Source organism: Pseudophryne corroboree, chromosome 10 (genome assembly GCF_028390025.1).
Source record: "Pseudophryne corroboree isolate aPseCor3 chromosome 10, aPseCor3.hap2, whole genome shotgun sequence".
Taxonomy (NCBI): Eukaryota; Metazoa; Chordata; class Amphibia; order Anura; family Myobatrachidae; genus Pseudophryne; species Pseudophryne corroboree.
In genome coordinates, this window is record NC_086453.1 from 80,544,286 (window position 1) to 80,616,374 (window position 72,089).

Below are 72,089 nucleotides of genomic sequence, written 5' to 3' on the forward strand. Positions count from 1 at the left end.
TCCGTGGTCACCAGGACCCAGTCCTGTATGCCGAATCTGCGGCCCTCGAGGAGGTGAGCACCTTGTAGCCACCACAGAAGAGACACCCTGGCCCTGGGGGACAGGGTGATCATCCGATGCATCTGAAGATGCGATCCGGACCACTTGTCCAGCAGATTTCACTGAAAGATCCTCGCATGGAACCTGCCGAAGGGAATGGCTTCGTATGACACCACCATCTTTCCCAGGACTCGTGTGCAGTGATGCACCGACACCTGTTTTGGCTTTAGGAGGTCTCTGACCAGAGTCACGAGCTCCTGAACCTTCTCCTCCGGGAGAAACACCTTCTTCTTGTCTATGTCCAGAATCATGCCCAGGAAGGGCAGACGCGTCGCAGGAATCAGCTGCGACTTTGGAATGTTCAGAATCCAGCCGTTTTGACGCAACACTTCCTGAGAGTGTGCTACGCTGATCAGCAACTGCTCCCTGGAACTCGCCTTTATGAGGAGATCGTCCAAGTATGGGATAATTGTAACCCCTTGCTTCCGAAGGAGCACCATCATTTCCGCCATCACCTTGGTAAAAACTCTCGGTGCCGTGGACAGGCCAAACGGCAACGTCTGGAATTGGTAATGACACTCCCGTACCACAAACCTGAGGTACTCCTGGTGAGGCGGATAAATGGGGACATGCAAGTAAGCATCCTTGATGTCCAGAGATACCATAAAATCCCTCTCTTCCAGGCTTGCAATAACCGCTCTGAGCGATTCCATTTTGAACTTGAATTTCTTCAGATAAATGTTCAGGGATTTTAAATTTAAAATGGGTCTGACCGAACCGTCCGGTTTCGGTACCACAAACATAGTTGAATAGTAGCCCCTTCCCCGTTGAAGGGGGGGGAACCTCTACCACCACCTGCTGGAGAAAAAGTTTGTGAATTGCCGCTAACACTATCTCCCTTTCCATGGGGGAAGTTGGTAAGGCCGATTTTAGGTAACGGTGAGGGGGCGTCACCTCGAATTCCAGCTTGTATCCCTGAGACACAATTTGTATAGCCCAAGGATCCACCTGTGAGCGAACCCACTGGTGGCTGAAATGTCGGAGACGCGCCCCCACGGCTCCTGGCTCCGCCTGTGGAGCCCCAGCGTCATGCGGTGGATTTAGTGGAAGCCGGGGAAGACTTTTGTTCCTGGGAACTAGCTGCATGGTGCAGCTTTTTTCCTCTACCCCTGCCTCTGGCAAGAAAGGACGCACCTCTGACCTTCTTGCTCTTCTGAGAACGAAAGGACTGCATTTGGTAATATGGTGCTTTCTTAGGCTGTGGAGGGACATAAGGCAAGAAATTTGACTTCCTAGCCGTAGCTGTGGAAACTAGGTCCGAGAGACCGTCCCCAAACAATTCCTCACCCTTATAAGGTAAAAACCTCCATGTGTCCATTGCCAAGTCCATAAGACCCTTCTGGCAGAAATGGACATTGCGTTTACTCTAGAGCCCAGCAGGCAAATGTCCCTCTGGGCATCCCGCATATATAGGACCGTGTCCTTGATATGTGCCAGGGTCAGTAGAACAGTGTCCCTGTCCAGGGTATCTATCTCCTCAGACAGAGTATCTGTCCATGCAGCTACCGCACTACACATCCAGGCCGAAGCAATTGCTGGCCTCAGCAGTGTGCCAGAATGTGTATAAACAGACTTCAGGATAGTTTCCTGCTTTCTATCCGCAGGATCCTTTAGGGCGGCCGTATCCTGAGACGGCAGGGCCACCTTCTTAGACAAGCGTGTCAACGCCTTGTCTACCCTAGGGGAGGATTCCCAGCGTAACCTGTCCGTTGGCGGGAAAGGATACGCCATAAGTAATCTCTTGGAAATTATCACCTTCTTGTCAGGGGAATCCCATGCTTTTTCACATAATTCATTTAATTCATGTGAAGGGGGAAAGTCACTTCATGCTTTTTCTCCCCATACATATAAATCCTCTTGTCAGGGACAGGATTTTCCTCAGAAATGTGTAATACATCCTTCATTGCTACAATCATGTAGCGGATGGCTTTAGTCATTTTAGGCTGCAACTTTGCCTCATCGTCATCGACACTGGAGTCAGATTCTGTGTCGACATCTGTGTCAACTATCTGGGATAGTGTGCGCTTTTGAGACCCTGACGGCCTCTGCGCTGTAGGATCAGGCATGGGTTGAGACCCTGACTGTCCCAAGGTTACAGTTTTATCCAATCTGTTATGCAAGGAGTTTACATTATCATTTAACACCTTCCACATATCCATCCAATCAGGTGTCGGCACCGTCGGCGGCGACACCACACTCAGCTGCACTTGTTCTGCCTCCACGTATCCTTCCTCATCAAACATGTCGACACAGGCGTACCGACACACAGCACACACACAGGGAATGCTCTGACTGAGGACAGGACCCCACAAAGGCTTTTGGGGAGACAGAGAGAGAGTATGCCAGCACACACCCCAGCGCTATATAACCCAGGGATTACACTGTACCTTAGTGTTTACCCCGTAGCTGCTGTTAAATATATCTCTGCGCCTAAATTTATGTGCCCCCCTCTCTTTTTTACCCTCTATTGCACCTGTATACTGCAGGGGAGAGCCTGGGGAGCGTCCTTCCAGCGGAGCTGTGGAGAGAAAATGGCGCTGGTGTGCTGAGGAAGAAGGTCCCGCCCCCTCAGCGGCGGGCTTCTGTCCCGCTTTAATGTGTAAAAAATGGCGGGGGCTCGGGCATATATACAGTCCCAGACTGTATATATATGTCTATTTTTGCCAAAAAGGTAATTAATTGCTGCCCAGGGCGCCCCCCCCTGCGCCCTGCACCCTACAGTGACCGGAGTGTGCGGTGTGCTGTGGGAGCAATGGCGCACAGCTGCAGTGCTGTGCGCTACCTTAAGTGAAGACAGGAGTCTTCAGCCGCCGATTTCGATGTCTTCATGCTTCTGCTGCTTCTGTACTTCTGGCTCTGCGAGGGGGACGGCGGCGCGGCTCCGGGAATGGACGATCAAGGTTAGGTACCTGTGTTCGATCCCTCTGGAGCTAATGGTGTCCAGTAGCCTAAGAAGCGCTACCTAGCTGCAGTGAGTAGGTTTGCTTCTCTCCCCTCAGTCCCACGTAGCAGAGAGTCTGTTGCCAGCAGAAGCTCTCTGAAAATAAAAAACCTGACAAAATACTTTCTTTTCTAGCAAGCTCAGGAGAGCCCACTAGGAGCACCCAGCTCTGGCCGGGCACAGATTCTAACTGAGGTCTGGAGGAGGGGCATAGAGGGAGGAGCCAGTGCACACCAGATAGTACTGAATCTTTCTTTAGAGTGCCCAGTCTCCTGCGGAGCCCGTCTATTCCCCATGGTCCTTACGGAGTCCCCAGCATCCACTAGGACGTTAGAGAAAAATAAATTATTAATACTTCTATAGTCACAAGATATGCCAGCACTTGGTATAGCAATCACATGCTCAGGTGCACAGTTTACATAGATTAATGCAGCAAAGTAGAAAAGAACAGCACTCCAAGACACAAAAAAGGTGTGTCATGGTTGCAATGTTTCAGGGGAAGGGGGGGTGGGGGGGTTGTCTTTATATGTTTTTATGCTCCATACCCTCCCCTTTCTCTTTTACAGATCCTCCTTGATAGTGGTTCGTTTGACAGCCCCGACAGGTGCTGACTATGTGCTCTGTGCCAGCAGCCATACCATGCTCCAGGGAGTATCAGTTACATACAGTGGAACGCATGTGGCTGTTGCTGGGCAACTCTGCAACCCAGGATGTGGAAGTGACGTTCTTTTCTGCTATGCTGTATATACATTCTATATAATAAAGAGCTAATGCTGCTCCTCATCTCTATTGGGGAAATTCAAGTGTTTTGCACACTGGTGGACAATATGTATATACTAGTTACCAGCCCATCAAACTGATGGAACAACATAACAGTAATGTCAGTAGCAGCACTGTGCGCGCACGAACGGAGCAACACTTGAATTGCTCCGTCGGAAACCATCTAGTGGGTGCCAGTGTGCAAAACACTTGAATTCCCCCCATAGAGGTGAGGAGCAGTGTTAGTCTTTTCTATACATACATATATATATTTATTTATTTATTAACAGTTTCTTATATAGCGCAGCATATTCCGTTGCGCTTTACAATTAGAACAACAGTAATAGAACAAAACTGGGTAAAAAGAGACAGACAGAGGTAGGAAGGCCCTGCTCGCAAGCTTACAATCTATACATACATATACATTGTTACAGTATATATATATATATATATATATCTTTAATGGTTACTGCATTTGCACCTCCTAAGGTGTGCCCCCCAATTGTGGCTATCCACAAAGACGGCCTTTCATACACTTTGTTTTAGCATTTGTACTTATAGTTTTCTTACTATGGTGGATATTCAATTAGCTGCAGTAATTTACCACAGCTCTAATTGACACGCCCCCATCCCCCCTCCGGTGATATTCAATTGTCCCCAATGAAAAATGGGGATTAATTAAATAGCCTGCAGCTAAACATTGGGCAAGAGTCACAATAAACCCCCGTTTTTTTCTCCGGAAAAAATAAGAATTTACTCACCGGTAATTCTATTTCTCGTAGTCCGTAGTGGATGCTGGGGACTCCGTCAGGACCATGGGGAATAGCGGCTCCGCAGGAGACAGGGCACAAAATGTAAAAGTTTGACCACTAGGTGGTGTGTACTGGCTCCTCCCCCTATGACCCTCCTCCAAGCCTCAGTTAGGATACTGTGCCCGGACGAGCGTACACAATAAGGAAGGATTTTGAATCCCGGGTAAGACTCATACCAGCCACACCAATCACACCGTACAACTTGTGATCTGAACCCAGTTAACAGTATGATAACGTAGGAGCCTCTGAAAAGATGGCTCACAACAATAAACAACCCGATTTTTTTGTAACAATAACTATGTACAAGTATTGCAGACAATCCGCACTTGGGATGGGCGCCCAGCATCCACTACGGACTACGAGAAATAGAATTACCGGTGAGTAAATTCTTATTTTCTCTGACGTCCTAGTGGATGCTGGGGACTCCGTCAGGACCATGGGGATTATACCAAAGCTCCCAAACGGGCGGGAGAGTGCGGATGACTCTGCAGCACCGAATGAGAGAACTCCAGGTCCTCCTTAGCCAGGGTATCAAATTTGTAGAATTTTACAAACGTGTTCTCCCCTGACCACGTAGCTGCTCGGCAGAGTTGTAATGCCGAGACCCCTCGGGCAGCCGCCCAAGATGAGCCCACCTTCCTTGTGGAGTGGGCATTGACAGATTTAGGCTGTGGCAGGCCTGCCACAGAATGTGCCAGTTGAATTGTGCTACAAATCCAACGAGCAATCGTCTGCTTAGACGCAGGAGCACCCAGCTTGTTGGGTGCATACAGTATAAACAGCGAGTCAGATTTTCTGACTCCAGCCGTCCTTGAAATATATATTTTCAATGCTCTGACAACGTCCAGCAACTTGGAATCCTCCAAATCGCTAGTAGCCGCAGGCACCACAATAGGCTGGTTCAGGTGAAACGCTGATACCACCTTAGGCAGAAAATGAGGACGCATCCTCAATTCTGCCCTGTCCGAATGGAAAATCAGATATGGGCTTTTATACGATAAAGCCGCCAATTCCGACACTCTCCTGGCTGAAGCCAGGGCCAGTAGCATGGTTACTTTCCATGTAAGATATTTCAAATCTACCGATTTGAGTGGCTCAAACCAATGGGATTTGAGAAAATCCAAAACTACATTGAGATCCCACGGTGCCACTGGGGGCACAACCGGGGGCTGTATATGTAGTACTCCTTTTACAAAAGTCTGGACTTCAGGAACTGAAGCCAATTCTTTCTGGAAGAAAATCGACAGGGCCGAAATTTGAACCTTAATGGACCCTAATTTGAGGCCCATAGATAATCCTGTTTGCAGGAAATGTAGGAATCGACCCAGTTGAAATTCCTCTGTCGGGGCCTTCCTGGCCTCACACCATGCAACATATTTTCTCCAAATGCGGTGATAATGTTGTGCAGTCACCTCCTTCCTGGCTTTGACCAGGGTAGGGATGACCTCTTCCGGAATGCCTTTTTCCCTTAGGATCCGGCGTTCAACCGCCATGCCGTCAAACGCAGCCGCGGTAAGTCTTGGAATAGACACGGTCCCTGCTGAAGCAGATCCCTTCTTAGAGGTAGAGGCCACGGATCTTCCGTGAGCATCTCCTGAAGTTCCGGGTACCAAGTCCTTCTTGGCCAGTCCGGAGCCACTAGTATCGTTCTTACTCCCCTTTGCCGTATAATTCTCAGTACCTTGGGTATGAGAGGCAGAGGAGGAAACACATACACTGACTGGTACACCCATGGTGTTACCAGAGCGTCCACAGCTATTGCCTGAGGGTCTCTTGACCTGGCGCAATACCTGTCCAGTTTTTTGTTGAGGCGGGACGCCATCATGTCCACCATTGGTCTTTCCCAATGGACTACAATCATGTGGAAGACTTCTGGATGAAGTCCCCACTCTCCCGGGTGAAGATCGTGTCTGCTGAGGAAGTCTGCTTCCCAGTTGTCCACTCCCGGGATGAACACTGCTGACAGTGCTATCACATGATTTTCCGCCCAGCGAAGAAACCTTGCAGCCTCTGCCATTGCCCTCCTGCTTCTTGTGCCGCCCTGTCTGTTTACGTGGGCGACTGCCGTGATGTTGTCCGACTGGATCAACACCGGCTGACCCTGAAGCAGAGGGTTTGCCAGGCTTAGAGCATTGTAGATTGCTCTTAGTTCCAGTATATTTATGTGAAGAGACGTTTCCAGGCTTGACCACACGCCCTGGAAGTTTCTTCCTTGTGTGACCGCTCCCCAGCCTCTCAGGCTGGCATCCGTGGTCACTAGGACCCAGTTCTGTATGCCGAATCTGCGGCCCTCTAACAGATGAGCACTCTGCAACCACCATAGCAGAGAGACCCTTTTTTCCAGGACTCTTGTACATTGATGCACAGACACTGTCCCTGGTTTTAGGAGGTTCCTGACGAGTTCGGATAACTCCCTGGCTTTCTCCTCCGGAAGAAATACCTTTTTCTGAACAGTGTCCAGAATCATCCCTAGGAACAGCAGACGTGTCGTCGGGATCAGTTGGGATTTTGGAAAATTCAGAATCCACCCGTGCTGTTGGAGCACTACTTGAGTTAGTGCTACTCCGACCTCCAGCTGTTCTCTGGATCTTGCCCTTATCAGGAGATCGTCCAAGTAAGGGATAATTAATACGCCTTCTCTTCGAAGAAGGATCATCATTTCGGCCATTACCTTGGTAAAGACCCTCGGTGCCGTGGACAATCCAAACGGCAGCGTCTGAAACTGATAATGACAGTTTTGTACCACGAACCTGAGGTACCCTTGGTGTGAAGGGCAAATTGGGACATGAAGGTAAGCATCCTTGATGTCCAAGGACACCATAAAATCCCCTTCTTCCAGATTCGCTATCACTGCTCTGAGTGACTCCATCTTGAACTTGAATTTTTGTATGTACAGGTTCAGAGATTTCAGATTTAGAATAGGTCTTACCGAGCCGTCCGGCTTCGGTACCACAAATAGCGTGGAGTAATACCCCTTTCCCTGTTGTAGAAGGGGTACCTTGATTATCACCTGCTGAGAATACAGCTTGTGAATGGCTTCCAATACCGTCGCCCTGTCTGAGGGAGACGTTGGCAAAGCAGATTTTAGGAACCGGCGAGGGGGAGACTTCTCGAATTCCAACCTGTAACCCTGAGATACTACCTGCAGGATCCAGGGGTCCACCTGCGAGTGAGCCCACTGTGCGCTGAAATTCTTGAGGCGACCCCCCACCGCCCCTGAGTCCGCTTGTAAGGTCCCAGCGTCATGCTGAGGCCTTTGCAGAAGCCGGGGAGGACTTCTGCTCCTGGGAAGGGGCTGCTTGCTGCAGTCTCTTACCCTTTCCTTTGCCTCGGGGCAAATATGAATGTCCTTTTGCTCGCTTGTTCTTATAGGAACGAAAGGACTGCGGCTGAAAAGACTGCGTCTTTTTCTGCTGGGAGGGGACTTGAGGTAAAAGGTGGACTTCCCGGCTGTTGCCGTGGCTACCAAATCCGATAGACAGACCTCAAATAATTCCTCCCCTTTATACGGCAATACTTCCATATGCAGTTTGGAATCCGCATCGCCTGACCACTGTCGTGTCCATAGACTTCTTCTGGCAGATATGGACATCGCACTTACTCTTGATGCCAGAGTGCAGATATCCCTCTGTGCATCTCGCATATAAAGGAATGCATCCTTTAATTGCTCTATAGTCAATAAAATACTGTCCCTATCCAGGGTATCAATATTTTCAGTCAGGGAATCCGACCAAGCCACCCCAGCACTGCACATCCAGGCTGAGGCGATTGCTGGTCGCAGTATAACACCAGTATGTGTGTATATACTTTTTAGAGTATTTTCCAGCCTCCTATCAGCTGGATCCTTGAGGGCGGCCGTATCAGGAGACGGTAACGCCACTTGTTTGGATAAACGTGTGAGCGCCTTGTCCACCCTAGGGGGTGTTTCCCAGCGCGCCCTAACCTCTGGCGGGAAAGGGTATAACGCCAATAACTTCTTTGAAATTAGCAGTTTTTTATCAGGGGTAACCCACGCTTCATCACACACGTCATTCAATTCCTCTGATTCAGGAAAAACTACAGGTAGTTTTTTCAGACCCCACATAATACCCCTTTTTGTGGTACTTGCAGTATCAGAGATATGCAAAGCCTCCTTCATTGCCGTGATCATATAACGTGTGGCCCTAGTGGAAAATACGTTCGTTTCTTCACCGTCGACACTAGATTCGGTGTCCGTGTCTGGGTCTGTGTCGACCGACTGAGGCAAAGGGCGTTTTACAGCCCCTGACGGTGTTTGAGACGCCTGTACAGGTACTAACTGGTTTGCCGGTCGTCTCATGTCGTCAACCGACTTTTGCAGCGTGCTGACATTATCACGTAATTCCATAAACAAAGCCATCCATTCCGGTGTCGACTCCCTAGGGGATGACATCACCATTACCGGCAATTGCTCCGCCTCCACACCAACATCGTCCTCATACATGTCGACACACACGTACCGACACACAGCAGACACACAGGGAATGCTCTGATAGAAGACAGGACCCCACTAGCCCTTTGGGGAGACAGAGGGAGAGTTTGCCAGCACACACCAAAGCGCTATAATTATATAGGAACAACCTTATATAAGTGTTGTTTCCTTATAGCTGCTTAAATATATATAATATCGCCAAAAAATGCCCCCCCTCTCTGTTTTTTACCCTGTTTCTGTAGTGCAGTGCAGGGGAGAGCCTGGGAGCCTTCCTAGCAGCGGAGCTGTGTAGGAAAATGGCGCTGTGTGCTGAGGAGATAGGCCCCGCCCCCTATTCCGGCGGGCTCTTCTCCCGGTTTTTCTAAGACCTGGCAGGGGTGAAATACATCCATATAGCCTCATGGACTATATGTGATGTATTCTTTTTAGCCAGAAAGGTATTAACATTGCTGCCCAGGGCGCCCCCCCCCAGCGCCCTGCACCCTCAGTGACCGCCGGTGTGAAGTGTGCCTGAGCGCAATGGCGCACAGCTGCAGTGCTGTGCGCTACCTCATGAAGACTGAAAAGCCTTCAGCCGCCGGTTTCTGGACCTCTTCTTACTTCGGCATCTGCAAGGGGGTCGGCGGCGCGGCTCCGGTGACCCATCCAGGCTGTACCTGTGATCGTCCCTCTGGAGCTAATGTCCAGTAGCCTAAGAAGCAAATCCATCCTGCACGCAGGTGAGTTCACTTCTTCTCCCCTAGGTCCCTCGTTGCAGTGAGCCTGTTGCCAGCAGGACTCACTGAAAATAATAAAACTATCAAAACTTTTACTCTAAGCAGCTCTTTATGAGAGCCACCTAGATTGCACCCTGCTCGGACGGGCACAAAAACCTAACTGAGGCTTGGAGGAGGGTCATAGGGGGAGGAGCCAGTACACACCACCTAGTGGTCAAACTTTTAAATTTTGTGCCCTGTCTCCTGCGGAGCCGCTATTCCCCATGGTCCTGACGGAGTCCCCAGCATCCACTAGGACGTCAGAGAAATGTATGTCCCTCCGTGCATGCTCGTTTCCTGCACTGTGGCAACTTACAGATGGCTGCCCAGTGCCCACAGCAAACACAGATCAAATGGAAAGATAGAAATGAATAATTAATGATAAACTTTAAGGAAGTATGAATTGCAACATTCTTGCTTATCAAGTTTTATTAGTACTGACCTCATGGTGAGATGAATCAAATCTTGGAGAGAGATATAGTGGAGAAAGACATTCTGTCATCTTTCAAATACTGCATATAAAATGACAGGAGCTGATTGGTTGGTACTTTACCCCTCTTCACTTTATCTCTCTTCAAGCTAGCTTTAATACATCGAGAGAGAGAGAGAGAGAGAGAGAGAGAGAGAGTGTCTGTCTGTCAATCAGGGGCGTAGGGAGGGTGGTTCCGGTGGCGCCGGAAACTTCAGAGGGCGCCGGCTCCCGCCTGCCACATGTTGGGTGATGCAGCACTTCTACTCTACTCCTCCTGGCTGTCACGCTGCTGCTGGTCTGTGCTGAGCGGCTGAAGAGAGAGAGAGGGAGGGTAGCAGCTTTGTAGTGTCCCAGCACAGCAGTGATGTCTGTGCCGCACAGTGGGTCTCATAGTTAGTCATAGCGTGCAGGGGAGCCTAGAAACCCCTGTGCTCGCACACTAACATCCGTAAAAGTTGCTCTCCCTGCACGGACTTCTATCAGTGACAGCAGAAACGGAAAGTTTCTCTCTCTCTGCACTCGGGTTTCTCCCTCCCCCTCTACAGGCTAGTGCACGAGCTCTGCTGTTTTCAGTGCTTGGTGAGTTAACTCTACGAAACCCATGTTGTTGTATAAATCAATTGCTCATGTCCCCTGAATACATACCCTCCAACATGACCCGCCCTACTAGGTACAAAATGCTCTGTTTTTGGACTTCCCTCTTAATTTATTGTTGCCATCACCTGTGAAGAAACAGCTTTCTTATAGAGATGAGCGCCTGAAATTTTTCGGGTTTTGTGTTTTGGTTTTGGGTTCGGTTCCGCGGCCGTGTTTTGGGTTCGAACGCGTTTTGGCAAAACCTCACCGAATTATTTTTGTCGGATTCGGGTGTGTTTTGGATTCGGGTGTTTTTTTCCAAAAACACTAAAAAACAGCTTAAATCATAGAATTTGGGGGTCATTTTGATCCCAAAGTATTATTAACCTCAAAAACCATAATTTACACTCATTTTCAGTCTATTCTGAATACCTCACACCTCACAATATTATTTTTAGTCCTAAAATTTGCACCGAGGTCGCTGTGTGAGTAAGATAAGCGACCCTAGTGGCCGACACAAACACTGGGCCCATCTAGGAGTGGCACTGCAGTGTCACGCAGGATGTCCCTTCCAAAAAACCCTCCCCAAACAGCACATGACGCAAAGAAAAAAAGAGGCGCAATGAGGTAGCTGTGTGAGTAAGATTAGCGACCCTAGTGGCCGACACAAACACCGGGCCCATCTAGGAGAGGCACTGCAGTGTCACGCAGGATGTCCCTTCCAAAAAACCCTCCCCAAACAGCACATGACGCAAAGAAAAAAAGAGGCTTTTTACTGATATTTGGTGTTTTGGATTTGACATGCTCTGTACTATGACATTGGGCATCGGCCTTGGCAGACGACGTTGCTGGCATTTCATCGTCTCGGCCATGACTAGTGGCAGCAGCTTCAGCACGAGGTGGAAGTGGATCTTGATCTTTCCCTAATTTTGGAACCTCAACTTTTTTGTTCTCCATATTTTATAGGCAGAACTAAAAGGCACCTCAGGTAAACAATGGAGATGGATGGATTGGATACTAGTATACAATTATGGACGGACTGCCACGGTTAGGTGGTATAAAAAAACCACGGTTAGGTGGTATATATTGTAATACAATTATGGATGGACGGACTGCCTGCCGAGTGCCGACACAGAGGTAGCCACAGCCGTGAACTACCGCACTGTACACTGGTTGATAAAGAGATAGTAGTATACTCGTAACAACTAGTATGACTGACTATGACGGTATAAAGAATGAAAAAAAAACCACGGTTAGGTGGTATATATTGTAATACAATTATGGATGGACGGACTGCCTGCCGAGTTCCGACACAGAGGTAGCCACAGCCGTGAACTACCGCACTGTACACTGGTTGATAAAGAGATAGTAGTATACTCGTAACAACTAGTATGACTGACTATGACGGTATAAAGAATGAAAAAAAAACCACGGTTAGGTGGTATATATTATAATACAATTATGGATGGACGGACTGCCTGCCGACTGCCGACACAGAGGTAGCCACAGCCGTGAACTACCGCACTGTACACTGGTTGATAAAGAGATAGTAGTATACTCGTAACAACTAGTATGACACTATGACGGTATAAAGAATGAAAAAAAAACCACGGTTAGGTGGTATATATTATAATACAATTATGGATGGACGGACTGCCTGCCGACTGCCGACACAGAGGTAGCCACAGCCGTGAACTACCGCACTGTACACTGGTTGATAAAGAGATAGTAGTATACTCGTAACAACTAGTATGACACTATGACGGTATAAAGAATGAAAAAAAAAACACGGTTAGGTGGTATATATTATAATACAATTATGGATGGACGGACTGCCTGCCGAGTGCCGACACAGAGGTAGCCACAGCCGTGAACTACCGCACTGTACACTGGTTGATAAAGAGATAGTAGTATACTCGTAACAACTAGTATGACTGACTATGACGGTATAAAGAATGAAAAAAAAACCACGGTTAGGTGGTATATATTATAATACAATTATGGATGGACGGACTGCCTGCCGACTGCCGACACAGAGGTAGCCACAGCCGTGAACTACCGCACTGTACACTGGTTGATAAAGAGATAGTAGTATACTCGTAACAACTAGTATGACACTATGACGGTATAAAGAATGAAAAAAAAACCACGGTTAGGTGGTATATATTATAATACAATTATGGATGGACGGACTGCCTGCCGACTGCCGACACAGAGGTAGCCACAGCCGTGAACTACCGCACTGTACACTGGTTGATAAAGAGATAGTAGTATACCCGTAACAACTAGTATGACACTATGACGGTATAAAGAATGGAAAAAAAACCACGGTTAGGTGGTATATATTATAATACAATTATGGATGGACGGACTGCCTGCCGACTGCCGACACAGAGGTAGCCACAGCCGTGAACTACCGCACTGTACACTGGTTGATAAAGAGATAGTAGTATACTCGTAACAACTAGTATGACTGACTATGACGGTATAAAGAATGAAAAAAAAACCACGGTTAGGTGGTATATATTATAATACAATTATGGATGGACGGACTGCCTGCCGACTGCCGACACAGAGGTAGCCACAGCCGTGAACTACCGCACTGTACACTGGTTGATAAAGAGATAGTAGTATACTCGTAACAACTAGTATGACACTATGACGGTATAAAGAATGAAAAAAAAACCACGGTTAGGTGGTATATATTATAATACAATTATGGATGGACGGACTGCCTGCCGACTGCCGACACAGAGGTAGCCACAGCCGTGAACTACCGCACTGTACACTGGTTGATAAAGAGATAGTAGTATACTCGTAACAACTAGTATGACTGACTATGACGGTATAAAGAATGAAAAAAAAACCACGGTTAGGTGGTATATATTGTAATACAATTATGGATGGACGGACTGCCTGCCGAGTTCCGACACAGAGGTAGCCACAGCCGTGAACTACCGCACTGTACACTGGTTGATAAAGAGATAGTAGTATACTCGTAACAACTAGTATGACTGACTATGACGGTATAAAGAATGAAAAAAAAACCACGGTTAGGTGGTATATATTATAATACAATTATGGATGGACGGACTGCCTGCCGACTGCCGACACAGAGGTAGCCACAGCCGTGAACTACCGCACTGTACACTGGTTGATAAAGAGATAGTAGTATACTCGTAACAACTAGTATGACACTATGACGGTATAAAGAATGAAAAAAAAACCACGGTTAGGTGGTATATATTATAATACAATTATGGATGGACGGACTGCCTGCCGACTGCCGACACAGAGGTAGCCACAGCCGTGAACTACCGCACTGTACACTGGTTGATAAAGAGATAGTAGTATACTCGTAACAACTAGTATGACACTATGACGGTATAAAGAATGAAAAAAAAACCACGGTTAGGTGGTATATATTATAATAATACAATTATGGATGGACGGACTGCCTGCCGACTGCCGACACAGAGGTAGCCACAGCCGTGAACTACCGCACTGTACACTGGTTGATAAAGAGATAGTAGTATACCCGTAACAACTAGTATGACACTATGACGGTATAAAGAATGGAAAAAAAACCACGGTTAGGTGGTATATATTATAATACAATTATGGATGGACGGACTGCCTGCCGACTGCCGACACAGAGGTAGCCACAGCCGTGAACTACCGCACTGTACACTGGTTGATAAAGAGATAGTAGTATACTCGTAACAACTAGTATGACTGACTATGACGGTATAAAGAATGAAAAAAAAACCACGGTTAGGTGGTATATATTATAATACAATTATGGATGGACGGACTGCCTGCCGACTGCCGACACAGAGGTAGCCACAGCCGTGAACTACCGCACTGTACACTGGTTGATAAAGAGATAGTAGTATACTCGTAACAACTAGTATGACACTATGACGGTATAAAGAATGAAAAAAAAACCACGGTTAGGTGGTATATATTATAATACAATTATGGATGGACGGACTGCCTGCCGACTGCCGACACAGAGGTAGCCACAGCCGTGAACTACCGCACTGTACACTGGTTGATAAAGAGATAGTAGTATACTCGTAACAACTAGTATGACACTATGACGGTATAAAGAATGAAAAAAAAACCACGGTTAGGTGGTATATATTATAATAATACAATTATGGATGGACGGACTGCCTGCCGACTGCCGACACAGAGGTAGCCACAGCCGTGAACTACCGCACTGTACACTGGTTGATAAAGAGATAGTAGTATACTCGTAACAACTAGTATGACTATGACGACGGTATAAAGAAAGAAAAAAAAATACCACGGTTAGGTGGTATATAATTATACAATTATGGATGGACGGACTGCCTGCCGAGTGCCGACTGCCGACACAGAGGTAGCCACAGCCGTGAACTACCGCACTGTACTGTGTCTGCTGCTAATATAGACTGGTTGATAAAGAGATAGTATACAACAATATACTACTATACTGGTGGTCAGGCACTGGTCACCACTAGTCACACTGGCAGTGGCACTCCTGCAGCAAAAGTGTGCACTGTTTAATTTTAAATTAATATAATATTATGTACTCCTGGCTCCTGCTATAACAACCTGCAGTGCTCCCCAGTCTCCCCCACAATTATTATAAGCTTTTATACATTGATGTGCAGCACACTGGGCTGAGCTGAGTGCACACAGACTGAGTCACACTGTGTGACTGCTGTGTATCGTTTTTTTCAGGCAGAGAACGGATATAGCAGAGAACGGATATATTAAATAAAAGTTAACTTAACAACAACTGCACTGGTCACTGTGGTAAACTCTGTCTGCACAATCTCTCTCTCTCTCTCTCTCTTCTAATCTATTCTAATGGAGAGGACGCCAGCCACGTCCTCTCCCTATCAATCTCAATGCACGTGTGAAAATGGCGGCGACGCGCGGCTCCTTATATAGAATCCGAGTCTCGCGAGAATCCGACAGCGTCATGATGACGTTCGGGCGCGCTCGGGTTAACCGAGCAAGGCGGGAAGATCCGAGTCGCTCGGACCCGTGAAAAAAAAAGTGAAGTTCGTGCGGGTTCGGATTCAAAGAAACCGAACCCGCTCATCTCTACTTTCTTATCATTTAATTCAGAGGTTCTCAAACTCGGTCCTCGGGGGCCCACACAGTGCATATTTTGCAGGTAACCCAGCAGGTGCACAGGTGTATTAATTACTGACACATTTTAAAAGGTCCACAGGTGGAGCTAATTATTTCACTTGCGATTCTGTGAGGAGACCTGCAAAACATGCACTGTGTGTGCCCCCAAGCAGGGCCGGTTCTTAGTCTTGTGGCGCCCCGGGCAAAATATGGGGGCGTGGCTTCGAATGGGGGCGTGGTCACGACGCTGAAAGAAAAAAATAAATAAAAAAAAGTATACTTACCATCCCCGTTCCTGATCCAGACCGCTGCAGACCCCCATCCGCCGGCGGCACCGCTCTTCGATCTATGGGAGAGACGTTATTACGTCTCTCCCATAGAACAGCATAGACACTAGAGGTCAATTATGACCCCTAGTGTCTGTGCCACTATGCTGTGCGGTGCGTGATGACGTCATTGCGCATCGCACAGCAAAGGTCCTCTACATGAAGGGAAACTAGACCGTAGCGTCTAGTTTCCCTTCATGGAGAGGACCTTTGCGGTGCGCGATGACGTCATCGCGCACCACACAACTAAAGTCCTCTCAATGAAGGGAAACTAGACGCTACGCGTCTGGTTCCCTTCAAAGCGGGGGGGGGGGCACAGCAGGGCACTGCGGGGGGCACAGTGGCGGATCTTGCCCTGGTGCGGCGCCCTCCGGATGGCGCCGGCGCCCTCTGGAAGGCGGCGCCCCGGGCAAAAGTATCGCTTGCCCGTGGCAAGAACCGCCACTGCCCCCAAGGACCGAGTTTGAGAACCTCTGATTTAATTAGTTCAACACAGGTGATGGAAATCATAAATTAAGAGGGAAGTCCAGGAAGAGAGCATTTTGTACCTAGTGGGGCGGGTCATTTTGGAGGGTCTGCTGTATATGTACATATATACAGAGGACACTACGTGTGTAAGGGGACATTACGTGTAAGCGTCACTGGTACAGGGAGTGTTACGTGTGTAAGCGTTACTGCTACAGGGGTCGTTACGTGTAAGCGTCACTGGTACAGGGAGCGTTCATACCTCCCAACATGACCCTCTCCAGGAGGGACAGAATGCTCTGCCCCTGGACTTCCCTCTTACTGTATGATTGCCATCACCTGTGCTGAAACACCTTTCTTATCCTTTAGCCTGTTCCAAACAGGTGTCGGCAATCATACACTAAGAGAAAAGTGCAGAAGTAGAGCATTGTGTCCCTCCTGAAGAGGGTCATGTTGGGAGGTATGAGCGTTACGTGTGTAAGCGTCACTGGTACAGGGGGCATTACGGATATAAGCGTCACTGGTACAGGGGACGTTATGCGTGTAAGCGTAGTAACTTGTACAGGGGGCGTTACGCGTGTAAGTGTAGTAACTTGTACAGGGGGCGTTAAGCGTGTAAGTGTAGTAACTGGTACAGGGGGCATTACACATATAAGCGTAGTAACTGGTACAGGGGGCATTACGTGTGTAAGCGTAACTGGTACAGGGGGCATTACGTGTGTAAGCGTAACTGGTACAGGGGGCATTACGTGTGTAAGCGTAACTGGTACAGGGGGCATTACGTGTGTAAGCGTAACTGGTACAGGGGGCATTACGTGTGTAAGCGTAACTGGTACAGGGGGCATTACGTGTAAGCGTAACTAGTACAGGGGGCATTACGTGTAAGCCTAATTGGTACAGGGGGCGTTACGTGTAAGCATCACTGCTACAGGTGGCGTTACATGTATGTGTCACTGGTACAGGGGGCATTACATGTGTAAGCGTCACTGGTACACTGGTGTTACATGTGTAAGCGTCACTAATACAGGGGGTGTTACGTGTGTAAGCATCACTACTACAGAGTGCTTTTCTTTTCCCCCCTGTGGAGGCTATTGTATTTTTTTTTTCCCCTGTGGGGTTCAATGCTTTCTTCCGTGTCGGGAATTATGTATTGTATTTGTGTGTATATGGGGGGGTGGGGGGGGGGGGGGTGCGGTGACGTGAGCTTGCTCCGGGAGCCATGGCTAAATGCTACACCTCTGGTAACAATATGTGATTTCTGTGTGTAGCTATGGAGGAATGATTCCTTAACCCTATTATTTATTACGCTTCCCCAGCAAGCCCTTCATGCACCATTCTGACAATGCCTGTTTTTTTTTTTTATCTCTTGAACTTATTCCTAAACAGGCCACACCTCCCGCCCCACCCCATACCCCTGTAACATCTACGAGCACTACAATACTAACGGTGGGGACTGTAGCATGCACTTGCTCCGGATGCCACAGCTCCACTTTACACCTCTGCATGCTTCTGATGACGAGACTCCACGGGTTTGACAAGCCTTCTGATTGTAATCTACTCCTCCCTTCTCAAGCTCACATCTTTCATACAAGAAAGGGATTGCGGAAGCAGTTTGTCGTAAGTGCATGGAACTGCACTGAAGACAATAAAGAGATTAATCTTAACTGAAATGAGACAGAAACCAGGAAAATAATAGGGTAAGTTTGGTAATCAGATTGCAAGGCTTCACAGAAAATTAAGAAATCAGGAAAACTGTGGGAATTTCCTTCAGTACGACTGCAGATGAGATAAGGTTATATAATCACTGCAATTTGTTTTCAGAGCTCATTTCCTGTTACGTGTGTTGCACAGTTCAGCTGCACTCACTGGACAGTGCACAGAGCTTATCATAGAAATTATACTTTTCCTGCATACAGAGTCGGCCCTAACCAATATGATGCCCTAGGCAAGATTTTGGCTGGTGCCCCCTAGCACAACCGCTGGTTCCACCTCTGACCTTGCACCTCTTTCCCAGCACCATCACCCCTCACCCATAGCAGTCCTTATTTTGGTATTTGTACCCCCTTTATTTTAAATAGGAACAGTTTGCACATTTGGCGCACAGCCCAAAAAGGGGTGTGTTTTTTCTGGCAAGGGGCATGGCCACACAATAGTAACCCCAATTCCAATTACGCCACACAGTACTGCAACTTTATTCACATATTGATCATGCGATAGTGTCCATAATTCATATTACATCCCACCAGAGCCGGCCATAGGCAAACTAGGCAATTGCTTAGGGCATTTGATGTGCCTAGGGGCATCAGCAGCTTCTGCTGATTAAAATGATATGCGGCATGCCTATATTCTGTGTGTAGCATTTCATATGCAGATACAGCCAAAGTCTCACACAGTATATAGGCATGCTGCATATCATTTTAATCAGCAGATGCTGCTTGTGCATCCTAGCCACATATCAATGCAAATAAGATGCATTTTCATTAAAAAAAAGGTGCCCGACGTTATCATTGAGGCAAGATTTATGAGGACACATCTGTATCCAAGCAGAGGCAGAGGTCACAGTGTGAGTGCTGTGTGCATGTGAGTGGGTTGGTTGTGCAGTAGTGTTCAGAATATGTGTAAGGAGCATTATGTGTGTCATGTAAAAATGCATTAATAATGTGCAACATGTGTAAGGGCCACTATGTGTGTCATTATGTGTATAACAGCATTAATAATGTGCGGCATATGTGTAAGGGGCACTATGTGTGTCATTATATGTATAAGGGCATTAATAATGTGCGGCATATGTGTAACAGGGTATTACTGTATGTGTGTCATTATGGGTATAGGGGCACTAATGTGCGGCATATGTGTAGGGGGCACTATGTGTGTCATTATGTGTATAAGGGCATTAATGTGCGGCATATGTATGTGTAATATATATATAGATATATATATGGATATTGTCACGTTACAGGCAGTCGGGATCCCAGCAGTCAGTATACCAATGCTAGGATCCCGATCGCTTGAAATGCTGACCGTCAGAATGCGAAACACAGGGACTATTCCCACTCGTGGGTGTCCACGACACCCATACAGCGGGAATAGTGCCTGTGGTGTGAACACCAAGCCCGCAAGGGGCTTCATTGTGCTCGCCCCCCTGCCAGCATTCTAGTGGCGGGGATCCTGGTGTCGGAATCACATCATTATTTGGTGTGTCCAGCCTTTGCCTTCTAAACAGCATCAATTCTTTTTATACTTGCACACAGTTTTTGAAGAACTCGGCAGGGAAGTTGTTCAAAACATCTTGGAGAACTAACCACAGATCTTCTGTGGATGTAGGCTTGTATCCTTCTGTCTCTTCATGTAATCCCAGACAGACTCAATGATGTTGAGATCCGGGCTTTGTGAGTACCATATCATCACTTCCAGGACTCCTCATCACATCACATTCAGACGCCTCCCTGATGGTATTGTTCAAAGGATAGGTAGGACAATGAGGAGTGAGAACACTCACTACTAGGAGTGCATATTACATTAAAACAGTCAAAGACTCATACAAGAATAATATATCCAAATGTATTCACAATATTAACACAGTGTCAAAAACACTCCTTAAAATTATAAAATTTCCTCATCAGGAAAAGTAAGTCTCTGGTAAAGGAACACCTGCTCCAAGGTGTTAATTGAATAAATATAACATACAGGGGGAAATTCAATTACCGAAGAAAAAAACATGTTCGTGGTAAAAAGATGTGAAATTACTGCAAATGGCGGTAACTTCGCCAGAGCACCAATTCAGTTGTCCGCAAAAACGGGTTTGTATTAATTTTATTGCTAATTGCAATCACCAACGCTGAGTAGGTGATAACCTTGGGGAAAATCCCTATTTTAAGTTAAAAATGATTAGTCCTGTTTCTGAACCCCTGGGACAACCCCGCGAATGACTAATTAGGCACTTAGAAGTGTTTTTTTTTTTTTATTTAATTGACCAATAATTACATGTCATTTTTGGGGTAAACAAGTATAACATTTTGGAAATCAAGGTATCGGACAGGTATATTGGGGTGCTTATTAGTGGGACAAGTGTTTTTAGACTTGCAGGTGGGAGTAATCAGTCGGGTTCCACTTTTTTTTAAAAGTCCCCTAAAATAACCCAAATATAAACTTATACAGGTTGAGTATCCCTTATCCAAAATGCTTGGGACCAGAAGTATTTTGGATATCGGATTTTTCCGTATTTTGGAATAATTGCATACCATAATGAGATATCATGGTGATGGGACCTAAAGCTAAGCACAGGATGCATTTATGTTACATATACACCTTATACACACACCCAGAAGGTCATTTTAGCCAATATTTTTAATACCTTTGTGCATTAAACAAAGTGTGCGTACATTCACACAATTCATTTATATTTAATATTAATATACACCTTATACATATAGCCTGGAGGTAATTTTATACAATACTTTTAATAACTTGTGTATTAAACAAAGTTTGTGTACATTGAGCCATCAGAAAACAAAGGTTTCACTATCTCACTCTCACTCAAAAAATTCCGTATTTCGGAATATTCCGTATTTCGGAATATTTGGATATGGGATACTCAACCTGTACCTAGTTTTATGTATCCCAAGTTTAATTTTAGCATGTATTTTGCTGGGGGGGGAAATTGCTTTGATTTTTGTAATTTCTAAAAAAAATTGCATATAAATTAAGTACCAGAAATACATTTATTATAACCAATTATAAACTTTTATACTGTTATCCGATGTTAGTTTAGCTTTTTTGAGGAGTACGGACAAATGTACCCATTTTTCACTTTCTGCACCAATTTTCAAGGCATTCACATTTTCAAATTTGCATTTGAATCAGGTGAATCATGGGAGTGTGCATACCCATGAAAAGTCCGTTTTCATGGCAATAAAGACGCAGATAATGCAAAAACGGAAATTGCTATATATTACCACGATTTTGCCACTAATTGAAGCCCCCCATAGTCCTTTACAAATCGAAAGGCGTTGTTCATCCAGCTGTAAGTATTACCAATTGCAACAATAGTGTAAGCCGTATGTTTATACAAATAAAGGTGCAAATGGATTTCTGAAAAAGCGCTGTGATGTGAATAGTAAGTAATTAGCAGCAATGTTTACTGTGTCAACCTCTGTTCATTCACTCTGTGTTTTATTAATTGATAAAAAATTACACCTCTATAGTTGAAAGCATTTTTCCACACAAGCTAATGGACAGTAAAATTATATATATATATATATATATATATATATATATATATATATATATAAAGTTTACAGACTTGGCACGCGCTATGATTAGGTCAGCTTCTTGAGCCACTGAAGGGAGTTTGAATTGGCTTGTCAGCAGGTCCCCAGAGTATATAAGGCAGCCATTGCAGTTGAAATTGACCTTTGTTCGTCAGGAGGCTTGCCACCTAGCAACAGCTGGTGGGGTTCACTACGGCTGGCCGGCGGTCGGGCTCCCGGCGCCCAGCATACCGGCACCGGGAGCCCGACCGCCGGCTGACCGACAGTGTGGCGAGCGCAAATGAGCCCCTTGCGGGCTCGCTGCGCTCGCCACGCTACGGGCACGGTGGCGCGCTACGCGCGCCACACTATTTTATTCTCCCTCTATGGGGGTCGTGGACCCCCACGAGGGAAAATAAGTGTCGGTATGCCGGCGGTCGGGCTCCCGGCGCCGGTATACTGAGCGCCGGGAGCCCGACCGCCGGCATACAGAAGACCACCCAGCTGGTGGGTGAGTGAGCAGGTCTACCAATTATCAATGGAACATGGTAAAGTGAAAAAGAAATTGCTTGGCATAATCCTACACAGAAGGGCAGGTTTGAACATCTTCTCTCTCGGGTAAAGGTCATGTGACCAGCCTCGGAGAGATTGTTCTACTGTGCAGACACGGAAGTTGCGTCTGTTTCTCTGACAGAATACTTACAGCTGTCCTAGATTGTCCTGCACTAATGTGACAGGAAAGCCAACATGCAGGGCTGGCAGTGATTATTTATCATTTAAACTTATTTAAAAAGCCAGGTGAGTGTAATAATTGTTCTTTCTTTCTACCTACCTTAGAGTTGAGATAAAAGTCACTGCCAAACGTCACCTGTCTCCTCAATAGACAGAAATAAAGTGCTCTCTTCCTGATCGCAGTGATTATTCATCATTTAAACTGTTTATTATGATTACAAATGTATTTTTCTGTTAAGTAAGTAGAATACATTTTTTGAACCTCAGAGTCTGAGGTTAAATCACTACCAAAGACACATCTCCCTCTAGAGCAGGGCTGGCCAAACCGGTCCTCGAGATCTACCAACAGTTCACATTTTCCAGACTACCTAGCTGGTGCACAGGTGTAGTCATTACTAATTAAGATGTGCTGCATTCATTCCTAACTGACAATTCTACAGATCTCCAGGAGGCCTGGAAAACATGCACTGTTGGTAGATCTCGAGGACCGGTTTGGCCAGCCCTGCTCTAGAGACTATTCAGGAATGCCTGTTCAGGCAGAAAATGTATTCCTGAAATTGCCCGCAGGGGGCAAAACATCAGGTGCAAAATTGAATATGGAGAAAATTTACACCGAAACGTTGGTGTGATGATTATGCTTATGCCACATTAAACCCTGATTGATCATATGATTCGACTGGTGAGTGCACTCTATACAAGATCTTTATATACTCATGGAGGAAAGACTATGCCTTTAGTTCAGTGAATTTTGAGTGACATCCCAGCAAGTTTGTTTGATAAGGAGAGTGCAGACAACTTTTGCTATATATCTATATATATATATATATCTATATATATATATATATATATATATATATATATATATATATAATATATTTTATGTATGTATATATTAGGGTAGGGAACAAGTGCCTAATAGCGTAGTATCTTCAGATTCAATGGCAACACACAAATATAATATAGGTGGTACCCGTACCAAGTTCTCCTAATGTTATAAGCCCGTAGTCAGACCTTTATTGAAACAGCTTCCACAACACGTGTCCAATCTGCACAATGGTATGTCCTCCCGTAGAGGCCTTCACCACCCCTCGGCTTCCTTCCGTCTCGTAATGAGCTCTATGGTAGTGAGCGCAGCATGTCCCCTTGCAGGCTCGCCGCACTTTGGGCCGGGTGGTGGTGTGGATGACCACCCAAGAGGGGTAACCAGCCGACGGTCGGAACTCCGACCGCCGATATTTCAGGTGGTGTCGGGATTCCGGCGTCGGTATCCTAACCGCCGCCATCCCGACAGCCGGTAAATTGACTGCCTCCCATATACATATATATATAATACTGAATAAACAAACACCCTTATATTGTGCTGTTAATACAAGAAGCGCCTCATGGAAGAGCCTCTGCTAGCAGGAACCAAAGCAATACATTCACATCAAATGTTTTGAATGTATTTCGGAAGGCCCTAGATGAACCTAAAAGTTGCAACTCACTGTAAAATTTCAAGTTGTCCATATAAATATTACCATATGTAGAAGCAGATGATGGATTAAAGGAAGTTTAACGCCAGGGTCTACTCGCTGCCAGAGAGGAGGGGACCCACAACGGAGGCTGCACATGGGTCCTCTCCTTTCTTAAAATGCCCCTTATGCTACCTGCCTTGGCTGTAAGCTTCAGCAAGGGATGGGATTGTATGTATGCTCCCATTGTGTCACTGTAAACTCCAGGTGAGGGTTGCTATCAGCGGCAGCTACAACATCCATGGTTTTCTACTGCCCACGAGCCCTAACAAATATGTTGTTATATAGATATAATGATGGATCAGAACAATCCGAGTCCCAGCTATACTATAAAGGTATTAATGGACAAAAAAAGACTAGCATTTTAAAAATACAAATCTGATGGGAATGCGGAATCATTTCAGCACAAAATATGCAAAAAAGGAATAAGAGCGGCTAAAGTAGAAACTGAAAAACTAGTAGCAAAGGATAGCAAAGCAAATCCCCCAAAAAAATTTAAGTACATCAACAGCAAGAGACTAAAGAAGGAGAGTATAGACCCTTTAAAGGACAAGAGTGGAGTCTTAATCAAAAATGATAATGACATAGCAAACAAACTAAACAGGTTTTTTTCAACGGTATTTACCAGAGAGGACCAAATGCTGGGTCTAACACAAAATCTCAACAAAGATAATGTCTCACTGCTAAATGCTTATTTATGTGAGGAGGTAGTCTGTGACCGATTAAAAAAGTTAAAGATTAATAAATCACCTGGTCCAGATGGAATTCACCTGAGAGTTCTTATGGAGTTGCACGCTGAACTAGCAAGACCTGGAGTTGCACGCTGAACTAGCAAGACCTCTATTTTTGATCTTCATGGATTCGGTTAAATCGGGTATGGTTCCCAAAGACTGGCGTATAGCGGAGGTAGTGCCGATATTGGCTTTTATGAAACAGTAAGTGCAAACCTTGATCAGGGTAAGGAGGTGGATGTAATCTTTTTATACTTTGCCAAAGCTTTCGACACTGTACCACACATGCGTCTTATCTATAAGCTACAATAAATAGGGCTAGGGAGCACAATATGCACTTGGGTCAGTAATTGGTTAGATAATAGGGAGCAGCGCATTGTGGTGTGGTCAATGGATCATTTTCAAATTGGACTAAAGTACTAAGTGGTGTGCCACAAGGGTCTGTACTTGACCACTTTTGTTCAACATTTTCATCAACGACCTAACAGTAGGTCTAGAGAGCATGGTGTCAATTTTCGCAGACGATACCAAATTGTGTAAGGTTATAAATATGGAGGGGGATGCTGAGTCTCTTCAGAATGACTTAACTAAACTGGAAGCATGGGCAGCAAAACGGAGAATGAGATTCAACACAGACAAGTGTAAGGTAATGCACTGTGGGGGCAAGACCAAAAATTACACCTACATACTGTCACAACTGAGGGCCTGAGCTGACGGGAGGCAGCCTCAGTTGTAGGGGCTGAGATGTACCGGAACCTGGGAGGTTGTATCAGACCCCTGGACATGTAAGTAACATGAATAATAACTGCCCGAAGGCGTGACTACGACAACTTGGATAAAAGTCAATGATGTTTATTATGACAACTCTGCAACACAGCAGCAGTAAAAGAAAACGTAAAAGTCAGCAAATAATAAATACAGTTCCTGGGTACTACAGGATGGCAGGAGCCACAGGGCACTGGTAGTGTGAGATAGTTCTTATGATCTTCTAGATGGAAAGTCCTTACCAGGCCCGACTGTAGCAATGGAGATAACCCAGGATTGTGCCAGCTGGTGTTCCAGGAAAAGCTGGGTTGCTGAAGGTAAAACAGCTGCTGTGGATACTGGCTGGAACCAGACTGTTGTTAGCACGGAGTGGATACTGGCTGGAACCAGTTAAATAATAGATGAACTTGGGAGCGATGAAATATGAACTGAAATGTAGAACTTGAGAGCGGAGAAATAATAATACCGGTGGAGAGTGGTAAAGTGTAGAAAGGACACCGGCCCTTTAAGGGAAGCTGTACTCTGCTGAAAGCTGAGCTGGAAGCAGGTAATGTTGTAGCTGGAAACAGATGAATCCACAATGGATTGGAGAGTCAGGCTACACCGCAGGTGGAATGCTGGTGCGGGTCTCTATGGTGGAAGTCTTGAGACAGGAGCTGGAACCTGGAAGACAATCACAGGAGAGAGACAAACAGGAACTAGGTTTGACAACCAAAGCACTGACGCCTTCCTTGCTCAGGCACAGTGTATTTATACCTGCAGCAAGGAAGGAATTGGCTAGGCAATTATGCAGATCAACAATACCGACAACAGATTGGAGGAAATGATCAGCTGACAAAATCCAAGATGGCTGCGCCCATGCAGACACTTGGAGGGAAGTTTGGTTTGTAATCCATGTGGTAATGAAAACAGTAATGGCGGTGCCGGCCACTGGAGACAGGAGACGCCAGGCTGACAAGTGCACATCCAACCACGCGGACACAGCGGAGGCCGCGGCTGACGTAATCGCCACTCTGACACTCTGCATGCAGAAGCTCAGGGACGGCGGCGGAGGCCGCGGGAGACGCCATGCCAGATGTAATAAGGCGTTACTGTGACAGCGTCTCAGAGAGACAGGAGAGGATGCAGGAATGTGAACATTAGGATAACAGATGGGATCCGGTCCTGGAGCGCTGAGCCAGCCTTAGGAGGCATCTGATGGGTAAGAAATGGCGTCCAGATACCCGGATCGTGACAGCACCCCCCCCTTTAGGAGTGGCCCCAGGACACTTCTTTGGCGTTTGAGGAAACTTGGAATGGAATCTCCGGACCAAGGCAGGAGCATGGACATCAGAAGCATTGGTCCATGAACGTTCCTCAGGGCCGTAACCCTTCCAGTCAATAAGATACTGTAGTTGACCGTAACGGTGACGTGAGTCCAGGATCTTGGCCACTTCATACTCAACGCCTCGTTGAGTTTGGACTTTCGGAGTTGGAGGAAGTGAGGAATGAAACCGATTCAAGATCAGCGGTTTCAACAGGGAAACATGGAATGTCCTGGGTATTTTTAAGAAGGGAGGCAACTGGAGTCTGTAAGCAACAGGATTGATGACTTGTTCAATCTTGAAAGGACCGATATAGCGAGGTGCAAACTTCATACTGGGAACTCTTAACCTCAAATTCTTCGTGGATAACCATACCCGATCACCCACCTTGAGAGCAGGAACTGCTCGACGCTTCTTATCCGCAAACTTCTTGTACCTGAACGATGCCTTGAGCAGAGCTGATCGTACGCTCTTCCAGATATTGGCAAACTGATGCAAGGTGATATCCACTGCGGGAACAGAAGTTGCTGGAAGCGGTTGGAACTCAGGGACTTTAGGGTGGAATCCAAAGTTAGTGAAGAATGGTGTTGAAGCAGATGAAGAATGATACTGGTTGTTATGACAGAACTCGGCCCAGGGAAGTAATTGAACCCAGTCATCTTGAGAGGAGGACACATAGATGCGGAGGAAGGCCTCCAAGTCCTGATTCACCCTCTCGGTTTGACCATTGGTCTGAGGATGGTAAGCCGTGGAAAACTTTAGCTTGACTTGGAGGACTTGACATAAACTTCGCCAGAATTTGGCTGTGAATTGAACTCCTCGATCTGAGATAATTTCTTCAGGAAGACCGTGGAGTCGGAAGATCTCTTGTATGAATACTTGAGCCAACTTGGAAGCTGACGGAAGACCGGTGAGAGGAATGAAGTGTGCCATCTTGGTGAACCGGTCAACTACCACCCAGATGGTATTGAACTTGTTGCACATGGGTAAGTCTGTAATGAAATCCATCGACAAGTGGGTCCATGGTCGACGGGGAACGGATAGTGGAACCAGTTGCCCCGCAGGCGACTGGCGGGATACTTTATGTTGGGCACACTTTGGGCAAGATGCAATAAACTCCAAGACGTCTTTTTTCAGAGTTGGCCACCAATAGGACCTAGAGATAAACTCCAGGGTTTTTTGGATACCTGTATGTCCGGCAAAACGGGAAGCATGGGCCCAATGCATGAGCTTCTTCCTTAGCATCGGCTTCACAAAACTTTTCCCTGATGGGGGCGTAGAGTCCATCCCTACCGTGGAGAATGCCAACGGATTTATAATAGGATGCTTGTCTGAAGACTCTGACTCATTTTCTTGCTCCGATGAGCGGGAAAGGGCATCGGCCTTGCGATTCTGAGAGCCCGGACAGAACTGGAGTTTAAAGTCGAACCTGGAAAAGAAAAGTGCCCATCTGGCCTGACGAGGGTTGAGACATTGTGCGCCCTTCAGGTATAAAAGGTTCTTGTGGTCTGTAAGTATGGTGATTGAATGAGAAGCTCCCTCCAACAGATACCTCCACTCTTCTAGAGCGAGCTTGATGGCTAGCAACTCCTGGTCGCCAATGGCATAGTTGCGCTCAGCTGGGGAGAACTTCCGGGAGAAGAAACTGCAAGGATGTAAATGGCCATCTTTAGCCCTCTGAGATAACACCGCTCCTACTCCAACGGAGGAGGCATCCACCTCTAGGATGAAAGGAGAGTCGATGTCAGGCTGTTTCAGGACAGGCGCAGAGATGAACCTCTGTTTTAAAAGATAAAAAGCTTGCATGGCTTCTTCAGACCACTTGGACGGGTTAGCACCCTTCTTGGTGAAAGCAGTAATAGGCGCCACAATGGTGGAAAAGTCTCGTATAAACTTTCGGTAATAATTGGCGAACCCTAAGAACCTCTGGACCCCTTTGAGGGTTAAGGGTACCGGCCAATTCTGAATTGCTTGTAGCTTCTCAGGATCCATCTCTAGTCCGGAACCGGACACAATGTACCCTAGAAACGGAATGGACTTGACTTCAAAGACGCATTTTTCTAATTTGCAATAGAGATGATTGACAAGGAGACGGGACAGAACCTCTTTAACCCAAAAACGATGTTCCTCTAAATCGTTGGCAAAAATGAGGATATCGTCTAGATAGACCACGACATGACGGTATAGAATGTCTCTGAAGATCTCATTGACAAAATGCTGGAAGACAGCTGGAGCATTGCTCAATCCGAAGGGCATGACGAGGTACTCATAATGTCCGTCACGGGTGTTAAAGGCGGTCTTCCACTCATCACCCTCACGGATCCGGATGAGATTGTATGCACCTCGCAAGTCCAGCTTTGTAAAGATGGTAGCTCCGCTAACTCTGTCAAAGAGCTCAGTAATCAGGGGTAAAGGATAACGGTTCTTGATGGTAATGTCGTTCAAACCTCTGTAGTCGATGCACGGCCGCAGACCACCATCTTTCTTTTTTACAAAAAAGAAGCCTGCGCCGGCTGGGGAAGAAGAAGGTCGAATGAACCCCTTTGCTAGGTTCTCTTTAATGTATTCCTCCATAGAATGCGTCTCAGGCAGAGACAACGGATAAGTTCGGCCTCGAGGTGGAACCTTCCCTGGAACGAGATCAATCGGGCAGTCCCATTCTCTATGAGGAGGAAGGATATCAGCAGAAGCTTTACTGAACACATCCGTGAAATCTTGATATGGAAGAGGTGGAACATCAGACGACCTGGGGGAGGAAGAACAGACAGGCAATACTTTAAACAAACATGTCTCTGCACAGGAGGAACCCCATGCCAGGATTTGCGTAGTCGTCCAATCAATTGTAGGATTGTGAAGACGGAGCCATGGAAGGCCCAGGACCACAGGATGTGTGGCTCTTGGAATCACTAAAAGTGAAATAAGTTCGGAATGAAGAACTCCCACTCTCAGACGAACTGGTAGAGTCCTTAGAGCAATAACAGTATCAAAAATTTTACTGCCATCCACGGCAGTTAAGGAAAAGGAGGAAGGAAGTCTCTTGGTGGGTAGGGACCACCGTTTAACATAGGCTTCAGTAATAAAGTTCCCAGCTGCTCCGGAATCAAGGAGGGCAATGACGTTCCGATAACGTTGAGCAACTTGAAGCGAGACTGGGAGATTACAATCATGAGGAGATGGAGAGGAGATCATTACTCCTAGCCGGCCCTCTCCTGGGCGAGCTAGGGTTTGGAGTTTTCCCGGACGTTCGGGACAGGCATTGATGGTGTGAGACGGAGCTGCACAGTAAAGACAAAGAGACTCAGAGAGGCGTCTTCGGCGCTCAGCAGGAGTTAAACGGGAACGGCCAATTTGCATGGGCTCATCTTTAGATGGTGACAGTTGACGAGGAGGAGGAGCAGAAGATTTTGGAGCAGATGATCTTCCACGCTCAGTTGCTCTCTCTCTGAAACGTAAATCCACTTTCGTGCAGAGTGAGATTAGCTCATCTAATTTAGAAGGTAAGTCTCTGGTAGCTAACTCATCTTTAATAAGCTCAGATAAGCCATGCCAGAATGCAGCATACAGGGCCTCGTCGTTCCATGCCAGTTCGGATGCCAGGATCTGGAACTGTAGCAGATATTGTCCTACAGTACGTGACCCCTGGCGTAAACGGAGAATCTCGGATGAAGCTGAGGTTACCCGGCCTGGCTCGTCGAAGATGCGCCTGAATGTTGACACGAATGCAGTGTAAGAAGATAGCAGGGTGTCGGACCTCTCCCATAACGGTGATGCCCAGTCAAGGGCGGAGCCACTGAGAAGAGAGATAATGTAGGCAATTTTTGTACGGTCACTGGGAAAATTGCCAGGTTGTAGCTCAAACTGAATCTCACACTGGTTGAGAAATCCCCTGCAGAATCTTGGAGATCCGTCAAATTTTGCTGGCGTTGGAAGATGAAGACGTGGAGCAGAAATGGGTAAGGTGGGTGGGGTTATAGCTGGAGTCACTGTGGTTGACGCACCAGATGCGCCTGATCCACGGAGAGTTGTCTGAATCCCATCCAGCCGAGTAGAGAGATCCTGGAGACAGCGGATGATGTGGCCCTGTGCAGCCTCCTGATGTTCTAGTCGGGCTGCCAGTTCTTGCATCGGCCTGGCCGCTTGATCCTGGTCTCCGGCTGGATTCATTAGGTCAGTGCTTACTGTCACAACTGAGGGCCTGAGCTGACGGGAGGCAGCCTCAGTTGTAGGGGCTGAGATGTACCGGAACCTGGGAGGTTGTATCAGACCCCTGGACATGTAAGTAACATGAATAATAACTGCCCGAAGGCGTGACCACGACAACTTGGATAAAAGTCAATGATGTTTATTATGACAACTCCGCAACACAGCAGCAGTAAAAGAAAACGTAAAAGTCAGCAAATAATAAATACAGTTCCTGGGTACTACAGGATGGCAGGAGCCACAGGGCGCTGGTAGTGTGAGATAGTTCTTATGATCTTCTAGATGGAAAGTCCTTACCAGGCCCGACTGTAGCAATGGAGATAACCCAGGATTGTGCCAGCTGGTGTTCCAGGAAAAGCTGGGTTGCTGAAGGTAAAACAGCTGCTGTGGATACTGGCTGGAACCAGACTGTTGTTAGCACGGAGTGGATACTGGCTGGAACCAGTTAAATAATAGATGAACTTGGGAGCGATGAAATATGAACTGAAATGTAGAACTTGAGAGCGGAGAAATAATAATACCGGTGGAGAGTGGTAAAGTGTAGAAAGGACACCGGCCCTTTAAGGGAAGCTGTACTCTGCTGAAAGCTGAGCTGGAAGCAGGTAATGTTGTAGCTGGAAACAGATGAATCCACAATGGATTGGAGAGTCAGGCTACACCGCAGGTGGAATGCTGGTGCGGGTCTCTATGGTGGAAGTCTTGAGACAGGAGCTGGAACCTGGAAGACAATCACAGGAGAGAGACAAACAGGAACTAGGTTTGACAACCAAAGCACTGACGCCTTCCTTGCTCAGGCACAGTGTATTTATACCTGCAGCAAGGAAGGGATTGGCTAGGCAATTATGCAGATCAACAATACCGACAACAGATTGGAGGAAATGATCAGCTGACAAAATCCAAGATGGCTGCGCCCATGCAGACACTTGGAGGGAAGTTTGGTTTGTAATCCATGTGGTAATGAAAACAGTAATGGCGGCGCCGGCCACTGGAGACAGGAGACGCCAGGCTGACAAGTGCACATCCAACCACGCGGACACAGCGGAGGCCGCGGCTGACGTAATCGCCACTCTGACACTCTGCATGCAGAAGCTCAGGGACGGCGGCGGAGGCCGCGGGAGACGCCATGCCAGATGTAATAAGGCGTTACTGTGACAGCGTCTCAGAGAGATAGGAGAGGATGCAGGAATGTGAACATTAGGATAACAGATGGGATCCGGTCCTGGAGCGCTGAGCCAGCCTTAGGAGGCATCTGATGGGTAAGAAATGGCGTCCAGATACCCGGATCGTGACACATACTAAATGGGGTAAAAACTAGGAGATTCTGTACTGGAAAAAGACTTAGGGGTTCATATAGATAACAAATTAAGCAGCAGTACCCAAATTAGGAGTGCAGCAAAGAAGGCTAATAAGATATTAGCATGCATAAAATGGGGAATTGATTCAAGGGACGAGAGTATTATACTCCCATTATATAAATCACTAGTGAGGCCACATCTTGAATACTGTGTGCAATTTTGGGCACCATATTACAAAAAGGATATCCTGGAGCTAGAAAAGGTTCAGAGGCGGGCGACCAAACTAATCAAGGGCATGGAGATGCTAGAATACGAGGAAAGGCTTGAAAGGCTAGGCATGTTTACATTGGAAAAGAGGAGACTAAGAGGGGACATGATCAACATCTACAAATATATAAGGGGTCAATACACAGAGCTTGGGAGGGACCTGTTTTCTATAAGATCAGCACAGAGGACACGTGGTCACTCACTTAGGTTAGAGGAGAGGAGTTTCCGCACATTGAGGCGAAAAGGTTTTTTCACAGTAAGGACAATACGTGTTTGGAATTCCCTGCCTGGGAGAGTAGTAACAGCGGACTCAGTCAACACCTTTAAGAATGGGTTAGATAAATGACCTATTGGATAAAGATATTCAGGGTTATGGTGCGTAGGCACGCATTATAGTTAATATAACTAGTCCTAACATAAAAATAACTAGTCCTATAATAAGACTGCATAGGAGACCACAAATAGGATGAACTCGATAGACAATTGTCTTTTTTCAACCTTGGTTACTATGGGGCAGATGTATTAAGCCAGGTGAAGTGATAAAGTGGAAGGTGATAACGCACCAGCCAGCTCCTAACTGTCATTTTTCAAACCCAGCCTGTAACATGTAAGTTAGGAGCTGATTGGCTGGTGCGTTATCACCTTCCACTGTATCACTTCACCAGGCTTAATACATCTGCCCCTATGTTACTATGTAGATCCAATCAGAATGGGTAAATTTGGGTAGGTTCAGTTTCCTGGAAACCGAACCTGCTCATCTCTACTTATTATATTATACAAAGCTGCAGCTATATGCATTATATCATTGAAATTTGCATTTGGACCAAGTCAGTAAAGAATGTTCAAAGAGAAAATGTTTGCATTCTAAATAATTTAATTTGTGCTTTTTATATGTTTATTTTGGTAGGTAGTCAGGATCTTGGTGTTCAGAATCCAGACGGTCAGAATCCTGACAGTGGAATCCCAACGGTTCAAATGCCAATGGTATTAGGGTTAGTTTTAGGGTTATGCACTAGGGGGAGGGGATAGTTAGGGTTAGGCTGCAGGAGGGGTGGGTTAGGGCTAGGGTTAGAATACGCACTGGGATCTGTTGGCATTGTGATTGTAGGGATTCTGCTGTCGGGGATCTGACATTCGGGATTCTCACCGCTGGCATTTCGTACACAACCCGTTTATTGCACATGGTAAATTCAAGTTTCATATTGATTAATAACAGTCCAGACACTATTCTATTATATGCATATGTTATTTCATTAGAGTATTACATTGTGTGCACATTGGGTAATGTAAGTTTACTACAAATACCATCAGGCTGCATCTCTATTCATTACCTTTGGCAAGAGCCTAGTGCATACTGTAGGCTACTGGGGACACATACACATTCTTGTGTTTCTTTTACATATGCAGTGTTTACGTAAAATTTGGCCAACTGCTCATAAGCAAAACTATATTTAAACTATATTTCTCTGACGTCCTAGTGGATGCTGGGAACTCCGTAAGGACCATGGGGAATAGCGGCTCCGCAGGAGACTGGGCACAAAAGTAAAAGCTTTAGGACTACCTGGTGTGCACTGGCTCCTCCCCCTATGACCCTCCTCCAAGCCTCAGTTAGATTTTTGTGCCCGGCCGAGAAGGGTGCACACTAGGGGCTCTCCTGAGCTTCTTAGTGAAAGTTTAGTTTTAGGTTTTTTATTTTCAGTGAGACCTGCTGGCAACAGGCTCACTGCATCGAGGGACTAAGGGGAGAAGAAGCGAACTCACCTGCGTGCAGAGTGGATTGGGCTTCTTAGGCTACTGGACACCATTAGCTCCAGAGGGACCGAACACAGGCCCAGCCTCGGAGCTCGGTCCCAGAGCCGCGCCGCCGGCCCCCTTATAGAGCCAGAAGCAAGAAGAGGTCCGGAAAAATCGGCGGCAGAAGACATCAGTCTTCAACAAGGTAGCGCAAAACACTGCAGCTGTGCGCCATTGTTACTCAGGCACACTTCACACTCCGGTCACTGAGGGTGCAGGGCGCTAGGGGGGGGCGCCCTGAGCAGCAATGTAAAACACCTTGGCTGGCATAAATACACCACATATAACCCCCAGGGCTATATGGATGTATTTTAACCCCTGCCAGAACTCACCAAAAAAGCGGGAGAAAAGGCTGCCGAGAAGGGGGTGGAGCCTATCTCCTCAGCACACTGGCGCCATTTTCCATCACAGCTCCGCTGGAAGGACGTCTCCCTGACTCTCCCCTGCAGTCCTGCACTACAGAAAAGGGTAAAAAAGAGAGGGGGGCACTAATTTGGCGCAGTTTTAATACTAACAGCAGCTATAAAGGGAAAAGCACATTTTATAGTGGTATTCCTGTCTATATATAGCGCTCTGGTGTGTGCTGGCATACTCTCCCTCTGTCTCCCCAAAGGGCTAGTGGGGTCCTGTCCTCTATCAGAGCATTCCCTGTGTGTGTGCGGTGTGTCGGTACAATTGTGTCGACATGTTTGAGGAGGAAAATGAGATGGAGGCGGAGCAATTGCCTATTATACAGTTGTCACCCCCTAGGGAGTCGACACCTGAGTGGATGAGCTTATGGAAGGAATTGCGTGACAGTGTCAGCTCTTTACGACAGACAGTTGACGACATGAGACAGCCGGCTACTCAGCTTGTGCCTGTCCAGGGGTCTCAAACGCCATCAGGGGCTTTAAAACGCCCGTTACCTCAAATGGCAGACACAGACACGGATACTGACTCCAGTGTCGATGATGAGGAGACAAACGTGACTTCCACTAGGGCCACACGTTACATGATTGAAGCAATGAAAAATGTATTGCATATCTCTGATAATACAAGTACCACTAAAAAGGGTATTATGTTTGGTGAGAAAAAACTGCCTGTAGTTTTTCCTGTATCCGAGGAATTAAATGAAGTGTGTGATGAGGCGTGGGTTTCCCCCGATAAAAAACTGATAATTCCTAAAAGGTTATTGGCATCGTACCCTTTCCCGCCAGAGGATAGGGCACGTTGGGAAACACCCCCTAGGGTGGATAAAGCGCTCACACGCTTGTCTAAACAGGTAGCACTACCCTCTCCTGATACGGCCGCCCTAAAGGAACCTGCCGATAGAAAGCTGGAGAATATCCTAAAATGTATATACTCTCACACGGGTGTTATACTGCGACCAGCAATCGCCTCAGCCTGGATGTGCAGTGCGGGCCTGGCATGGTCGGATTCCCTGACTGAAAATATTGATACCCTAGATAGGGACAGTATATTACTGACTATAGAGCATTTGAAGGATGCATTTCTATATATGCGTGATGCACAGAGGGATATTTGCCGACTGGCATCAAGAGTTAGCGCGCTGTCCATTTCTACAAGAAGAGGTTTATGGACACGGCAGTGGTCAGGTGATGCGGATTCTAAAAGGCACATGGAAGTATTGCCTTATAAGGGGGAGGAGTTATTTGGGGTAGGTCTATCAGACCTGGTAGCCACGGCAACTGCTGGAAAATCCACATTTTTACCCCAGGTAGCTTCTCAACCTAAGAAGACGCCGTATTATCAGGCGCAGTCCTTTCGGCCCCATAAGGGCAAGCGGGCAAAAGGCGCCTCATTTCTGCCCCGTGGCAGAGGGAGAGGAAAAAGGCTGCAACAAACAGCCAGTTCCCAGGAACAAAAGCCCTCTCCCGCCTCCGCAAAGTCCTCAGCATGACGCTGGGGCTTTACAAGCGGACTCAGGCACGGTGGGGGCCCGTCTCAAGAAGTTCAGTGCGCAGTGGGCCCACTCGCAAGTGGACCCCTGGATCCTTCAGGTGGTATCTCAGGGGTACAAATTGGAATTCGAGACGTCTCCCCCTCGCCGTTTTCTAAAGTCTGCTTTACCGACGTCTCCCTCAGACAGGGAGGCAGTATTGGAAGCCATTCACAAGCTGTATTCCCAGCAGGTGATAATCAAGGTACCCCTCCTACAACAGGGAAAGGGGTACTATTCCACACTATTTGTGGTACCGAAGCCGGACGGCTCGGGGAGACCAATTTTAAACCTAAAATCCTTGAACACTTACATACAAAGGTTCAAATTCAAGATGGAGTCACTCAGAGCAGTGATTGCAAACCTGGAAGAAGGGGACTATATGGTGTCTCTGGACATCAAAGATGCTTACCTACATGTCCCAATTTACCCTTCTCACCAAGGGTACCTCAGGTTTGTGGTACAGAACTGTCACTATCAGTTTCAGACGCTGCCGTTTGGATTGTCCACGGCACCCCGGGTCTTTACCAAGGTATTGGCCGAAATGATGATACTCCTTCGAAGGAAGGGAGTTTTAGTTATCCCTTACTTGGACGATCTCATGATAAGGGCAAGATCCAGGGAACAGTTGGAAGTCGGAGTAGCACTATCTCAGATAGTGCTGCGCCAGCACGGTTGGATTCTCAATATTCCAAAATCACAGCTGATCCCGACGACACGACTTCTATTCCTAGGGATGATCCTGGACACAGTCCAGAAAAAGGTGTTTCTCCCGGAGGAGAAAGCCAGGGAGTTATCCGAACTAGTCAGAAATCTCCTAAAACCAGGCCAAGTCTCAGTGCATCAATGCACAAGGGTCCTGGGAAAGATGGTGGCTTCTTACGAAGCAATCCCATTCGACAGATTCCACGCAAGAACCTTCCAGTGGGATCTGCTAGACAAATGGTCCGGGTCGCATCTTCAGATGCATCAGCGGATAATCTTGCCACCAAGGACAAGGGTGTCTCTCCTGTGGTGGTTGCAGAGTGCTCATCTTCTAGAGGGCCGCAGATTCGGCATTCTGGACTGGGTCCTGGTGACCACGGATGCCAGCCTGAGAGGCTGGGGAGCAGTCACACAGGGAAGAAATTTCCAGGGCTTGTGGTCAAGCCTGGAGACATTACTTCACATAAATATCCTGGAGCTAAGGGCCATCTACAATGCTCTAAGCCTAGCAAGACCTCTGCTTCAAGGTCAGCCGGTGCTGATCCAGTCAGACAACATCACGGCAGTCGCCCACGTAAACAGACAGGGCGGCACAAGAAGCAGGAGGGCAATGACAGAAGTTGCAAGGATTCTTCGCTGGGCGGAAAATCATGTGATAGCACTGTCAGCAGTGTTCATTCCGGGAGTGGACAACTGGGAAGCAGACTTCCTCAGCAGACACGACCTCCACCCGGGGGAGTGGGGACTTCACCCAGAAGTCTTCCACATGATTGTGAACCGTTGGGAAAAACCAAAGGTGGACATGATGGCGTCCCGCCTCAACAAAAAACTAGACAAGTATTGCGCCAGGTCAAGGGACCCTCAGGCAATAGCTGTGGACGCTCTGGTAACACCGTGGGTGTACCAGTCAGTGTATGTTTTCCCTCCTCTGCCTCTCATACCCAAGGTACTGAGAATCATAAGAAGGAGAGGAGTAAGGACTATACTCGTGGCTCCGGATTGGCCAAGAAGGACTTGGTACCCGGAACTTTAAGAGATGCTCACAGAGGACCCGTGGCCTCTACCTCTAAGAAAGGACCTGCTCCAGCAGGGACCCTGTCTGTTCCAAGACTTACCGCGGCTGCGTTTGACGGCATGGCGGTTGAACGCCGGATCCTGAAGGAAAAAGGCATTCCGGATGAAGTCATCCCTACCCTGATCAAAGCCAGGAAGGATGTAACCGTACAGCATTATCACCGTATTTGGCGTAAATATGTTGCGTGGTGCGAGGCCAGGAAGGCTCCTACAGAGGAATTTCAACTGGGTCGTTTCCTGCATTTCCTGCACACAGGACTGTCTATGGGCCTAAAATTAGGGTCCATTAAGGTTCAAATTTCGGCCCTGTCGATTTTCTTCCAGAAAGAACTGGCTTCACTGCCTGAAGTTCAGACGTTTGTCAAGGGGGTACTGCATATACAGCCTCCTTTTGTGCCTCCAGTGGCACCTTGGGATCTCAATGTAGTTTTGGGGTTCCTAAAATCACATTGGTTTGAACCACTCTCCACTGTGGACTTAAAATATCTCACTTGGAAAGTGGTAATGCTGTTAGCCCTGGCTTCAGCCAGGCGTGTCTCAGAATTGGCGGCTTTATCCTATAAAAGCCCTTACCTAATTTTTCATACGGACAGGGCAGAATTGAGGACTCGTCCTCAATTTCTCCCTAAGGTGGTTTCAGCGTTTCACTTGAACCAGCCTATTGTGGTACCTGCGGCTACTAGGGACTTGGAGGACTCCAAGTTGCTGGACGTAGTCAGGGCCCTGAAAATATATGTTTCCAGGACGGCTGGAGTCAGAAAATCTGACTCGCTGTTTATCCTGTATGCACCCAACAAGCTGGGTGCTCCTGCTTCTAAGCAGACTATTGCTCGTTGGATTTGTAGTACAATTCAGCTTGCACATTCTGTGGCAGGCCTGCCACAGCCAAAATCTGTAAAAGCCCATTCCACAAGGAAGGTGGGCTCATCTTGGGCGGCTGCCCGAGGGGTCTCGGCTTTACAACTTTGCCGAGCAGCTACTTGGTCAGGGGCAAACACGTTTGCTAAATTCTACAAATTTGATACCCTGGCTGAGGAGGACCTTGAGTTCTCTCATTCGGTGCTGCAGAGTCATCCGCACTCTCCCGCCCGTTTGGGAGCTTTGGTATAATCCCCATGGTCCTGACGGAGTTCCCAGCATCCACTAGGACGTCAGAGAAAATAAGAATTTACTTACCGATAATTCTATTTCTCGTAGTCCGTAGTGGATGCTGGGCGCCCATCCCAAGTGCGGATTGTCTGCAATACTTGTACATAGTTATTGTTACAAAAATCGGGTTATTATTGTTGTGAGCCATCTGTTCAGAGGCTCCTCTGTTATCATGCTGTTAACTGGGTTCAGATCACAGGTTGTACGGTGTGATTGGTGTGGCTGGTATGAGTCTTACCCGGGATTCAAAATCCTTCCTTATTGTGTACGCTGGTCCGGGCACAGTATCCTAACTGAGGCTTGGAGGAGGGTCATAGGGGGAGGAGCCAGTGCACACCAGGTAGTCCTAAAGCTTTTACTTTTGTGCCCAGTCTCCTGCGGAGCCGCTATTCCCCATGGTCCTTACGGAGTTCCCAGCATCCACTACGGACTACGAGAAATAGAATTATCGGTAAGTAAATTCTTATTTTCATATATTAAAGTATACTCATTACTTTGTTGCCATGTGTTATTTTATTTAATAATAATAATAATAATAATTATTATTATTATTATTATTATTATTATTCTGTTTTCAAAATAATTTTATTTTTGTTTATGTTGTGCAATTCTCACCTGGCCTCCATTTTGTCTCTAGGGATTCCATTTGTGAGAAATGATCTGCCTGGAAAATGAACTCACGATTGGCAAGAGTAGTTTTACTTTTGATAGTCTTCATTATTTTCGTAGCTGCATACTGGAGTGCAAAAGGACAGATAAGACTTCTACCAGTATTCCACAAAAGCAGCCATGCAGGGACCCTGTGCCCTGACTATGTTATAAGCAGTGTCAAGCCAGATACTGTGATATGGACAGCCCATCCTAGTGCACGTTTAGGAAACAAAATGGGGGAGTATGCAGTACTCTATGCTCTGGCAAAGCTTAATGGACAGCAAGCCTATGTTTTACCCACCATGCACAGTGAGCTGGGAAAGATATTTAAGATCAAGTTGCCCGTACTTCACCAAGACATAGCAGATCGTATTAAATGGAAGAGCTATCAGTTGCGTGATTGGATGTCTCCAGAATATTCAAACATCTCTGGACAATACGTGAAGCTTTATGGTACACCCTGTTCATGGACCTTCTACCATCACATAAGAGAAGAGATTCTACGAGAATTCACTTTCCATGATAATATTAAGGAAGAGGCAAATTCATATCTTGCAAAACTGAAAGGAGACCAGAAAAATGTGACCTATATTGGGGTTCATGTTCGCAGGGGAGATTATGTACAAGTTATGCCTAAACTAAGGAAAGGTGTAGTAGCCGGCAGAGATTATATGGACAAAGCCATGGGCTATTTCAGAAATAAATACAAGAACCCTCTCTTTGTGGTGACCAGTAATGGCATGGATTGGTGCAAGAAGAACATTGATAACTCACTAGGGGATGTTCACTTTGCAGGTGATGGCCTGGAAGGGTCACCTGCCCGAGACTTTGCCCTCCTGGCACATTGTAACCACACCATAATGACAATAGGGACATTCGGATACTGGGCTGCATACTTGGTTGGAGGGGAGACCATCTACCTTACAAACTTTACTTTGCCAGATTCTCCTTACCTTAAGATTTTCAAGTATGAAGCTTCTTTCCTTCCAGAATGGATTGGGATTCCTGCAGACCTCTCCCCAGTCTTATAAAATAAAAGCCTCCATAGTGAATCTTCATGAAAGGTTTTAAAAGGAGGCAATCACGAGACAGCCTTTAGGGATCCCCGCGGTCACAATGCGAACGCCGGAATCCCGACAGGTGTGAAATGCCGCCACCGGAATACCGACTCCACAGTCTTTTCTCCCTCTGTGGGTATCCACGACACCCATAGAAAAAAAATATATCCTGTGTTGAACTCAGCAAGCCACCGTGCCCGTGGCGAGGCGAGCGCAGTGAGCCTGCAAGGGACTTTCTAGCGCTCGCCCCGCTGCCGGCATACTGGTGGCCGGTATCCCGCTGTCGGGTTCATGACAGCCAGGATCCTGGACACTGGTAAAAGGTATGTATTCTGTTTTAAATACTGTGTACTACAGCAGCAGACAGGGCATATTGGGGGTAATTTCAAGTTGATCGCAGCAGGAAATTTTTTAGCAGTTGGGCAAAACCATGTGCACTGCAGGGGGGGCAGATGTAACATATGCAGAGAGAGTTAGATTTGGGTGGGTTATTTTGTTTCTGTGCAGGGTAAATACTGGCTACTTTATTTTTACACTGCAATTTAGATTGCAGATTGAATTTACCACACCCAAATCTAACTCTCTCTGCACATGTTATATCTGCCTCCCCTGCAGTGCTCATGGTTTTGCCCAGTTGCTAACAAAGTTCCTCCTGCGATCAACTCAGAATTACCCCCATTGTGTGTCTAATGTGTAAAGCCTCATTAATTATTTTTGGTAAAATGTTTTTAACACTGTTCTGTGCACATTCATCCGTGAATTACTTCATATACTTTAGGTTCAATAGAGAAATATAAAACATAATTATAACTTTACTCATCAAGTAGTTCACCTTGAACTCCTCAGTCTTTTGTGAGACTGGTGCAACTTCCTTGGAGGCCAATTAAGGTTCCTGGCCATGGTGGACTGTGTAAACTTCACCAAGAGGGGGAGGGGTTGTGATCAGTGTGTTCTACCTGGGGTATTGGGGGCAACGGAGTACTCGAGATGTCTGGTATCGTAGACAATGAAAAGATGAGAGGTGGGGGTGCTCAGCGCTCACCTTGGTTGTGGTTATATGTACTATGTGGATAAAGTTATGGGGAACGTGTGCTAGTATGTGGTATGATGATGCGTGATAGAAAAATGAAAAGGAACAAAGTAAAATAAATGAATAAAGTGAACAATTCCAGCCACTTTACCTTACTTTACTTTATTCCTTTTAATTTTTCCATCATCCATCATAATACCACGTTCTAGTACGTGTTCCCCACTCAGAGCAACTGTAGCCACATAGCACATATAACCACAACCAAGGTCAGCACTGAGCACAATTCCCCCCCCCACACACACACACAATTTTAACCCGCTCTGTATACCTGCTTCCAGATCCTTTTGCCTGTTTATGCTCAACATTTTTCCAAATGATCATTCGGCCCAGACAAGGGGGGTAATTCAGAGTTGATCACAGCAGTGAATTTGTTAGCAGTTGGGCAAAACCATGTGCACTGCAGGGGGGCAGATATAACATGTGCAGAGAGAGTTAGATTTGGGTGTGGTGTGTTCAATCTGCAATCTAATTTGCAGTGTAAAAATAAAGCAGCCAGTATTTACCCTGCACAGAAACAAAATAACCCACCCAAATCTAACTCTCTCTGCACATGTTATATCTGCCTCCCCTGCAGTGCACATGGTTTTGCCCAACTGCTAACAAAATTCCTGCTGCGATAAACTTGGAATTACCCCCATGGTTTTGCTCACCTGCTAACAAATTTGCTGCTACGATCAGTTCTGAATTAGGCCCAAAGACAAGTTAATTCAGATCCTCAATAATAGTGACTTTTGCCAAAAAAACAATTCTCATTCATTGGACTTCTAGACCCGCCCCTTCTATTAGTGAGGTTAAACAGAAAATCTTGCAGATGCTCTATTTTGATAGACAAGCATCCATGCCAGACATTGAGAAAGGGGTGTTGAAATTTTACAAAGAAATGGGGTGCTTATATTGATCAAATGAATCCTAATGACCAGACACCTATATTCAGGCTATTTGAGTCTACGGAGTGGTATTTACATTGCAAACTCTTAATGATCAAGGATTGTTATTAGCTACATTTACATTTTCTGGAGCTATAACACCTGACCTACTGTAAAAGATATTCTCAAGCAGATTGCCGTAAAGACAAGGCGGTCCATCCCATTAGGTGATCTGATGAAATTTCTCTTTCTGGCCAGGATGTACTAAAGGATAAAAAATGCGGGAAAAATGCGGTCTTCGGGGGTCTTACTGCATTTCTCTAACGTCCTAGTGGATGCTGGGGACTCCGTCAGGACCATGGGGAATAGCGGCTCCGCAGGAGACAGGGCACATCTAAAGAAAGCTTTTAGGATCACATGGTGTGTACTGGCTCCTCCCCCCATGACCCTCCTCCAAGCCTCAGTTAGGTTTTTGTGCCCGTCCGAGCAGGGTGCAATCTAGGTGGCTCTCCTAAAGAGCTGCTTAGAAAAAGTTTTTTTAGGTTTTAAATCTCAGTGAGTCCTGCTGGCAACAGGCTCACTGCATCGAGGGACTTAGGGGAGAGATTTTCAACTCACCTGCGTGCAGGATGGATTGGAGTCTTAGGCTACTGGACATAGCTTCAGAGGGAGTCGGAACACAGGTCATCCTGGGGTTCGTCCCGGAGCCGCGCCGCCGACCCCCCTTACAGATGCTGAAGATCGGAGGTCCGGAAACAGGCGGCAGAAGACTCTTCAGTCTTCATGAAGGTAGCGCACAGCACGGCAGCTGTGCGCCATTGTTGCTACACACTTCTCACTGACCAGTCACGGAGGGTGCAGGGCGCTGCTGGGGGCGCCCTGGGCAGCAATATTAAATACCTTTAGTGGCAAAGAATACATCACATATAGCCATTAAGGCTATATGTATGTATTTAACCCAGGCCAGATTTCTCAAAACCCGGGAGAAAAGCCCGCCGGAAAAGGGGCGGAGCTTATTCTCCTCAGCACTCAGCGCCATTTTCCTGCTCAGCTCCGCTGTGAGGAAGGCTCCCAGGACTCTCCCCTGCACTGCACTACAGAAACAGGGTAACAAAGAGAAGGGGGGCATAAATTGGCGATATTTATATATTAAAAGCGCTTATAACAAAAACAACACCTTTTAGGGTTGTTTATATACATTTATAGCGCTTTTGGTGTGTGCTGGCAAACTCTCCCTCTGTCTCCCCAAAGGGCTAAGGGGGTCCTGTCTTCGATTAGAGCATTCCCTGTGTGGCTGCTGTGTGTCGGTACGTGTGTGTCGACATGTATGAGGACGATGTTGGTGTGGAGGCAGAGCAATTGCCGGTAATGGTGATGTCACCCCCTAGGGAGTCGACACCGGAATGGATGGCTTTAGTTATGGAATTACGTGATAATGTTAGTACATTACAAAAGTCAGTAGACGAAATGAGACGGCCGGAAAACCAGTCAGTACCGGCTCAGGCGTCTCAGACACCGTCAGGGGCTGTAAAACGTCCCTTACCTCAGTCAGTCGACACGGGTACCGACACAGATGAATCTAGTGTCGACGGTGAAGAAACAAACGTATTTTCCAACAGGGCCACACGTTATATGATCACGGCAAGGAAGGAGGCTTTGCAGATCTCTGATACTGCTGGTACCTCAAAAAGGGGTATTATGTGGGGGGTGAAAAAACTACCTGTAGCTTTTCCAGAATCAGAGGAATTGAATGACGTGTGTGATGAAGCGTGGGTTAACCCAGATAGAAAACTGCTAATTTCAAAGAAGTTATTGGCATTATACCCTTTCCCACCAGAGGTTAGTACGCGCTGGGAAACACCCCCTAGGGTGGATAAGGCGCTCACACGTTTATCAGATGCGGATTCCAAAAGGCATATGGAAGTGTTGCCATATAAAGGAGAGGAATTATTTGGGGTCGGTCTATCGGATCTGGTGGCCACGGCAAGCAAGTGGCGTTGCCGTCTCCTGAGAAGGCCGCCCTCAAGGATCCAGCGGATAGGAGGCTGGAAACTAACCTGAAAAGTATATACACTCATACTGGTGTTATACTGCGACCGGCAATAGCCTCAGCCTGGATGTGCAGTGCTGGGGTAGTGTGGTTGGATTCCCTGACTGAAAATATTGATACCCTGGATAGGGACAGTATTTTATTGACTCTAGAGCAATTAAAGGATGCATTTCTTTATATGCGAGATGCTCAGAGGGATATTTGTACTCTAGCATCAAGAGTAAGTGCGATGTCCATATCTGCCAAACTGCCGGCAAATCCACTTTTTTACCTCAGACCCCCTCCCAACAGAAAAAGACACCGTCTTTTCAGCCGCAGTCCTTTCGCTCCTATAAAAACAAGCGAGCAAAAGGACAGTCTTATCTGCCGCGAGGCAGAGGAAAGGGTGAGAGAGGGCAGCAAGCAGCCCCTGCCCAGGACCAGAAGCCCGCCCCGGGTTCTACAAAGCCATCAGCATGACGCTGGGGCTTTACAAGCGGACTCAGGAGCGGTGGGGGGTCGACTAAAGATTTTCAGCAATCAGTGGGCTCGCTCACAGGTGGACCCGTGGATCCTGCAGATAGTATCTCAGGGTTACATGTTGGAGTTCGAAAGGTCTCCCCCTCGCCGGTTCCTAAAGTCTGCTTTACCAACGTCTCCCTCAGAAAGGACGACGGTATTGGAAGCCATTCACAAGCTGTATTCTCAGCAGGTGATAGTCAAGGTACCCCTCCTACAACAGGGAAAGGGGTATTATTCCACACTATTTGTGGTACCGAAGCCGGACGGTTCGGTAAGACCTATTCTAAATCTGAAATCCTTGAACCTGTACATACAGAAATTCAAGTTCAAGATGGAGTCACTCAGAGCAGTGATAGCGAATCTGGAAGAAGGGGACTTCATGGTGTCCCTGGACATAAAAGATGCTTATCTGCATGTCCCAATTTACCCCTCACACCAAGGGTATCTCAGGTTCGTGATACAAGACTGTCATTATCAGTTTCAAACGCTGCCGTTTGGTTTGTCCACGGCCCCTCGGGTCTTTACCAAGGTAATGACCGAAATGATGGTTCTTCTACGAAGAAAATGCGTATTAATTATCCCTTACTTGGACGATCTCCTGATAAGGGCAAAGTCCAGAGAACAGCTGGAAGTCGGTGTAGCACTAACCCAAGTAGTGCTTCAGCAACACGGGTGGATTCTGAATCTTCCAAAATCTCAATTGACCCCGACAACACGTCTGCTGTTCCTGGGAATGATTCTGGACACGGTTCAGAAAAAGGTGTTTCTCCCGGAGGAGAAAGCAAGGGAGTTATCCGAACTGGTCAGGAACCTCCTAAAACCAGGAACTGTGTCAGTACATCAATGCACAAGAGTCCTGGGAAAGATGGTGGCTTCTTACGAAGCAATTCCATTCGGCAGATTCCATGCACGAACATTTCAGTGGGATCTGCTGGACAAATGGTCCGGATCGCATCTGCACATGCATCAGCGGATAACACTGTCACCAAGAACAAGGTTGTCTCTCCTGTGGTGGTTGCAGAGTGCCCATCTGTTAGAGGGCCGCAGGTTCGGCATACAGGATTGGGTCCTGGTGACTACGGATGCCAGCCTACGGGGCTGGGGAGCAGTCACACAGGGAAGAAACTTCCAGGGTGTATGGTCAGACCTGGAGACGTCTCTTCACATAAATATACTGGAGCTAAGAGCGATATACAATGCTCTAAGCTTGGCAAAACCGCTGCTTCAGGGTCAGCCGGTGTTGATCCAGTCGGACAACATCACGGCAGTCGCCCACGTAAACAGACAAGGCGGCACGAGAAGCAGAAGAGCAATGACAGAAGCTGCAAGGATTCTTCGCTGGGCGGAAAATCATGTCATAGCACTGTCAGCAGTGTTCATCCCGGGAGTGGACAACTGGGAAGCAGACTTCCTCAGCAGACACGACCTTCACCCGGGAGAGTGGGGACTTCATCCGGAAGTTTTCCACATGATTGTGAACCGTTGGGAAAAACCAAAGGTGGATATGATGGCGTCTCGCCTCAACAAAAAACTGGACAGATATTGCGCCAGGTCAAGAGACCCTCAGGCAATAGCTGTGGACGCTCTGGTAACACCATGGGTGTATCAGTCAGTGTATGTGTTTCCTCCTCTGCCTCTCATACCAAAGGTACTGAGAATTATTCGGAAAAGGGGAGTAAGAACAATACTAGTGGCTCCGGATTGGCCAAGAAGAACTTGGTATCCGGAACTTCAAGAGATGCTCACGGAGGATCCGTGGCCTCTACCTCTAAGAAGGGATCTGCTTCAGCAGGGACCTTGTATGTTCCAAGACTTACCGCGACTGCGTTTGACGGCATGGCGGTTGAACGCCGTATTCTAAAAGAAAAGGGCATTCCAGAGGAAGTTATTCCTACCTTGATTAAGGCTAGGAAGGAAGTGACCGCACAACATTATCACCGCATTTGGAGAAAATATGTTGCGTGGTGTGAAGCCAAGAAGGCCCCAACGGAAGAATTTCAATTGGGTCGATTCTTACATTTCCTGCAGGCAGGATTGTCTATGGGCCTCAAATTGGGGTCTATTAAAGTTCAAATTTCGGCCTTATCAATCTTCTTCCAGAAGGAATTGGCTTCAGTGCCTGAAGTACAAACTTTTGTCAAGGGTGTACTACATATACAGCCCCCGATTGTGCCCCCAGTGGCACCGTGGGATCTAAACGTAGTTTTGGATTTTCTCAAATCTCATTGGTTTGAGCCTCTCAAATCTGTAGATTTGAAGTATCTTACATGGAAAGTAACCATGCTACTGGCCCTGGCTTCAGCCAGGAGAGTTTCAGAGTTGGCGGCTTTATCGTACAAAAGCCCATATCTGATTTTCCATTCGGACAGGGCAGAACTGCGGACACGTCCTCATTTTCTCCCTAAGGTGGTTTCGGCTTTTCACTTGAACCAGCCTATTGTGGTGCCTGCGTCTACTAGCGACTTGGAGGACTCCAAGTTACTGGACGTTGTCAGAGCATTAAAAATATATATTTCAAGGACAGCTGGAGTCAGAAAATCTGACTCGTTGTTTATATTGTATGCACCCAACAAGATGGGTGCTCCTGCGTCTAAGCAGACGATTGCGCGTTGGATCTGTAGCACAATCCAACTTGCACATTCTGTGGCAGGCCTGCCACAGCCTAAATCTGTAAAGGCCCACTCCACAAGGACGGTGGGCTCATCTTGGGCGGCTGCCCGAGGGGTCTCGGCATTACAACTTTGCCGAGCAGCTACGTGGTCAGGGGAGAACACGTTTGTAAAATTTTACAAATTTGATACTCTGGCTAAGGAGGACCTGGAGTTCTCTCATTCGGTGCTGCAGAGTCATCCGCACTCTCCCGCCCGTTTGGGAGCTTTGGTATAATCCCCATGGTCCTGACGGAGTCCCCAGCATCCACTAGGACGTTAGAAAAAATAAGAATTTACTTACCGATAATTCTATTTCTCATAGTCCGTAGTGGATGCTGGGCGCCCATCCCAAGTGCGGATTGTCTGCAATACTTGTACATAGTTATTGTTACAAAAATCGGGTTATTATTATTGTTGTGAGCCATCTTTTCAGAGGCTACTTCGTTTGTTATCATACTGTTAACTGGGTTCAGATCACAAGTTGTACAGTGTGATTGGTGTGGCTGGTATGAGTCTTACCCGGGATTCAAGATCCTTCCTTATTGTGTACGCTCGTCCGGGCACAGTACCTAACTGAGGCTTGGAGGAGGGTCATGGGGGGAGGAGCCAGTACACACCATGTGATCCTAAAAGCTTTCTTTAGATGTGCCCTGTCTCCTGCGGAGCCGCTATTCCCCATGGTCCTGACGGAGTCCCCAGCATCCACTACGGACTATGAGAAATAGAATTATCGGTAAGTAAATTCTTATTTTTCAAATGTACGAAGTCCCGGCTGCCGGGTTTAGGCCACCGAGGATATCGCCATCTTTTGATGGCGTTACCCTATAGAAGCCTATGGGCTTCTTACCGCTGTCGCCCAGTGCCGCTTATGACGACCTCCCACCGGCATACCTGTGTGCACTAAACTGGTGCGCCCCCCCTCCTCCTCCCCCGCAGCACAGCTTTGTCTCCTTCCGGCTGCAGGGGGGAGGAGGAGGAGCCAGGGGACTCCCAGCACACGTCCTCTCCCACTGCTTGGAGGTGACGGAGGCCAACAAAACCCCTCTCCTCAGCAGTAACACTGATTGCAGGGCATCGCATTGAGATACTAATCGCATTTGTTAGTACATATGCGATTGGCATTGTTGCGATGGATGGTATTCATGTGACCGACGGTCGGGAGACCGACGGTCACATGACCTCCTGCAGCTTCCCGACACCCACTATCCCGATGGTCGGCATGCCGACCAACAGGGACTATTTCCACTCGTGGGTGTCCACGACACCCATAGAGTGGGAATAGAACCCGTGGCGACCGTAGGTCACCACCGAGCCCGCAGCGTGGCGAGCGCAGCGAGCCCGCAAGGGGCTTGCTGCACTCACCTCTCCCCGCCGGGATCCCGGCGTCGGTATGCTGCCGGGATCCCGGCGTCGGTAAGCTGACCGGCGGTCAGGAGACCGGCGGTCAGCCATACTACACCCGTTGCGATGACCCGCAATCAGTGTTAGTACATCCCGGCCTCTGTCTCTGACCTATATGAATGTGATGATTTTCATTCTCCTATCTATTGCCCTTCCCTAGTTACCCTTTCTTCCTGTGTTAATGTTTCCATCATCCTCCATCATTTCTCTTAATTTTCTTCCTAAATTATTTTTTTCTCTTTTGTCATAAAGGGTTATTTATCTCACATTTTGTTATTATCCCTGTATAGAAAATGTAGACTTTTTACACCTGGACCCTTCCTTGACTTTATGCTATAATATTTGCTTGTTGTTCCTGAATTCTATGTAATTACTGTTTTGCATGCCTCTTATTGCTTGTGTATTACCGTTTCTATGATTATCTATTTATTGTTATGTAAAACCTAAATAAAAAGATTTAAAAAAAAAAATACAATTTCAATTACAGCAAATCTACAACTCTTAATCAACTGGATAAAATTATACATTACTCACTTTGGCCGGGATGTACTAACAATGATCGTGGGTCATCGCCGGTCAATACAATCGCATATGTACTTAGGAGAAGGGGGTCCATACTAGCTTAGTGCACACAGGTATGTCAGTGGGTGGGAGGTCGTCGTGAGTGGCGTGGGGCGGCAGCGACGGGATGCGGCGGCGGTAAGAAGCCCATAGTCTAGTATAGGGTATCGCCATCAAAAGATGGCGATATCCTCGACGGCGTAAACCCGGCGGCCGGGTCTTAGTACATTTGAAAATGCGGTAAAACCCCTGAAAAGGGGGGTTTTACCGCATTTTTCCCTTTAGTACATCCCGGCCTTTAAGAGCTTTCCTTTTATTTTTTATATATGGACAGTGCACTAACATTTAAAACTGACCAACTGCTTGGTTTACAGAGGTTGGAAAGCCCAGGCTACACTGGGTGTGGTAAAGAAGATCTACATACACAAGGTCTACAGTCATTAGGTCGACCCCATATGGTTAACAAGGACTAGGTCGACATGGGCAAAAGGTCGACATATGAAATGTAAACATGGTCAAAAGGTCGACATGACAATGCTCGACACAAAAACGGTTGACACAAAAATGGTTGACACACTTTTTTTGCATTTTGGCAGTTAGTGTGGATAGTTTTGGCATCTGGGACCACCAATTGTTGAAATGCTTTGTACGCCACGCTTTGGACATGGTGCCTCACTTTTGTTCACCACAAGCTTACTAAAGATTATGGTTTGTGATATGGATAGTCAAGGAAAGAAAAAAAAACATGAAAACCCCCAAAAACATGTGTTGACCATTTGAACCTGTTGACCTTTTCCAGTGTTGACCTTTAATATGTTGACCCTTTGTACATGTCAACCTTTTGTCCATGTTGCCCTAATAGTCTGATCCCAGCTACACTGTAGCAGTAGGCAGGGCCATTTCTAGGGCCAGGCGAGCCATGCAATTACATGGGGCACCTGCAGCCATGGTCACTGTCTGTAGTCTGTTTCAGACAGTATTCCATGTGGTCTGGCCGTCCACATGGAATACTGTTGAAAATGTACCACCCAAAATGGCCACTGCCTCAGAGACAATTTTAGAGGAGGCAGTAGCCATTTTGGGAGGGACATATACTAGACACCTATTCATGTACTGTAGAAAGGAAACAGCAAACACAGGACAGACTAAGACAGACATGAACAGCGGCGGCAGGATCATCATGAAACCGACAACAAGCAGATAGTGTGGCTTAATAAAAGGCATTCCTTTGTTAGGTGTAATATAGAGTTGGGAATTACTGTGTGGGGCATAATTTGGTGCATAGGGCATTAATGTGTGGGGCATAATATGGTGTAAGGGGCACTATTGTGTCGGTGTAAGGTCGTCTTTTCCTGCAAGGCCACACCCCCTGCATTGAGGCCACACCCCCTGCATTGAGGTCACACCCCTTTTGGAACATCTAGTGGTTTGTGTACATTTTTTAGTGTTCACACTGGGAGCCAAAGTGTCTAGAAACAGCCTGGTGGCAGGGATGTGGCTCACATCTTGTCCTGGGGTAACACCCTACATTGGCGTTTCTATAATGGGTGCAGTGTGTGCGAGGCACACGGGCCCCCAGGTCCAGGAGGGCCCACCCCGCACACTCTGCACCCATTTGCTTAATACTTACCTCTCTGAAGTCCCCCGTCGAAGCCATCCCTTTTTCAGCAGCGCAATACAGTTTGAACACTAGGGGGAACAAACTCTATTGCGCCTGCTGAAATCCCCATAAAGATGGCATGGCGGATTTTTTTTCCGGAGTTTTGCGCAGTAGCAAAACCTCCGGGAAAATGGCCGCCGCGTTCCCTGAGGTTTGCGCATGCGCAATAGAGTCTGGTCTCAGACTCTATTGCCGCTGCGGAGAAGGATGGCGCCGCCGCCGGGGGACTCAGGAGAGATAAGTATTAAATGCTGTGCCGCAGTCAGAGAGGAGGGGGCCCCTGAAGCAGAAGGCTGCACACAGGCCTCCTCCTCTTTTAAAACGGCCCCGCCTGTGGACATGTCACCCAGCTGCTTGTGATGAATATTGAGGTGTGGCCTGAGAATTCCATACTATGTAATCACTTACTGGCCGGCTTAAAAGCGCAGACTGTGTGCTGCTTATTCCTGTAGTGCTGTCAGCAATGTCGTAACTAGACATTTTAGCGCTGTGTGCAAGAAACAGCATTGGCGTGCAATCACACACCGCTAGTGTAACACAAATCCGGTGCCAGAAGTTAAACTACTTGTGGGGTGATAAAATAATTCAGGTTCGGGTGATCAGAGCGGCGGACCTGCTTTACCCCTCAAACACAATGACAGCACACATAAAACAAGATCCAACTCCATTTTCTCATACGTCCTAGAGGATGCTGGGGATGACCTCAAGACCATGGAGTATAGACAGGATCCGCAGGAGACATGGGCACTCTAAAGACTTTTCATTGGGTGTGAACTGGCTAATCCCACTATGCCCCTCCTCCAGACCTCAGTTTTAGAAATGTGCCCAGGCAGACTGGATGCACTCTGAAGAGCTCTACTGAGTTTCTCTGAAAATACTTATGTGGCCGGAGAGGCTCCAGCCACGCGGAAAATGGCCGCCGCGGCACTGAAGGGGTTAACCCCTAGTGCCCGGCGCCATTATACAGGACAATGGGCGCTTGGCGCCATATTTAAAAATGTTGTGGGCGCTAGGCGCCATGTTGGCATGAATGTGTAAAATGTTTACAATTGTGTTTTCATATGTGCCGTGGTCCCGGACCTCTCCGGAGACCACGGCAGTGAGGGCAGCCCTCAGCGCGCTCAGCAGAGTGTGCGCGCCGGGCGAGAGGGCAGCCGCTGACCGCCGGAGTCCGGGAGCTCCGCTCCCGGCAGCGATCGGTGCAGCCCCGGGCGCACTGGAGTGTGCGCGCCGGGGAGAAGGGAGAGCCGCCGCTGGGGGAGCTCCCGGCGCCTCAGCCCAGCACGCTGGCCGGCGAGGGGGGGGGGTGCGCCGCAGCCCGGCTCCCCGCCGGACGCTGCGGCGAGACACCAAAATCAGCGCCGCATACAGGGGACCGGGCTAGCCGGCTCCCTGCACGGCAAGGCCACCACAGGCGCCGCTCATGGGGGACCGGGCTAGCCGGCTCCCTAGCGGCGTGGGTGCAATTAGGCTGGTGAGCAGGATGATGAGCGCTGGGGTCCGGGAGCTACGCTCCCGGCACCTCAGCGCTGCAATAGAGCCAGAGTCACGGCGGCCGGGACAAGTGTCCCGGGCCGCCGGGCTTCGGTACAGGGGGGTGCACCGCTGCATGCGGCGAGGCCACAAAGTTAGTGCCACACTGGGGGGACAGGGAGAGCCAGCTCCCTGGACCCCAGTGGCAGGCTGGAGGGTGGGGGAAGCCAGCCCCATACCTCCAGCACTGAGAGAGCCCTAGCAGCCAGGCTGCAGGGCTAGGGGAGCCAGCACAGACAGGGTCCTAGCAGCCAGGCTGCAGGACTAGGACACAGTATTCCACAAACCAGACATTGTGTAAAAAATAATAGAAAGTACAGTGTGTTGTAAGGCACTGCAGTGCCTAGGTATGTGGAGCCTGTGCAGGCTCAGAGTGTATTTAAATGCATAACATGTACAGTGTGATTTAAATGTAATGTATTTAAAGGTAAATTGCACTTACTTGGTTGTGTGTCCCAGGAGGGGGGAATCCATGGCTGTGCAGGCTGATGGATTCTCCCAGACCTTTTCCCCAAAAAACGGAATGCTTTCCCATCCAGCCTCACACTTCCAAGGGGCACAGGGAGAAAGAGAAGCAGCTCAGCTATGAAACAAGCTGAGTGGTTTCTTGGAGCTCCATGGAGATCACCCGTAGTGGCCTAGAAACCTGGACCGGGGAGCCAGGCTGCCCAGCTCTGGAGCCCAAATCCAGGCTGCAGCCAGTGGGCTAGGTCCCGGGCAGGTTTCTGGAAGTCAGATTTAGGAGGGAAAACTTCCCCCAGCCAGACTGAACGGCACCGGGGCGTATCCTGATCCTCCAAGATGGGAGAGTCAAAGGAGACCGACCACTCCCCACTGTCCATAGGGAACAATGTAAGCTGTGCATGAGACAAAGGCATGCACAGCTCATGGGTAAACATTGATTGGTTGTGCACCACAGGGCGGGCTTGGAGAGGGATAAAAGGAGGGCAGTTGGCCCATAGGATTGTGTATTGTAACATCTTATTCTGCTGAAAACATCTGATTGTATGCTGTTGCCCCTAGCAATAGGGAGGAGCCTTTTTAAAGGTTATTGAGCAAATAAACATCATTGCCTCAAGAAGACTGCTTCATCTTGTGACCAACAGGGTTAGGCCAAACCTAGCCCCGTCCTCCGGCTGTCCAGGGAAGCACCTAACGTCTCCAAGCTCCGCCTTCCGCCAGCTACCGGTAGAGGCCTAGCAAGTGGCTAGTGGGGATTCGTCAGCACCACACAGCTGTGGTAAGGCAGTGTGTCGGCACATACAGAGCAGAACCGTGGTTCCAAACGCCACGGCCGGTTAGGAGTTTGGTGGTGGCAGCAAAACCCGCCCACAACGCAGTGGGTGGAGTCGGTAACAGGCGGTTACTGACGGTAAGCGGGAATCCCCTATGTGGTCAGGCCTCGTGTGACTTGACCTTCCATTCTGTGCGCAGTCAACGGGACGCGAAAGTGGCGAGTGCTTTCGTACGGTACCGTCCTGTCACAGAAATTGGTGGCATAGTGGTGGGATATTCCCAGGCGGCTTTTCATCACCCGATTGGAGAAGCCGAGTTACTCAGGAGAGGAGTAACTGCAGCGCAGGAGAACGCACAAGATGGCGGAATTCAGCGGAAATGTCCAAGGGCGATCTGGAGATCGTGTGCCAGGAGAAGGGTGTGGATATCCCTTCCAACGTGTCCAGAAGCGTCATGAAGGCGGTGCTCAGGAGTGTGGAGGAGTCTCATCGGGCGGAGGTGGAAAGCACTGACGGCGTCAGCATCGCAGAGGACGGCCCAACAGTGGACCTTCGTAAGGAACCGGTGAGAACCACAAGCCCCGCCCTCTCTCACCGCAGCAATGTTTCCCAGCAATCCCTAGCAGGGCCAGGATCCCAACGTCCCAGGGGGGGGGCGGCCCGGATACCCTAGCAGATCGGCTAGCGGAATTGGGGGAAAGGACAACGGAGCAAGAGCGCTTGATCATCATCCAGATGTGGCGTGATGAGCGGGCACCACAGGCTGTGGTACCCCGGGAGCCGTTGTCAGCTGTTGTACACAGATCGGGACGCATTCAGTTTGCCAAGTTTGCAGACAGTGATGGGGACATTGATGGACATTTGCAAGTTTTTGAAAGGACTTGTAAACTACACGATTTACCCAAGTCGGAGTGGGTGAGACACCTTGTACCCACTCTGCATGGAGAGGCCTTGGAGGCCTATCGAGGAGTGGCCACGGAGGACTGTGGGAACTACGACGAAGTCGCGAAGGCCCTCCTCCAGCGATTCTTCATCACTCCAGAGTCTTACAGGAAGAAGTTCAGAGACTTGCCCAAGAATCCTAGCAGCACCCATGAGCAGTTCGCCAACCAGCTGCGGCAGTACGTGGTGAAGTGGGTGAAGGATTCGGAAGCCACTACATGGGACGCACTGATCGACCTGATCTGCAGGGAGCAGTTCTACCGCAGGTGCGCCCAAGAAGTGAAGGAGTGGGTGCTAGATCGGGAGCCACCCAGTTTAAAGATGGCTGCCCAGTTAGCAGATAAGTATGTGGCAATTCGGCCACAGGGGCAGAAGCGCCCAGCCAGCAGCCAGCTCCAAAAGACTGCACCACCAAGGGGACCCCCCTCTTCAGCTCATCACCCCCAAAGACAAGCATCTTCCAACCCGGGTGCTCTTGGCCAGCAACCGCACCGCAGCGTCCCTGCAACTGATCAGAGATCATCGGTGCCACGACTGGAGAAGAAGTGCTACGGCTGTGGGAAAATCGGACATCTGAGGATGAACTGTCCTGCATCCCAAGCACCCCAGACTCGTGCCCCAAATCCGAGTGCTGGAGCCCGGCTCGCTTGTTTGACGAGAGATGAGCCTACAGAGACTGTCCCCCCTCCAGTCAGTCCGATGGAGTGTGGCGAGAGACAGGTGCACTCTGCGGAGAGAGTCACCTGCATGGCCAAACAGCCCCTACACAACATGTGGAGGCACCTGCAGCCAGTCCACGTGGGACCCCTGCAGGGAGTAGGCCTAAGAGACTCTGGGGCCTCAATCACTGTGGTGAGCCCCCACCTCATAGATCCTGCTGCAGTATTGCAGGGTCGCACTGCCACGGTCACCCTGGCAGATGGAACAGCGAAAGCGGTTCCCATGGCAAGAGTCTACCTGGACTGGGGAGCTGGACCAGAGTTGCGAGAAGTTGCCGTCATGGATGGTCTCCCAACTGATGTGTTCCTAGGAAATGATCTGGGTGGTGGGATCGTCACTACGTTTGTTGGCGCCATTCCCCGGAGTCAAGTTCCACTACCACCGTTGACATCAGCTACTCCAGCACAGCCCAGCCCAGAGGAAAAGACTACAGCTGCTAGACAACTGCCAGCACAGCCAACCACAGCTTCAACCAGCCCAGAGGAAAAGATTACAGCGGCTAGATCAGCACATCGACCCCGCATGCCTTTTGCCTCTGGTATGCCCACGTCCACTAGCAACGCAGAGGATGTCGGTTCCGGCTCGTTTGATCCTGTGGGGGTGCCCAATGATGCTCCTGACCCAAGTGGTTTGCCAACTCCGGCGGTGAGTATGAGAAACCACACTGACTTTTCCATGACTGACCCCTACCAGACTGACCCTAGTAGTCCCCACCTAGATCCCCCTGTAGAGTGTCCCAATTTAGGAGAGATTGAGGGCCACAGGCAGGAGTTTAGGGAGTGTGAAAAAATGGATATACCCGAAGGTACTTGGGCGCTTTGGGTGTGAGATGCTTCGTCGAGCTGCAGTCACAGAAAAGGGGGAGAGTCACTCCCGTTGTATTACACAGCATAGAAAAAGAGGGGTATTGTGACTGCGCTGAGTTTGATGAATACAACACTACTGATGTAATTAATAAAACATATTTATTCCTAAAATTGCACAATAGATATAAAATAAATAATAAGATATGCACATGTATAGAGTATTAAGAAATACAATTGCTAAAATGTGAAAGAACAGCTTAAGGGACTACCCAATTCGCCAGGTATTGAGATAGGACTTTGTGGAGTTGGATGCAATGACCGTTCCTGATATATTTCCCCTATATCATTATAGTCCAGTTTATGCAATAGTCTCAGAATTTAGGCAAGGTCCAATGAATGGACTAGTTACCGTTAGAGGGTATTGTGCTCCAGAATCTGTAGTGGAGAGCTCCTCATGCGTTACGGTTGATACAGTCCTTTATGCGGTGTTTGCCATATGGAGTCTGAGAATTGGACGAATCGTCTGGACGAAGCTTCGGGGAATGGTTCGGTCCTCCTTAAAGTCACTTCCTGGTAGGGGTCCCTGGTTCACCTGTGAACAGGTGAACCAGGGACCCCTACCAGGAAGTGACTTTAAGGAGGACCGAACCATTCCCCGAAGCTTCGTCCAGACGATTCGTCCAATTCTCAGACTCCATATGGCAAACACCGCATAAAGGACTGTATCAACCGTAACGCATGAGGAGCTCTCCACTACAGATTCTGGAGCACAATACCCTCTAACGGTAACTAGTCCATTCATTGGACCTTGCCTAAATTCTGAGACTATTGCATAAACTGGACTATAATGATATAGGGGAAATATATCAGGAACGGTCATTGCATCCAACTCCACAAAGTCCTATCTCAATACCTGGCGAATTGGGTAGTCCCTTAAGCTGTTCTTTCACATTTTAGCAATTGTATTTCTTAATACTCTATACATGTGCATATCTTATTATTTATTTTATATCTATTGTGCAATTTTAGGAATAAATATGTTTTATTAATTACATCAGTAGTGTTGTATTCATCAAACTCAGCGCAGTCACAATACCCCTCTTTTTCTTTGAGGAGTTTAGGGAGGCTCAACTCTCTGACCCATCCCTGATAGGCATGAGGCGCCACTCTGGCAGCGGCCTTGACAGGGTTGGGGCGGGAAGTATGACCTGGCGGGAAGGGTTAAGGTACAGGGTAGCCAGGAAAGTGGGAGGGGATAGACCAGATAGGGAATGTGTCCAACTGGTCCCCCCAGGGAACGTTCCTGCGCAACCGGTGTCGGTTGCCAGTGAAACCCCTTTGGACAGTAACCCGGAGACAGACCGTACCCTGAAGTGCCCGACACAGAGCTTACCGTGGTCTGGAATGTCGGATGACGCCCAGACCAACTGTAAGGCTGGTGCCATGCGTTGGCAGCTGGGGCACTCCAGCGGTTGTGTTGTCTCTGGGCCTCTGCCCATAGGAGAACCCTTGCAGCAAGTTGCTGTGGACATAGCAGGTCCCCAGCCCATGCGCAGTAGATCGGGGAAGACACGTAGCCTCCCTGTAGTGGATGCCACACAGGATCCAGAGGCTGGTGGTCTGGCCACCATCCCTGTGGTACAGGTAGCGGACGAGGAGGAAGGAGTAGGCCTAGGTGACAGGGTAGGTTTCCCGAGTCATAGGTCGACGGAGGAGGATTGATGGGCAGGTCTGACAGTTAGGGCAGACAATTGCCAGATAGGTATGACGGAGGTGCAGTGCCTGGGGCACCATGTGGGAGGAGACAGGGGTAGGCCCAAACCAGAGGGGGTGGAGGCAACGAGAGGCTGTCCCCGACCCACATCACCCAGACCGGTACTGACCTTAGAACCTGTAAGGCCCTACGGACACGTTGTCATTGACTTTAGTCCTGTAGTGAACCCCTTGACAGAGATGGCTAGGAAGGGCATACCCAAGTCAGTGGACTTTGCACCCGCTTGCGAGTTGGCATTCCAGTCATTGAAAGAGGCTCGGGTACCCGCTCCAGTGCTAATGGTGCACATTCTTGACCAGGACTGTGTGTTACGAACTATTGCGCCACTGCACGGACTGGGAGCAGTACCGAGCCAGAAAGAGCCATATGGGCAGGAGCACCCTGTGGCCAGTTTGAGCAGTATACTGCTATTGGGGGAGGTGGGGTATGCCACAATTGGGACACCTTGGGTGGCACGTGTTTGTAACCGGCCCCCCACCGTGGTGACTTACCACCTACCTGTTAGGTGGCTGCAACCTACCTTGGTGGAATTGGACAGACTTTTGTGGTGGCGCCTTGAATTTGGACTTCAGGTGGACTATTTGAACATTGTGCACCCACGAAGAGAGGCCCACTACACTATGGATGAACTGTCTAGGCCAGAGCCTACAACCCCCAGGTAGCGTCCCCTTCACCCCAACGGACTGCGGGACCAGGACCCAAATCGTTGGGACATGGGTCCCTGGTTGACCCGCTTGAATGGGGGGGGGGGAGAGTGGCCGGAGAGGCTCCAGCCACACGGAAAATGGCCGCCGCGGCACTGAAGGGGTTAACCCCTAGTGCCCGGCGCCATTATACAGGACAATGGGCGCTTGGCGCCATATTTAAAATGTTGTGGGCGCTAGGTGCCATGTTGGCATGAATGTGTAAAATGTTTACAATTGTGTTTTCATATGTGCCGTGGTCCCGGACCTCTCCGGAGACCACGGCAGTGAGGGCAGCCCCCTGCGCGCTCAGCAGAGTGTGCGCGCCGGGGGAGAGGGCAGCCGCTGACCGCCGGAGTCCGGGAGCTCCGCTCCCGGCAGCGATCGGTGCAGCCCCGGGCGCACTGGAGTGTGCACGCCGGGGAGAAGGGAGAGCCGCCGCTGGGGGCCGGGAGCTCTGCTCCCGGCGCCTCAGCCCAGCACGGGTGGCCAGCCGCAGCAGCCGGGACGGACGTCCCGGGCTGCTGGCCGGCGAGGGGGGGGGTGCGCCGCAGCCCGGCTCCCCGCCGGACGCTGCGGCGAGACACCAAAATCAGCGCCGCATACAGGGGACCGGGCTAGCCGGCTCCCTGCGCGGCGAGGCCACCACAGGCGCCGCTCATGGGGGACCGGGCTAGCCGGCTCCCTAGCGGTGTGGGTGCAATTAGGCTGGTGAGCAGGATGATGAGCGCTGGGGTCCGGGAGCTACGCTCCCGGCACCTCAGCGCTGCAATAGAGCCAGAGTCACGGTGGCCGGGACAAGTGTCCCGGGCCGCCAGGCTTCGGTACAGGGGGGTGTGCCGCTGCGTGCGGCGAGGCCACAAAGTTAGTGCCACACTGGGGGGACAGGGAGAGCCAGCTCCCTGGACCCCAGTGGCAGGCAGGCTGGAGGGTGGGGGAAGCCAGTCCCATACCTCCAGCACTGAGAGAGCCCTAGCAGCCAGGCTGCAGGGCTAGGGGAGCCAGCACAGACAGGGTCCTAGCAGCCAGGCTGCAGGACTAGGACACAGTATTCCACAAACCAGACATTGTGTAAATTGCACTTACTTGGTTGTGTGTCCCAGGAGGGGGGAATCCATGGCTGTGCAGGCTGATGGATTCTCCCAGACCTTTTCCCAAAAAAACGGAATGCTTTCCCATCCAGCCTCACACTTCCAAGGGGCACAGGGAGAAAGAGAAGCAGCTCAGCTATGAAACAAGCTGAGTGGTTTCTTGGAGCTCCATGGAGATCACCCGTAGTGGCCTAGAAACCTGGACCGGGGAGCCAGGCTGCCCAGCTCTGGAGCCCAAATCCAGGCTGCAGCCAGTGGGCTAGGTCCCGGGTAGGTTTCTGGAAGTCAGATTTAGGAGGGAAAACTTCCCCCAGCCAGACTGAACGGCACCGGGGCGTATCCTGATCCTCCAAGATGGGAGAGTCAAAGGAGACCGACCACTCCCCACTGTCCATAGGGAACAATGTAAGCTGTGCATGAGACAAAGGCATGCACACCTCATGGGTAAACATTGATTGGTTGTGCACCACAGGGCGGGCTTACCCCCTGTGGTAAGGGGTCTTGGAGAGGGATAAAAGGAGGGCAGTTGGCCCATAGGATTGTGTATTGTAACATCTTATTCTGCTGAAAACATCTGATTGTATGCTGTTGCCCCTAGCAATAGGGAGGAGCCTTTTTAAAGGTTATTGAGCAAATAAACATCATTGCCTCAAGAAGACTGCTTCATCTTGTGACCAACAGGGTTAGGCCAAACCTAGCCCCGTCCTCCGGCTGTCCAGGGAAGCACCTAACATCTCCAAGCTCCGCCTTCCGCCAGCTACCGGTAGAGGCCTAGCAAGTGGCTAGTGGGGATTCGTCAGCACCACACAGCTGTGGTAAGGCAGTGCGTCGGCACATACAGAGCGGGTGGCCCCTCTGGGTCACATAAGAGACCATTTGCAAATGTTGTAAACACTGATATCGACACGGATTCTGACTCTTGTGTCGACGATAGTGAATCCAGAGAGACAGATCATAAATTGGCAAAAAATATACAATATATGATTGTGGCTATAAGGGACGTGTTGGAGGTTACAGAAACCACTCCTGTACCTCAGGAGAAGGCGTATTTATGCAAGGAAAAGAAGTCCAAAGTCACGTTCCCCCCTTCACACAAACTAAATGCTCTGTTTGAAGGGATGTGGGTGAATCCTGATAAAAGACACCCCCTGTGTTAGACAGTGCACTTTCCAGGTTGACAAAGAAGGTAATTCTCCCTGCTCCTGGCACGGCTTTTCTTAAAGAGCCAGCAGACCGCAAAATGGAAACGACATTGAAATCCATTTATGATACCAATGGTACACTGATTAGGGCCACTACTGCCTGCGCATGGGTGAGTCGCGCTATTGAAAAATGGTCAGAAAGCGTGTCATCAGAAATTGACACGATTGATAAAGTTGAGATACTCCTTAAGTTAGGGACTATCAAGGACGCTGCCGCCTACATGCTGGAAGCAATGAAGGATATTGGACTCTTGAGTTCACAGGCCGCTACCATGGCAGTATCGGCTAGGCGGGCGTTGTGTATTCGCCAGTGGAACGCGGATGCAGATTCCAAAAGAAACATGGAGGCTCTACCTTATAAAGGTGAGGCCTTATTTGGCGATGGCCTGGATGCATTAGTCTCAGCGGCTACTGCAGGTAAGTCGACATTTTTGCCCTCTGAGCCTGCACCAGCAAAAAAGACCTATCACCCGCAAATGCAGTCCTTTCGGCCCAATAAATACAAAAAGACGAGAGGTTCCCCCTTCTTTGCAGGTACGGGAAGGGGAAAGAAGCCCACAGCGGCTCCAGGTTCCCAAGAGCAGAAGTCTACCCCTACTTCTGCCAAATCCCCAGCATGACGCTGGAGCTCCCTTGCGGGAGGCCGCTCGGGTGGGGGCACATCCCAGACTCTTCAGCTAGGATTGGATTCTGTCTGGCCTGGATCCCTGGGTGTTGCAAATAGTATCCCAGGGGTACAAGCTGGAGTTTCAAGACGTTCCCCCATGCCGATTTTTCAAATCAACCTTGCCAGTTTCTCCGTCAGAAAGAGAAGCAGTAACAGCGGCAATCCAAAATTTATGTCAAGACCAGGTCATATTCCTGGTACCGTTGTCACAACAAGGGAGGGGTTTTTATTCAAGCCTCTTTGTGGTTTCGAAGCCGGACGGCTCGGTCAAACCGATCCTAAATCTAAAGGATCTGAATGGTTACCTAAAAAGGTTCAAGTTCAAGATGGAATCACTTCGGGCAGTGATTGCCAGTCTGGAGGAAGGGGAGTACTTGGGGTCGGTGGACATAAAGGATGCTTACCTGCATGTTCCCATTTATCCTCCTCACCAGGTTTATCTGAGATTCGCGGTTCAGGATTGCCATTACCAATTCCAGACGTTACCTTTCGGTCTCTCCACGGCGCCGAGGGTATTCACCAAGGTGATGGCGGAGATGATGGTTATCCTTCGTCAGAAAGGAGTCAATATAATTCCTTATCTGGATGACCTCCTGATAAAGGCGAGATACAGGGAGCAGTTGTTACAAAACATATCACTCTCTCTGTCAATACTCCAACAACACGGGTGGATCATAAATTACCCGAAGTCATAGTTGGAAAAGACGACAAGGTTGTCTTTCCTCGGGATGATTCTGGACACAGAAGTTCAGAGAGTATTTCTTCCGCTGGAAAAGGCTCTGGAAATCCAGAAAATGGTAAAACAGATATTGAAACCATCAAGTGTGTCAATCCATCAGTGCATTCGGTTGTTGGGGAAAATGGTTGTGGCCTATGAGGCCATACAGTTTGGCAGGTTCCATGCCAGAATATTCCAGTGGGACCTGTTGGACAAGTGGTCGGGGTCACACCTACACATGCACAGAAAGATAATTCTGTCGTCAAAAACCAGGATTTCGCTCCTGTGGTGGTTTCACAGCTCTCACCTACTAGAGGGACGCAGGTTCGGGATTCAGGACTGGATCCTGGTAACCATGGATGCAGGTCTCCGAGGCTAGGGAGCAGTATCTCAGGGAGAAAACTTCCAGGGACGTTGGTCACAACAGGAAGCCTGCCTTCACATAAACGTTCTGGAGCTAAGAGCCATTTACAACGGCATTCAGCAAGCGGTACATCTTCTTCAAGACCGTCCCGTGCAGATCCAGGCGGACAATGTAACAGCAGTCGCATACATAAACAGGCAGGGCGGAACGAAAAGCAGAGTGGTAATGGCAGAGGCGACAAAAATCCTCCGCTGGGCAGAAAAACATCTACAAGCTCTGTCGGCAATATTCATTCCGGGAGTAGACAACTGGGAAGCAGACTTCCTCAGCAGACACGATCTCCATCCAGGAGAGAGGGGCCTCCACCAAGAAGTCTTCGCAGAGGTGACAAGTCTTTGGGGAGGTCCTCAAATAGACATGATGGCATCTCGTCTCAACAAGAAGCTTCAGAGATACTGTTCCAGGTCGAGAGACCCTCAAGCAGTAGCAGTGGATGCACTGGTGACCCAGTGGATGTTTCCGTCAGTGTATGTCTTCCCTCCACTTCCACTGATCCCAAAAGTACTCAGGATCATAAGGAAAACAAGGGTTCAAGCAATCTTCATTGCCCCAGACTGGCCAAGGAGGGCTTGGTACCCAGATCTTCAGCAGTTACTCATAGGAGATCCTCGGCCTCTTCCTCCTCGAGAGGACCTGCTGCAGCAGGGGCCGTGTGTGTACCAAGACTTACCGTGGCTACGTTTGACGGCATGGCTGTTGAGCGCCGTATCCTAGCCAGGAAGGGTATTCCTGAGGAGGTCATCCTCACCCTTATTTAGGCCAGAAAGGGAGTAACGTCGAAACATTACCACCGTATTTGGAGAAAATATGTATTTTGGTGTGAATCCAAGAAAGCTTCTACGGAAGAGTTTCATTTAGGACGTTTTCTCCATTTTTTGCAGGATGGTGTGGAGGCGGGCCTCCGTTTGGCATCAATCAAGGTCCAGATTTCGGCCTTGTCAGTGTTCTTTCAGAAACAATTGGCTTCTCTTCCAGAGGTTCAGACCTTTGTGAAAGGGGTTCTGCACATCCAGCCTCCATTCGTGCCTCCAGTGGCACCATGGGACCTTAACGTGGTATTGCAGTTCCTTCAATCGGATTGGTTTGAGCCTCTACAAAAGATAGAGTTGAAGTTTCTCACTTCGAAAGTGGTGATGCTTTTGGCTTTGGCATCCGCAAGGCGGGTGTCTGAATTGGGGGCCTTGTCTCACAAAAGCCCTTACCAGATCTTCCATGAAGATAGGCAGAGTTGAGGACTCGTCACCATTTTCTTCCCAAGGTGGTTTCATCTTTCCACATAAACCAACCTATTGTAGTGCCAGTAGTTACTGACACATTCACTGATTCAAAATCTCTAGATGTGGTTAGGGCTTTGAAAATCTATGTCGCTAGAACGTCTCGTATACGGAAAACAGAGGCTCTGTTTGTCCTGTATGCTCACAACAAGATTGGCTGTCCTGCTTCCAAGCAGACTATTGCACGTTGGATTAGAAATATGATTCAGCAAGCTCATACTACGGCTGGATTGCCGTTACCGACGTCGGTAAAGGCCCACTCCACTAGGAAGATGGGCTCATCCTGGGCAGCTGCCCGGGGGGTCTCGGCATTACAACTTTGCCGAGCAGCTACTTGGTCAGGGTCAAACACATTTGCTAAATTCTACAAGTTTGACACCTTGGCCGATGAGGACCTCAAGTTTGGTCAATCAGTGCTACAGGGTCATCCGCACTCTCCTGCCCGTACTGGAGCTTTGGTATAGACCCCATGGTCTTGATGTCATCCCCAGCATCCTCTAGGACATATGAGAAAATAGGATTTTGATACCTACCGGTAAATCCTTTTCTCCTAGTCCGTAGAGGATGCTTGGAGCCCGTCCCAGTGCGTATTTTACCTGCAGTTTAGTTATTAGAGTTACACAAGTTGTGTTATTTTAGTTCAGCATGTTGCTGCAACTGGTTCATGCCTGTTGGCGTGTGTTATGTTGAATGCCATGTGTGCGGCATGGTTGAGGGCGTGAGTTAGTAGATATCTTACCACTAGTTAAGTAATTCCTTTCCTCGAAATGTCAGTCTCCCTGGGCACAGTTCCTACAACTGAGGTCTGGAGGAGGGGCATAGAGGGAGGAGCCATTTCACACCCAATGAAAAGTCTTTAGAGTGCCCATGTCTCCTGCGGATCCCGTCTATACCCCATGGTCTTGATGTTGTCCCCAGCATCCTCTACGGACTAGGAGAAAAGGTTTTACCGGTAGGTATCAAAATCCTATTTTATTATTAAATGATAAAAGCAACAGTGATAGCATTGTTCAGTAAATAATAACCAACAACCTCAATAATAGCAGGTAGATTGCGGGAACAGGTGAGCAAGCTGGCGTCTCTATATAGCACAGTCTCATATAACCAGCGTTGACAGTAAAGCAGGTAAATTGCGGGAACAGGTGAGCAAGCTGGCGTCTATATAGCACAGTCTCGTATAACCAGTGTTGACAATAAAGCAGGTATATTGCGGGAACAGGTGAGCAAGCTGGCATCTCTATATAGCACAGTCTATAAATACCTGCCTTGTAAATGAAATAAATATACAAGAATATCAGCTTTGACAGACACTGCTGAATGGAATTTTCATAACCAGTCACTAGTTAACCCGCCTTTGTATTTGGAAGCTATACATAGGATTAGCTTGAACAGACACTGGTGGGCGGAGCTTGCATAAAACAGTCATTAATTACCCACCTTTGTAATACGAAACAGCACACAGTAGTATTAACTTGAATCACCACTGGTGGGCGGAGCTTGCATGACACAGTCATTAATTATGTGCCTTGGTAAATAACAGCAAACAAATGCATGACGCAGGCTAACAACCTTTCAAATACGCTTTTGCCCGCAGCTTTCACCAACAGACCTATCTAGCATCACAAATCAATGTAATAATCCACTAAGCATTTAAACTCTTTAACTGGTCCTGTGGGGCACAATTCACTGCGGGAAGCCTACCCGTATACAATTCTATAGAGCAGGACACAATCGATAATGGGAAGCATTCCCCCCTATTTCACTAACATGAGGAGAGAAGGGTCGCAGACTAATAAGGGGAGCCTACCCCCTTTTAACAAGATGTTCCTCAATAGCAGAGACTTTGTAGCGGAAGGGTAAAGTAAGGGGCACTATGGTAAATAAGGGGAGCCTGCCCCCTTACTAACTACGAGTAGTCACAGCACTGAAGGGGAGCCAACCCCCTTTATTAAACATGTCCTGCGGGGGCACAGCTATTATGAGGGGAGCCTACCCCCTTTATTTCTATGTGGGGAACTGATGAAGGGGAGCCTACTCCCTTTTACATAATATGTTCCCCATTTGCAGAGTTTGGCAGCGGAGGGCAAAACAGGGGCAGAGTGTTACAGCGGAAGGGTTGGATTGATCTCATCCCCTGCTGCAGCGCTTCTGTCACCTCCGATCTGGTCTCTGGTGTCTTTGGCGCAGCTGTCCGGAGTCTCCCTCCTCCTGCTGCAGGATCTGGTCCACACCATCCTCCCACTGCTGGTCCACGCCGTTTTCTCTCTCTGCTGTCTGGGGTCCTCTCTGCTCCATCGTCCATTTCCTCCAGGGATCTTCTCTCCGCTTGGTCTGGTCCGTGCCACTGGTCCCAGGGGTCGTCTTCTCCATGCCATCCTCTCAACAACCAGGGGTCCTTTCCGGGGTCCTCTCTCCAGGGGTCGTCTATCGCTGTGCCTGTGCACTTCTCACAACCCAGCGGCCGCTCTTCTGCCAGATCCAGGGGATGGATGTCATCACTGCTCTGCTGGATGGGCTGCAGTTTCTCTGGCCCAGCACTGCAGTCTCTCGATAGTGGCGGCTCTTCTCCGCGTTCCATCCCCGCTGGCACTGACGTGGGCAGCTCTTCTCCTCAGGCAGGGTCTCCGGTCCGTAGACAAAAGAGAGAGAAGAGAGAAAGGGATCTATTTCCGGTGCACATAAGTTTTTTATAAAAATTAACTTTTATTATCTCCTTAAAATGATTGGGAAGAGTCTACTATTTCATCCAAAATTTCTTGGATGAACTGATGCGAAATATTAAAACAAAACAAATATGAAGTGATATAAGAGTAGACAAGACTGTGTGTGATAGGAAGAAACAAGAATAAATTGTTAAAAACTCAGCTGGGCGTCTTTTTTGTGTCTGTTAACTGATATCTACTATCTTATCTGACTAATGACAATATATTCTAGTACGATAGTGCTACAGTAATATTTTTAAGAAGATACAAATATTTACTTCTGGGTTTCTCTGAGATGTTACACGGATGTTACTCTTTAATTCTCCCAGACTAATAAATGTTACAATGTTGTTCTATTGGCTCGTCTAAAGGATTCTGGCTCTCTGCCCAGATTATTATAACAGATGTTTGCTAGTGACTGCTGGTTTACCTCCAGAGGATTGTAGGGAAATATTGTTACATATAGTATGCTCCTACATTGCCAGTGACATTATAATTATAAAGGTAAATTATCCTATATAATTCCTAAGATATTTCTTTGGTGTAAATCCCAATATTCACGGCAACCAGGGTTAGTCACAAATGAATCGTTTGTATATCGATACACATAAATTAGTTAATGACATAACATTTCCATATATTGGTTGGAATTTAATCCTCTGGGTTGGCCAATTTATATTTTTATATCTATATATACATATATTTACATGAAGACAGTGAGATCCACATATACAGTACCCTGATATGGGAAGGGGAACAGCATCCACCTATAGTCTATATTGGATGTTCCTTTGCTTAATCAATTATATGAACATATGTATTCCTAATCATATAGGTGGCTAAATAGAGAACAGTGGTCAGAGTATGCGTATTAAGTAGCCCTTAAATGCATATACACAGAAACTTAGCATATGTCAATACAGATAAGTGATAGTAAAAACTAAGTGTATATTAGTGCTGTGGGCCTGCTTAATTAATATGATGCCGCAAGTCACTCTCAAGATGCATGTATGCTATAATCACCGATAAATATTTATTTGCACATGCATACTAATTAGTACTGGTGACTAGCGGAGGCTATTTATCCAAAATGTATCTTTAAAGTTAATTTGAGCATATATACACATCACATTCTATGTTGTCATATCTTTGCATAAATGAGTTATATGCATGTGTGGTTACCAACGAGTCTCTATAACAGTAGATATTTTATTAAATTAGTCATTCACTTGTATATATAAATGCCTTTGGTATCTAATGTATAGGTGCCGTCAGATTTAACAAGAGGATACCACACTGATTGCCACTCTCATGTATGAAATAAATATATTTTATACACAGTGATTAAGTTAGTGATCACATATATACTGTGTAACAAAGCACAGAGCGCTAATAATTGCAGTGTGTGTGCCGTCCCGTATGTGGTTATCTAGCATACAACGATGAGCATAAATATTTGAATACACATTTCAGTTAGACATTAGAATAGACACGTAGGACGCCCAGCCGGTCCATCCTACGTACGTTTCACAAAAAAGCTTTGTAAAATATTTATGCTCATCGTTGTATGCTAGATAACCACATACGGGACGGCACACACGCTGCAATTATTAGCGCTCTGTGCTTTGTTACACAGTATATATGTGATCACTAACTTAATCACTGTGTATAAAATATATTTATTTCATACATGAGAGTGGCAATCAGTGTGGTATCCTCTTGTTAAATCTGACGGCACCTATACATTAGATACCAAAGGCATTTATATATACAAGTGAATGACTAATTTAATAAAATATCTACTGTTATAGAGACTCGTTGGTAACCACACATGCATATAACTCATTTATGCAAAGATATGACAACATAGAATGTGATGTGTATATATGCTCAAATTAACTTTAAAGATACATTTTGGATAAATAGCCTCCGCTAGTCACCAGTACTAATTAGTATGCATGTGCAAATAAATATTTATCGGTGATTATAGCATACATGCATCTTGAGAGTAACTTGCGGCATCATATTAATTAAGCAGGCCCACGGCACTAATATACACTTAGTTTTTACTATCACTTATCTGTATTGACATATGCTAAGTTTCTGTGTATATGCATTTAAGGGCTACTTAATACGCATACTCTGACCACTGTTCTCTATTTAGCCACCTATATGATTAGGAATACATATGTTCATATAATTGATTAAGCAAAGGAACATCCAATATAGACTATAGGTGGATGCTGTTCCCCTCCCCATATCAGGGTACTGTATATGTGGATCTCACTGTCTTCATGTAAATATATGTATCTATAGATATAAAAATATAAATTGGCCAACCCAGAGGATTAAATTCCAACCAATATATGGAAATGTTATGTCATTAACTAATTTATGTGTATCGATATACAAACGATTCATTTGTGAATAACCCTGGTTGCTGTGAATATTGGGATTTACACCAAAGAAATATCTTAGGAATTATATGGGATAATTTACCTTTATAATTATAATGTCACTGGCAATGTAGGAGCATACTATATGTAACAATATTTCCCTACAATCCTCTGGAGGTAAACCAGCAGTCACTAGCAAACATCTGTTATAATAATCTGGGCAGAGAACCAGAATCCTTTAGACGAGCCAATAGAACAACATTGTAACATTTATTAGTCTGAAAGAATTAAAGAGTAACATCCGTGTAACATCTCAGAGAAACCCAGAAGTAAATATTTGTATCTTCTTAAAAATATTACTGTGGCACTATCGTACTAGAAAATATTGTCATTAGTCAGATAAGATAGTAGATATCAGTAAATAGACACAAAAAAGACGCCCAGCTGAGAGTTTTTAACAATTTATTCTTGTTTCTTCCTATCACACACAGTCTTGTCTACTCTTATATCACTTCATATTTGTTTTGTTTTAATATTTCGCATCAGTTCATCCAAGAAATTTTGGATGAAATAGTAGACTCTTCCCAATCATTTTAAGGAGATAATAAAAGTTAATTTTTATTTAAAAAAAAACTTATGTGCACCAGAAACAGATCCCTTTCTCTCTTCTCTCTCTCTTGTCTACAATAATGACATGATCTGTGGTAGCACCCCCTATTTATATATTCATATAATAAACAAATTAATAACAGGTTTTTTTTTTCAACCAATAGCAATATATTTGCAACTTTAAATAAAATCAAGTCCATTTGAGTCTCCTGTGCAACAAATTTCCCCTTTCCCCCTTTTCCTTTAAAAGGGTCTCCGGTCCTCCTCAGCACCGATGATACCCACAGCATGGCAGGCGGCTTCTCTCCGGCACTGCGGCTCTGATCCTCTGGCTGTGGTCCACTCGACTGCTGGGCATCCACATTCCCATCAGACTGCTCCGGGCACTACATGCTGGACTCCCCAGGTGAGCTGATTCCCATTCCTCCAGGCTCCCTTTCCCATACTGGGGTGCCTCTTTTGTAAGGGTCTCTCTCCCTGGACCTCCCCTCTCCTGGGTCCCCACTGGCTCCTGAGCCCCAACAACAGCCCTCCCCTGGCCCAATCTGCCCTACAACCCAGGGGGGCTAATCAGTAAGGGGCCCATATTCCAGGCTGAGCAGGGGGGGGGATCTTTTAACTAAGTGGTGCCAAATCCCCCTCTCCCAGGACTGACAGGGACAGAGAAAAATAAATAATTCAACAAGAGCCCTGCCACAGGGCTCTCCTATAGGGACAGTACTGCAGCGTATTCCACCTATATATAAAAAAAACAAGGGGTCCCCAAATTTTGTAATACTTCAGGGTATTACACTAGTTACGGGCATCAAAAAATAGGGGTGTGGCTTCATGGAGCATCCACTAGTCACATAACACCGCACGGTAGCACCCGTTACTCACACTACACCGCACGGTAGCGTCTGTTACTCACATCACTCTGCATGGTAGCGCCCATTATTCAGAATACACCACACGGTAGCATCCTTTAGTCATGTTACGCAGCACGGTAACATCCATTAGTCACAATACACAGTGCGATAGCTTCAGTCAATCTCATTACTATTAGATTAATCAATCTGATTAATAATTGAAAGAATGGTGGAGGATTATATGAGTGACAGCATCCAAGTAGGCATGTCAGACAGTCCGTACGTATACTGGCAGGAAAAAGAGGCAATTTGGATGCCCTTGCACAAACTGGCTTTATTTTACCTAAGTTGCCCCCCCTCCAGTGTGTACTCCGAAAGAGTGTTTAGTGCAGCCGCTCACCTTGTCAGCGATCGGCGTAGGAGGTTACTTCCACTAAATGTGGAGAAGATGATGTTCATCAAAATGAATTATAAAT

General features: G+C 47.7%; 1 protein-coding gene across 1 annotated transcript; it reads left to right on the forward strand.

The window, feature by feature from the left end:
- Positions 1-10,502: 10,502 nt before the first annotated feature.
- Positions 10,503-41,625, forward strand: LOC134966069 (galactoside alpha-(1,2)-fucosyltransferase 2-like). Its single transcript, XM_063942534.1, has 3 exons — positions 10,503-10,867; positions 18,172-18,482; positions 40,138-41,625. The coding sequence occupies exon 3, from the start codon at positions 40,172-40,174 to the stop codon at positions 41,180-41,182; it is 1,011 nt and encodes a 336-aa protein (XP_063798604.1). The 5' UTR covers positions 10,503-10,867; positions 18,172-18,482; positions 40,138-40,171; the 3' UTR covers positions 41,183-41,625.
- The last annotated feature ends 30,464 nt before the right edge of the window (positions 41,626-72,089 follow it).

Coding starts and splice junctions, on each gene's coding strand:
- LOC134966069 (XM_063942534.1), top strand. CDS start 40,172: ATGAACTCACGATTGGCAAGAGTAGTTTTACTTTTGATAGTCTTCATT.